At 37.8% G+C, this 72,089-nt stretch overlaps 4 protein-coding genes and 1 long non-coding RNA gene across 5 annotated transcripts in view; 1 reads left to right on the forward strand and 4 right to left on the reverse strand.

Annotated features, from left to right (window-relative positions):
* Positions 1-842: 842 nt before the first annotated feature.
* Positions 843-7,573, reverse strand: LOC128216670 (lymphocyte antigen 75-like). The gene is made up of 7 exons (XM_052923294.1): positions 7,569-7,573; positions 5,667-5,822; positions 5,216-5,295; positions 3,614-3,688; positions 3,307-3,454; positions 2,947-3,153; positions 843-1,275 (listed from the first exon to the last, which is right to left on the reverse strand). Exons 3-7 carry the CDS (start codon positions 5,270-5,272, stop codon positions 1,058-1,060), a joined length of 705 nt encoding a protein of 234 aa, XP_052779254.1. The 5' UTR covers positions 5,273-5,295; positions 5,667-5,822; positions 7,569-7,573; the 3' UTR covers positions 843-1,057.
* Positions 7,574-8,373: 800 nt separating this feature from the next.
* On the reverse strand, positions 8,374-30,382 carry LOC128218527 (uncharacterized). Its single transcript, XM_052926212.1, has 24 exons — positions 30,124-30,382; positions 26,436-26,509; positions 22,488-22,823; positions 21,538-21,628; positions 18,368-21,294; positions 17,987-18,181; positions 17,681-17,812; positions 17,201-17,380; positions 15,514-15,687; positions 15,108-15,309; positions 14,666-14,859; positions 14,371-14,493; positions 13,727-13,905; positions 13,312-13,458; positions 12,817-12,911; positions 12,308-12,588; positions 11,974-12,179; positions 11,587-11,739; positions 11,335-11,462; positions 10,797-11,059; positions 10,494-10,563; positions 10,174-10,370; positions 9,663-9,885; positions 8,374-9,499 (listed from the first exon to the last, which is right to left on the reverse strand). Exons 2-24 carry the CDS (start codon positions 26,479-26,481, stop codon positions 9,319-9,321), a joined length of 6,723 nt encoding a protein of 2,240 aa, XP_052782172.1. The 5' UTR covers positions 26,482-26,509; positions 30,124-30,382; the 3' UTR covers positions 8,374-9,318.
* A 2,673-nt stretch (positions 30,383-33,055) lies between these two features.
* Positions 33,056-49,138, reverse strand: LOC128217924 (ubiquitin carboxyl-terminal hydrolase BAP1-like). The gene is made up of 14 exons (XM_052925384.1): positions 48,984-49,138; positions 47,802-47,831; positions 47,351-47,405; positions 46,771-46,900; positions 44,986-45,105; positions 44,765-44,826; positions 44,260-44,399; positions 43,884-43,962; positions 43,617-43,740; positions 39,668-40,148; positions 38,075-38,206; positions 37,678-37,769; positions 36,029-36,121; positions 33,056-35,450 (listed from the first exon to the last, which is right to left on the reverse strand). Exons 1-14 carry the CDS (start codon positions 49,018-49,020, stop codon positions 35,253-35,255), a joined length of 1,773 nt encoding a protein of 590 aa, XP_052781344.1. The 5' UTR covers positions 49,021-49,138; the 3' UTR covers positions 33,056-35,252.
* A 3,237-nt stretch (positions 49,139-52,375) lies between these two features.
* On the forward strand, positions 52,376-55,614 carry LOC128217802 (uncharacterized). The gene is made up of 4 exons (XR_008258272.1): positions 52,376-52,512; positions 53,927-53,982; positions 54,613-54,703; positions 55,180-55,614. It is a non-coding gene; the product is annotated as an uncharacterized LOC128217802 (long non-coding RNA).
* An 8,827-nt stretch (positions 55,615-64,441) lies between these two features.
* Positions 64,442-72,089, reverse strand: part of LOC128215785 (uncharacterized) — an 8,175-nt gene continuing 527 nt past the window's right edge. The window contains exons 2-8 of the mRNA XM_052922354.1: positions 70,724-70,754; positions 67,519-67,568; positions 67,144-67,211; positions 66,776-66,881; positions 65,905-66,091; positions 65,544-65,613; positions 64,442-65,260 (exon numbers count right to left, since the gene is read on the reverse strand). Coding sequence (XP_052778314.1) covers positions 64,736-65,260; positions 65,544-65,613; positions 65,905-66,091; positions 66,776-66,881; positions 67,144-67,211; positions 67,519-67,568; positions 70,724-70,754 — 1,037 coding nt within the window. The 3' untranslated portion in view covers positions 64,442-64,735. The remainder of the gene's footprint in view (positions 65,261-65,543; positions 65,614-65,904; positions 66,092-66,775; positions 66,882-67,143; positions 67,212-67,518; positions 67,569-70,723; positions 70,755-72,089) is intronic.

A 72,089-nucleotide genomic window follows, 5' to 3' on the forward strand; every position in this document is an offset into this window, starting at 1 on the left:
TTACTTATTATGTTGTTTTAAATTTGGCCAAAGTATTCCTCTCACCAATTCAATAAAGAGCTCATAATAGAATAAGAGCTATCTTCAAATACGGATAAGTACGGTGTGTTTAAAGCTATCAACAAATTATGTCTTGCCCTCATTAATTGAATTGAAGAGCTCTCTCATTCAGTTGGTGAAATTGTTGCTAGAAATAATTGTATAATGATAGCAACAGATAATTAGAGACCTCTGCAAAAAATAGAGGTCTTCAATTGATCTAAAGAGATCCCTTATTGTTCGGAGAGCTCTCTAATTGTTTGGAGAGGTTTCGAATTGTTGAAAGAGGTCTTTATATTTGAATCTATTTAGATTTGGCGTTCCATCCAGTAGCGCTTAAGTTTAAGGTCTTAAATAAAATGAGAAATTATCAATCGTATATATGGACTCCGATCGCTCTGCAGTATTAAAACTGATTTCTTCCGCTGAAAGGACGGCGTAAACACAAAAACGCTCAGGTGTATATGACCTTTAAAATCTTATAAGATTTGCATTCTTACACATGAATAAAAATATATTTAGGATTTGTAATATTGTAACACCCAATGTGCAAAAAAAATATTAGCTCCATGTTCGCTTTGATGTATTTGTCCAGCACCACCAGTCCCCGCCTTCATTCTGGCACGTGTCGAGGGCCGCATCCAACTCCCGTTGTCGCGTATAGTTTTACGCATCCATGTACATGCAAATTCCAGAACATGAAATGTGTATTCCAAAACACGTCAGATTTATTCCAGAACGTAAAAGATTTAATACAGAACACGGGAGTTCTTTTCCAGAACATGGCAGATTTATTCCAGAACATAACAGGCAAGACTTGCAGAGAAGTTATGGCAGTTGGTTAGAATAATTTACTGAACACTACTCATACTATCATATTGTTTAAATTTAAATGTGATCCTGTTGTATGCAATCAAATGTTAAACGTGCAGTAAAAATATGGTTATCTAAATAATTTTATATAATTAACTTTCGAGTTGACTAGCAGAAACACTTCAAACATAATAAAGCACTCTTTCTACATATTTCGTTCACAAACAAACGAAAAAGACTCCGAACAAAGCCAGTCATGCCAAAGGTGGTCTTCCTTTTTAACAAAAACGCAGTTTTGATTGATTTGGTCGGGTTGACCGACTCCCCACTGGTAGTCCGTGTTGGACACGTACACCGCGTTCACCCACTGAAATGTGTCTGCGCCCAGGTGGTCGCGCAAGCCAATCCAGTAGTTGACAGGGTCTGTATAGAAACAAAGCAACTTCTAACTGTTTGATACTTTCAAGGGTTCATGTATTTCTTACTGCGATCTTAATAATTAAGGACTGAACATATGTTATTTCTAGCAGTTATGTTGTATGAACACAGTAGGGCACGGAAGCAAAGTCCATGAAATTTAAAAAAAAATCATTACGATTAAAAATTAGCAGTATCTCCTGAAATAGACTATTTATATTTAAAGAAATATAACCGACAACATACCGTTTATTACGTTTGTTTTAAAGAATAGTTGATAATTGTAACGTTGTATACCATTGGTTAAATGACGTCGCGCTAATCCAATCTTTATAAGTCTTTTTTGGTAAGCGTCAAGCTTTGTTCGCGAAACTCATTTCGAAGAAAGGAAACAAAAAAAAAATTCACCCTGGAAACATCATAGAAACAATACAAATATCCCATAACGGCATTGTCAAAAATCATACAATTTGAAAATTGTGTAGCTTTAAAAACAATAGGATGCTTAAATAGCGTGCCAAGTGACGACTATTGACCGGTTTGGACAACTTGTTCAAAAGGTAATGAAAAAGTTTTAACATGACCCATGATTATTAATAAAATGAATCTTCGTATCTTATCTTATATTAGCTTATATTAGCTTATTTATCTTATCTTACCAACGACACTGTTTCGAATGGCAAAACGAAATTCTTATTCATCAGAGGTTTGACCAATCTGGTGTAGGATAATACAAAACGATTGCCCATGGTCACGTGACTCGTACGTTATATTCATTTCAGTGCTATCGAGCGTCTGTTTGACAGTGGTATGGGTCGTTGTCATTCAAAAGGCGTCAGAAATATTTGATAATTTAGTGTATTTTACCTCACAAGGTGCACGGGGACGCTTAGCAATATTACAAAATGGCATGACCTAACTGGCTGATTGCCAGAACTTTGTTAAAGTAAACAACGTTTGTTACACTATCGTTGTTAACGCTCTAATAGGGGCGTACCAGAATGATTGCTAATCTCGGTACGCCAGTATGCTGTAGTGATTGCTAATCGCGGTACGTCAGTATGCTGTAGTGATTGCTAATCTCGGTACGCCAGTATGCTGTAGTGATTGCTAATCTCGGTACGCCAGTATGCTGTAGTGATTGCTAATCTCGGTACGCCAGTATGCTGTAGTGATTGCTAATCTCGGTACGCCAGTATGCTGTAGTGATTGCTAATCTCGGTACGCCAGTATGCTGTAGTGATCCGCTGATATGTGAAAGGGGTTCATTTGTTGATCTCAAACTAGCTTAGTGAAAGCATTCTGAACGCCAGCACTCTTTAAAATTCCAATAAGCTGTAACCAGTGAAACATTGCATCCTATATACATACCTCTTATCCTTCGATTGTATTACTGACTCTGAAAATTATTCCCCAACCATTGCGACTGACCAAAATTAGTTTATACGTCCGGGCATACTATCTCATACCTGGGTATGTCCCTGTCTAATATTTACTGCTCTGAGAGTTCAATGCCGATGCAGTTATGATCCAAGATTTGAGACAACTTCACATTTCAAAATTAACAACTGTTAAAACTTCTGAAAAATGCCCTTATGTGCTTGTTTTGTTTTCAAGATCTATCGATATTATATATACACAGTAATCAAGAAATAACGAAATAATTAAGGAAATTACGTCCAATGGTCGACGTAACGTAGTTTGTAACATCGCGTCGCTTGTCCGCGGTGTCTAGCACCACGAGGTCTGCATTCTCCGCTTGGCAAATTCTCCTAGCGGCGTCCCATTTGTGCGATGACCGGTGTAGTTTGACGCACATCTGCTCATGAAAAGACAGAAGCTGAAATCCACCGGATGTGTCGCATACCGTCTGTGGCGTGGTTTCTGTTTGGGCAAAATACGCGCGTCATTTTATAAAATCTACTACCTTTATATAGTAACAAACAAGTATTGAAAATTTAATTTTACTCCAACGTTCATAGCAATTGGTGCTTTTTAAATGAACAGTAATGAACTGGTTTGGAATGAATCACGTACTAATAGTCGTTGAAGATGACACCACCGTTGATGTCGATGGAGAGAAAATAGACGTAGGTGTGTTACACAGATCAGTCTTGCAACAAGTCATGACAACGTTGCGTTTTCGTCTTCCAAATACAGTCAACGGTTCGTCGCCGTCACAGATCTGTAGCATCATGTTCTTTACGTATATATTTGTTTCACTCTTCGAGGAAATATAGACCTTACTAATTAGTACCGCGTGTTCATATATAATTCTAAAAACAATATTCAATACATTACTGTTGTCCATTTTCTTTTTGTGGGAGTTGTCTATAGCACTTACCTGATCTGTGGCGCAGGTCATGGTAAACTGTGTGTGCCCGTCCCCCGTTGACCGAACCTCCTTCAACAAGCAACTCTGAGGAGAAAAGTTACAAGCACACGGTGAGGAATCACGTGACTTCAAAGCGGTTTTCACATTGGTCACCACGGGTCACAACCGGTGTAAACAAACAAGTTAGTGGCGTAAATTTCTAAATAACATTTTTGACAGAAAAGATATGAAACATTTCTTAGCATATAAAACTATGGTATTTTCTGCTTCTACAAGTGTGAAATAGTTTAGATTTGGTTGCATTTAAATGACCCTTGGCCAAACTTTCAACTTGACGGAATTTCGTAGAACGATGCAATTTTGAAATTTTGGCCAAAGATTGGTAATCGTTGGTAATTACGCTGTTTGATATGTAATACACAAAAACATGAACTGTAGCCTATACTTATTACTTATAAAGGGTTGGTAATTACGCTGTTTGATATGTAATACACATACATATACATGAACTGTATGCTATACTTATTACTTATACATGTTGGTAAGTACGCTGTTTGATATGTAATACACATATACATGAACTGTAACCTATACTTATTACTTATACATGTTGGTAAGTACGCTGTTTGATATGTAATACACATATACATGAACTGTAACCTATACTTATTACTTATACATGTTGGAAAGTACGCTGTTTGATATGTAATACACATATACATGAACTGTAACCCAAACTTATTACTTATACATGTTGGTAAGTACGCTGTTTGATATGTAATACACATATACATGAACTTAACCTAAACTTATTACTTATACATGTTGGTAAGTACGCTGTTTGATATGTAATACACATATACATGAACTGTAACCTATACTTATTACTTATACATGTTGGTAAGTACGCTGTTTGATATGTAATACACATATACATGAACTGTAACCTATACTTATTACTTATACATGTTGGTAAGTACGCTGTTTGATATGTAATACACATATACATGAACTTAACCTAAACTTATTACTTATACATGTTGGTAAGTACGCTGTTTGATATGTAATACACATATACATGAACTGTAACTTACACTTTTTACTTATACATGTTGGTAATTACGCTGTTTGATGTGTAATGCACATATACATGAACTGTAACCTACACTTTTTACTTATACATTTTGGTACTTGGGCTGTTTGATATGTTGTACACATATACATGAACTGTAAGCTATACTTTTTACTTATACGTTTTGATCCTTGGGCTGTTTGATATGTAATACACATATACATGAACTGTAACCTATACTTTTTACTTATACATTTTGATCCTTGGGCTGTTTGATATGTTATACACATATACATGAACTGTAGGCTATACTTATTACTTATACATGTTGGTAATTACGCTGTTTGATATGTAATACACATATACATGAACTGTAACCTATACTTATTACTTATACATGTTGGTAATTACGCTGTTTGATATGTAATGCACATATACATGAACTGTAACTTTTGTTTATTGCTTAGTAATTAATTAAGATGTTTTCTATTTTTTTCGTTTTGCAGAATCATGCTTGTTTAAAATCGTATTCTCCTTACCTCTCCGACGCCACACAGTCTGGTAGTGTTACAGGCGTCTCTATCAGCCGACGTCATCTGACACTGGTAGCATTCCAACGCTGCATAAAACAACAAACACCTCTTGAAGGTATTAAAACTGCTGACTTATAGCAGCAAATGGAACCACGTACTCGGAAAACACAGAGACGTGAGGAGTATAATCAAAGTACGAAATTCAATAAAAGGCGACTTAGAACCGTTGAGTGATAAAAACCCAACAAACTAAAGTTTCCTTTAGGTCATTATGTTCTGGCAGCCATCATTTTCTTTGCAGTTAAATTCATAATGCTGTGTAAATCGAAGTGCGTCCACAACATAAATAATATAATTAACATTCATTTATAATACTCATCAAATAATTACTTAACATGAAAAGCGTATAGATACACCATTTAGGCCAATTTAATTAAAAAGAAAATGCAAATCTTACGACAGAGGTTGCAGTATTTTGGACAAGCGCTCGAGCTTAAAGTGGGATCCTTGCAGACGTCAGGGTTGGCTTGGTCCAACAGTGCGCATGCCTGGCTATTAATATCCGCGCACGCCGCAGACGTTAACACCGGCAGCGAGAGAAATAGCACTGACCCTGCAGTTTCATTTGAGAACAGTCCATAATCTACAAGCGTTTCAATCATCCAAATCCCATACTTATCCAAACAAAATCTATACAGAAACAAAAAGTAGATCTTCGTCAACTAAACTTTACATACAATGTATATCGATAGAAAGAGTCAAGGTGCTGTTATTATTAAAATTGCGAAATGACGCATGCGATAGTGACAAACGTTATATCACAGCTCAGAAGGTTCCAGCTTCAATTTACGACCTACTCATACTGAAAGACAATAAACATTGGTTCCAGTATCTTCTCCTGGCGCTCGACTCTAGAGTGAGGTATTGGGCAAATGGGAGCACGTACAGAAAAGTTATTTTCAAAAATCAAACGGTCTTTGTGTACAGAATACAGTTCGTCACCGCATACGGGCCGTCAGTGAACTATATGCGGCGCACGGTACAGCCACTGGCCGTCGGCGAGCTATATGCGGGCCACGGTAACGCATACAGGCCGTCGGCGAACTATATGCTGGGCACGGTAACGCATACAGGCCGTCGGCGAGCTATATGCGGGGCACGGTAACGCAAATATGCCGTTGGCGAACTATATGCGAGGCACTGTAACGCATACAGGCCTTGGCGAGCTATATGCGAGGCAAGTTGGCGCATACAAGCCGTCGGCGGGCTATATGCGGGGCACGGTAACGCATACAGGCCGTCGGCGAACTATATGTGGGGCACGGCAACGCATACAGATCGTCGGCGAACTATATGCGGTGCACGGTAACGCATACATGCAACGTTTGTGGCGACCTATATGCGGTGAAACGTGCCGCATATATAGTTCATTTGGCGATTTTTACTCAAATGAATGTTTTGTTTAGACAAAAAAGTTAGCATGAACAGACAATATAAAAGTAGAACTCGTATTCTATACACTCATTATTTTTTTCAAGCAATCATTCCGTTTAGCAGAATATAGGTCATCGTGGCAACAACTTAATGCATGTATCCGGAGAAGAACTGTTTGCGGTCAAGTAGAACTCGTATATCACAGGACTGTATGCCCTGTGAGAATGCATTTTTACCGCATATCGCATATACATTGTATAGGTCATCCTGGCACGAACTATATGCGTCGCGAACTGTATGCGGTGACGAATAGTTTGCGGTGACGAACTGTATGCGGTGGCGAACGACGAACTGTATGCGGTGAGGAAATGTATGCGGTGACGAACTGTATGCGGTGGCGAACGACGAACTGTATGCGGTGACGAACTGTATGCGGTGACGAAATGTATGCGGTGACGAACTGTATGCGGTGGCGAACTGTATGCGGTAACGAACGACGAACTGTATGCAGCGACGAACGACGAACTGTATGCGGTGACATATGCGTCGACGAACTGTATGCGGTGACTGGGAAATACAGTCAGTTCTTCCGTTTAAAAAAATAAAAGTCGTCACGGCAGAATCTGGCGGGCAGACCTTCATTTGCTCTAAGAAACAAAAAACGATTTATTTAATTCAACCTTTGTTTGTTTTGTCAAGCGGTTGTCTTTTCAAAAATATATAACAAGCAATAATACATTTAGAGGAAGCAGTTAGCAAGTCTAGTATAAGTTGGCGTCTCCGGAGTGACAAACAATTTGATCACCAAAATGAAATCATACCATTTCAGTCTTTTTAACTTCTGGTAATGACGATTTTGTATATGATCATTGGTTTAGATGTGAAAAGAAATGTTTTAAAATATGAAATATTGCAAATGACTTACAAAAGACTTCCACCATTATAACCTTTAGTTTATGAGCTCATTGACCGACATTGATAAGACAAGCCTTTCTTAAGTCTGTATACGCGCATGACACTACCTCCCACTTTCTGATGACCTTTTTTGCGTTTAAATTCAAACTCCTTAACAATTGCATTGCATTATTCCACTATACTTCTGTGTTGTTCAACTAAGGTAATTATTCCATGCTAAACGGGAGAGCAGGCTGTACCAGAGGTTCGATAAGGCACTTCCAAACACCGCAGTATAAATGTTGTTGTTTGTATTATTTTCATCGCATGATATTCCGGCAAATATATACAAAATGTATTGTTGTAACGGAAAATGGTTTTATAAACTTTCAGCGCTTCAGCAATTTCAATCAATTGGATATAGCCAGAGCCTTACAAAACAGATGCTGAAATTAAGTCGAGCTTGTATTTGAAAATATTGTAAAATCTATATAAACGTTGGACCTATGCTTTATTTTATAAAATGATGAGTTTTTATAGCTGTTAAAAACAATATTTAAGTTATTTTCGTATGTTTCACCTAAATAACAAATTCCACCAATTGTTTCATTTTTTGAAAGGGTAGCTACCCATGACTCTGTTGCTTTTTTCCCCAAAGTAAACTGGAGAAGGGAAATAATCGAGTCTTGACTCCACGGCATATAATAATTATGCTATCATTGTCTCCGAGTTTGACCAAGAAAACAATGTCTGCAAAATGATATATGATAACACAATTCATCTATCCACGTAACGCATATAAACGACAAGGAATAAAATACATTCATTTAATATATACTCCTTTATTAAGAAATGGTTTCGAAAACACATTATTACAAAACTAATAAACATTAATAAAATGTTCAATAGACACACTAACTTCTTGTCATTTCTAGTTATAAATAGATAAAAATACCTGAACAGTTACACCTTCTGTTATAATTATACAGTTAACGGTCTGAACATTTTGATAAGTTGGTATCTTTGCCAATGAAATTAAACTGATTTAAAAAAAAATACAAGGAAAAAAATAGCAACTGGATAATGCGGTGTCTCTATTTCACAAATAACTGGAATATACATTGAGACATAACCGTGTCACTTGACAAAAACATAACATGAACAGCATAATTAATTATGATACTTATATTTTAAATATATTATATGCCTATATACATAGCACAACTACACATTAATATCACAATGAGGAAAATGAGACATTTAAACCATACATGACGAACACGGGTGGCCACGGGACACAACGAGCGCTAAATAAATATGCTGGAGAAAACATGATTCGTGTACTAGTAATGTAACGATGACAAATAAAAACGATGATCAGTTATAACTTTCCATAGAACATCACTATAATAAGATAAAACAGTAACAGTGAAAAAAACCTCACATGTCAAACGAAACTACAGTCGAAACTCGCTATGTCGAACTCTGTTATCTCGATGTTGTGGTTATGTCAAACTTTTTTTGAATGTGTTTGGTAAAGTAAGATATTTTTTATTTCGGTAAAATCGAATCTTCGTTATGCGCCATAGCGAGTTTTGACTGTACTTTTAATGTCAACGCATTTTCATGCCAATTATATCCAGTATCACAACTTGGTTCAAATGAACAAAGACGATCGACTATATCTGATACCATTCATGCAGCTCTAACTAAAAAGTGGCAGCAAATTTATCATAGCAACATCTGTCAGTACACTGTAACCCTCTTTGTCATAGCCCGACTCAGAACTTTCTGTTAAAGAGCCGGCGGTCGTTCCTCGAGAACGGGAAGTCGTATCCGTGGTCATAGCCGAAGTTGGTAAATCCCCCGGAACCATTGGAGACAATTGACTGGACGGTTTTCGTGCTGTCCGAACGGTCCCGATCCTTGCCGGACTTCCCGCTCTGACGGCCACTGCTGTTACTGAAAAAGTAACATACTACTTGATTCACTGATTTATAAAAATGAGTTGGTTTCACAATGACGGGATTGTTTAAAAGCAATATGTTTAACCAGATGCTGATGATTGTGAGAAAGGTCTGCTTAAATAAAGTATTGTAACACTAAACCATCCCATCCTGCTCACCTATAGGTACTGTTGGAGTTGGAAGCCGAGAGCGAGCGAGAGACGCGCCCCTTCTCCACGCCCTTGCAGCAGATGAAATACCACTGTTCGCGCACCTTCCGCTTCCGGAGCACGAACAGTACGAATATGAAGAAGCCTTGGAGCGAGTTTAGGATGGTGAACACGTACTGGAAGATTAGCCGCGCGTCCGCCACTGCCAGGTACCCGAATAGCCATGTCAGACCTGTGGCGGGAGAAAATAACTGTGGCATAACAATCTTTGGTATGAGCGAAGACTTAAACCAGGTAACCTCAACCGGATGTTGATACTCACATTTACATTTAAATACGCGACATACGAACTCGTGACTGCCCAAATTGGACTTCTGGAGGGGTTTGGTTGCTAAACGTCAACTATATAGTCATACATTGTGGCCATGATTGTGATTTACATTTTTTTTCAATTGAAAATGTAAGGAACCAACATTAAGCTCATTAAAAATTACCCCTACCCCACCTCAACAAGACATACCAAGAAGCACAAAGCTTGTGATGGCGGCCTGGAGGTTTGTCATGGCCATCTTGTGGCGCTTCTGGTTTGAGCGGAGGCCCTTGCCGCGCCGGAAGATGCTCACAACCGTCACGACGAAGATGACCACGTTTATAACTATGATGCCGCTAACGGGCAGGGCGAACGCGTAGTAGAACGCAGGAAGGTCCATCCAACAGCTGAGATATGAAAAAGCGAGCATGTATACAATAAGTTCGTCTACAATAATTACGAAACTTTTACAGTCTAGAATATATGGTCTAAAACTAAAGTCTCATCACATTGTATTTCAGGAGACTTACTATTTCGATCCTCCACGGTACAATTCCGGATCTACAGCAAGAACTGCTATTACTGGGATTAGGGGTAGTCCTACAAGTATACAATATACACAGTCTTTAATAGCACAAAACGTAAACACGTCTGCTAATAGATACAAATAAGAAGTCTTATGGTACATTCCGTACCTATTTTGAAAATAAATGTATAGCTAAAAGGCTATTTTTTATTTCACAAAGCCAGAGACAGGCCCGATGTTCAGGCTTTGGCAATGCCTTACATTTAAAATACCAAAACAAAAGCTGATCAACAGGTAAAACACGTACCCCAGGCGGGAAGAACGGTCTTGAGTGTGAAGCGAGTGATATAGGTGCCAAGGATCTTGACAAACGTGAGGTACTGCAGGATGGCCTCCATCAGCATCCACATGAAGGACACGAGTACCAGGTAGTGGAGCAGAACCGCCACCGTGATACACAGACCGTGTGAGTGCGTCTGCCGGATACCAATCAGGAACACGAGCATCGCCAATAGCAACGACAGGGACAAGTTGAACAACGTCTGCTGAGCACGCCCCTTGCGTAACTTCCTGTGAAGACAAAAACGTGAACTTGCATATTTAAAAATGACTGAACAAATTGTACAATTGAAGCTGTCACAAAGGTATCATACTTAAATATGATCAGTGTTGCTGTATAAACATCTTAATTACAAATATTTCATAATTCATGTGTGACCTATGCTCCAGTGAGAATGAAAGCATCAATTCTCAAAATGAGTGGTTGAACATTACGGTAGGTATTTCATTGCTTTTACCCTTTCTTTAATAGTTAGAGTTTTTTTCACTTCATGAATAGTATATACCTGAAGAAAACGTAAGAGATGATGGTTAGTGCTAGACCCAGGATGGATAGAGACAGTCCCACCACTGTGATGATGGAGAGAGACAGCTCATGGCCCTCGTCCATGGCGTGCTCCTGACCGTAAAAGTCCTGCAATACATACAGAAGAACTGAGTTTACAACACATAGAAAGGCAAGACGTTGGCTGTTATGGAAAAGTTGTATGTTATATTGACAAAGCTCTTTTTATTTGTATGCTAGATCATCTACTCACAATGAGCACGGCGAAGTTGGTGAGGTGGTCACACAGACACACGTGGCGGCCGTTCACTTTGCCGTCGTATGAGCATCCCCGATCTGACCAGCCGCCCTGGCCCTGTCGCTCCCGGAAGTCCCACCACACGCAATTTGCCTCGCCTACTACATCCTGTGGTGTTAATTGAAATGATACAGTAAAACTGGTGACTTAAATAGAGCTTGATTAAAAGCTATTCAGTTATTTTATATGTCAATTATGCATCTTTTATTTTCATCACTATGTTTGTATCTGATATAACAGTATACATACTAAAACATGCGCATATTTTTTGACATAGCTTTCCAAATACAAAGTTATGCATAACAATTCCGAAACTACAAAAGCCTGAAAACATGAGTGCACCTTGGTAGGTTTGAAGATGGTCTTCACTTTCTCCTTGAGTCCCTCCAATTTTCGGCCGGCGATGCTTGCGGAAATAACGTAGCTGTTTAAGTCTGCCATCTGTCCATCAACGGCGCCTGAGTCCCGGCTCTCCTTCGTAATCGCCGCTTCGAATAGCTTACTTTTCCGGAATACCATCATTGTCAGACGGTTACTGAGGCCTTTGCCTGTACAGAGAGAAATTTACTTGTAAACAAAATTATAAACGTGTGTAGTAGTGCCAAAATTTCAGTGACAGTTAACGACTTGTTGGACTCATTTTTTAATGGCCAAAGGCTGGTATTTTATCACAAACCTTTTTCATGCACCTCAAATACTTCGTCGGGCAGCTCTATGGCAGCGTCCACGTTCGCCTCCAGGAGTTGCGACTTGTTGTACACAGTGGCGATGTTCTCCATCTTGAATGGCATCCCTGCCGCCAATTCAAGTGCGGTGCTCGCGGCGAGGCCGATGACGGGGCGACTGGAGGGGCTGAGGTTCCAAATCTCGACGGCGACGTTGTCGGACACCAGGCGCAGCTGTTCCTGTTCCCCAATGTCGGCCGTCTCCGCGTACAGCTCAAGGCTTTTGATGATTCTGGTGAAATGTATGGGAATGGCAAATGTTTGACTATTTTCAATACCAAGACGACACGGTTATCTAACGTGGGTTGAAACTCACTTTCGAAGTACACAAGTAACACGGCTTGCTTTTCAAACTGCTTGAGGCTTACATAATAAAAGCGAAAAATATCCTCATTTGTCAGATGTCTATATATATATATATGAAATTATGTTATGACCAAGACTGTCCCTCCGTACTTACCTGTTGGCAGCCTTGGTCTCGACGTTGGCCATGTGCGCCCCGCGGTCTGCTGTCCCCATCAAGCGGTCCACCGTCTCCAATATACGCTCGCCAACCTTGGGAGAAAATGAAACGCTTCAAGTTGATATCGTAAAAAGAACACCACAAGCAAATGTCCGTTTTATCCGTTGAAAAAGGGGCATAAATCGACAATCCTTTAGTCGAATTGAAAGTTCTTGCTAACAATACACATAATTTAATAGGAAACATGTGATTAGCAGAACAAAGTATCAAAGAAAATATTACAAACTATTGAATGGTATTTTTAATATATTTGCGAAAAGTTTTACGTTTTTTCTCGATTGTAGCGGCGACACCAGCGCGTTTGGCAATACCTGTGTCGTAAATGCACTGTGGCGACCACACCCCAACCGGTACCAAAAATGGTAAAATAGTACAGGGGAAAGCAGACAGCTACTCTCACATTGAAATTAGTTCCATAGTCCGGATACTGACCTTGGCATCGAGTTTATCAACCTGGGTGGTTCTGTCCAGGATGTCTGCAATCTTATTGATATCAGTGGGCGTGAAATTGATCGCCATTCGCGTGATCTGGGCTACCTCTGACATCACTTCCTCCGCGTTTTGCCGGTCTACTGGTCTCTGAACAAACAAGTGTGTCAAATGAATATTTAAGTGTTCTGATGATCGTTCGGAATTTTCATAGGATTTTGGACGCAAACTGTTTCCGTCAAGCTCACACTGTGTTTACAAAATGGATCTAACGATGCGTAAATTATTAAAGACATAACTAAAGCCAATAGATATAACAATGGAGACGCCAATTTAGATTAGAAACAAACAGAATAATTATGGTATGTTTTCAAATAAATCCTCCATTTTCAAATCTCCTGTTCTAAATTTCACCCACCTCAGCGATCTCTGTCAATTTGTCGGTGTATGGCGAGACACCCCAGATCTCCCTGTTCAGGTCGTCAATAGCATCCGCTTCCTGAACGCACTCGCTCGCTGTGACGTCACTCCAGTACGCACCTGTCTGGAGGTCGCCCCGGCAACGCGCCGTCCCCGAAGGAAGGGACCTGCTGTCACCTGGAAAAAAATGTTATTTTCTGAGCCTGAGTCTCGTCTTGGACTTGAGACTGTTCGTCATCATTGGCCCTAGATGAAAGTGCGCTCCCTTTCGCAGAACCGAAAACTATCTGGTTTTAATGTAAACAAATAGGTTTGGGGGTTTCCCTCCTTTAAAATGTTGCCTATATTTAGTCTTAAATGGTGCAATCCGGTATATATTATTAATATTTTTCTCCGATATGGACATAACAAGTACACTCGACCTTTTATTCAAGGTTGAAGCTGTGCGCCGAGTGCGCCGCTCTAAATTTGCTAGCAATACAGCTTGTTTGAAAAAGTGGGGCCTGGCATTTATCAAAGAATTCGCATATATACAGTGTGTTGAAAATGATCAAATTGCCAGTACATTACAGTCTCAAATCATATAAACGTTATCAATTCTTATTGTAACTACATTATAGACTATATATGGAGCATACATACTGCATGTTTCGATGCTGTGCACGAGTTCTCCCAACTGTGCATGAGGGAACGAGAATTCGCGGACCGGAATCGACTGACCCAACACATCCTTGCTGGTCTGTAGACTGGCCGCCGGGCAGGAAACTGTAAACGCAACGTAACTTAAGTTGCCCTTATACATGTATACATCAAATAATAGTCATCCTTATAAATGCTTTATTATCTGTAAGTGTATTAACGTTGGAATATCTGATAACTCTGAACTATACTTTTAAACTACTGGCAAATCTACAACTAGATAATGTCTCCTATGTACCTGTACTCTGTAGAGACATTGTTCTGAAGGATTGTTGAGGTGTGCGCCCAGGAAGCGATGCCATGTAGTTCTGGTTGCCCAGCCGGGATCGGAGGGCGGTCTTTAAGCGGCTATATACGCTCGCCTCATCCGCAGCGACGTAGGGCCGCGATAACGTGAAGTACGTGTGATATTCTACCACGTTTCGAGCTGACCTGTACGAAAAGTAAACATCCATATTTCCGGTATGGTCAACAGTTATATTTTAAGGTACAATGACAGCACAACTAAGAAATCAAGTTGCTTTCAAACTACATGATATAACATCAAATATTTAAAACCTGTAGGCTGACGTTATTCCTTTTGTGGAAATCGTTCATATACTAGCGGAATAAAGAAAACAATGTACATGCAAAACTATACCGATTTGTAAAAAACAACGCGATTGCAATACATTTCCTACCTAACGCTGTCCATGAACGTAAACACGCCGGTGACGTCAGGCACGTACGCCTGTATGGATGGCAGGACGTCGTGGAACACCTGTTTGACGTCCATGTACGCTGCCGTTAGAACCGGAAATAGCTCCCCTGCCATGTTGAACAAAACCTCCTCACTCAGGGTGAACGCCGGGAGCTTCATGGAGCCATGAAATGATATCACGTCTGAAACACGATGTACAGTTTATTACGAAAGGATTATTTCCCCTTAATGCATTGCTTTTAGCATATTTATTATTCAAGCTCCATCGTCTTTGAAATGCCGCAACAGATACATGGCTTAATACAGAGCTATGATTCCTGTAATCAAAACACGTCTAGCAAATAATAAAAAGTACTTTCGGAGAACAATGAAAAGCATTAACTAACCAGAAAATCGGAGAGAGAAGGACCTTGACTGCCGGCGTGTCAGCGTCTGCCTGTCCCAGACCTCGCACCAGTAGCGTCCCTGGAGCGCAGGAAGTGCCATCTCCCGCCCCAGGTGGCGCCCAACCGCTTCCGCCAGTCGCCCGTCCACCAGAAGTGACAGATCGCTCGTAACGTCTGAAAATATGTATCTTCTATTTCAAGGTCGATTCAAGTAACATGTTTTACTAACGTTAAAGATAATAAGTTATTTGCAAAAATAACCAATAGATTGAGTACTTAGCATGCAAAACTTTTATTTTAATTTACTATAGATAAGTTCATACTAGTACGCATACAACACATTTCGGAATTTATTGATCTTGTAATAATTGGATGCAGATGATATTGAACTCATGCACGTGCAAGTAATTTGAACTGAACATAAGACAAGATTTAAATCAGGCCTTTAACATGAAGATGAAACATACTGTTCAAACCCCCATGTTCATTTCTTTACCTCTTAGACTGGTTTTGTTCTTAACCATGTAGTTAAATCAACTTATCATGCATGCATCCACAATGGCTTGATGACAAAAGCTCATTAAAGTCACAATAAATAATTTCAACTAGCCAAAAGGGTATTTTTGAGTTTTGTCAAATCTCATTTTATGTTTATGACAATGTATTATATTGATGATATACATGTTCAAGTATGTATAAAATATAATTTTGGCTAGTTGAATTTTTTTATTGTGATCTTAATGAGCTTTTGTCATCAAGCCACTGTGCATACATCATGCTAGTGCACGTCGCGTATGTACCGTGCATCACGAAGCATACACAGGAAGTTCTAATTAATAATCTAATGAACACAATAAGGTTTATGTCTCGCTCTCATGTCAACATGTCTCACCATCTTCCATGCAGACATTCAAATGGTTTTTGTAGGTTTAAACTTTGTATGGCATTTTAAAATTAGTGTTTGCAAACGATTGATGACTTTTGCAAAAATATAAAAAGCTGATTCATATTTTAACGGATTATGTAAATGTATATATAACTAACAAATGGAACCTTTTGAAATCGTTACTAAGCAATCACTAACGAAAATGACAAAACGCTAACCAAAATTACCATATTTAAATCATGAGTAAACTAACACTATTATTCCACTTCCGTGTAATTCGTGCGTCATAACACGCTTATGGCAAATTTGTTAAATCAACAACATTTTGAAAATCTTAATATAAAATATGACTGAAAATATGTTACAATTTTTCTTTCAAAGTGAATGTTATGGAAAAGAATTTACATTAATGTAAACCAAACAGTGTTTCACTAACTCTCAACTACTCTAACCAAGATTCCATTTGTTTCTTTGAAACATATTGTTCAATTCAAATCATATAGTCATATAATACAAGGCTATCATTGAAAACAATGTATGGCCCATCAAGTATCATTTCATCTAAGGCGATGATTGCTGAGAAATAGCTCGGACACGATAAGTGGTACAGAAGAACAGACGAACGGATGGAGAAACGGACAAAGCGGTGACTAAATGCTGCCCACATCTTCTGTGGAGCATAAAAAGGGCTCTTCAAAAGGCTCGGATTACAAGTATTATCCTAAAGTACGCTTGCCTTCAAAGCCCTTCTCGAAATAAGTATTTGTTGATTTGACAAAACAAAATCACAAATATACGTACATTTATCTTTTGCATCGACCAGGACGCCATCTTTAAACCACAGCACGGGAAACTCTGACGCCGCACTCGTCAGTTCGCATGGAAGGAGGTTGTTAGCTTGTGCAGAGAAAAACACACGTGCTTCACTGATTACGTCATCAACGGCGCCATCAAACGGTAAGCTGTCAGCAGTCAGCACGGCTACAGGTAAAATATATAAGAATCAACAACAACAACAACAACAACAACAACAACAACAACAACAACAGCAACGACAACAACAATGCATTGACATAAACACTCTTTTCGTAAAATCTAATGAGCGAATCTACAAGTTATTTTAATGATTTAAGTCATTTTTGTAGGAATACTGCACATTCACCTATGATTTGAGGTATACATACAATCTAGAAACAGGTTATTACTTCGTTGATAAATAATCTTAAGCAAAGTTATGAATGACTAAGAAATTGAAATTATATATTCAGCGTTTATACTTACAGAGCGACTTTGCGTCGTTGGTGCAGAAGACATTGTTAGCAGCGTTACAGCTTGGCGCGGAGAATGTTCCGTCCCTTGTGAAATACTGACATGATTTCGAGGTTGTCGGCCGCTCCATCCAGAAACGTCCACCTAAAACATTATTTAGTATGTCATTATCATTATGACCATAAAAAACAAGAACACAAGGTAATGGATTATTTTATTTAAACACGAACGCACATGAAAGGAAAGAGTCGAGTTGAAATTTGAGCAGTGTTTAGTACGCGAGTGGGGAGGAATGGAGGTTAAATCCTTCTAAAGTACCTTTTATGTTGAGTCCGGCCTTCTGCATTGCAAGGAAGACAAAGTCTCTCTCCATCTGGCTGATGGCAAGAATAACGCGACCACCAAGCACCTTACAGGCGGCCACTGCCCGCTCGTAGCTCATCTTGTTCTCCAGAGGTTTGTAGCACGTGTCCAGTAATACGTGACCGTACCAACCGTCATCGCAAGTAGACGCTTAAAAAGGGAATGTGCTTATGTTAGAATACAAAAATAAAATACCAATATGATTAATCATTTTAAACTTTTGGAAAGCATTTTTGCTAAAATTCTTACAAATAATGAATATCAGTACTCAAACAATAACGTATGTTTAAAAAACTAAGTCGACATTTTGAAAATGCCAAGACGGTTAATCATTACCTTTATCCATGACCTCGACCTGGTAGGTGAAGCAGACGGACGGGAGGCGGGCCTCACATGAAGAGAGCTCCATCGCCTGTTCCTGGATGGTTGGCAGCAGCGCCGACTTATGGGTTGTCCCCTGCACGTTCTCCAAAAGTTCAGGACGGTCGTCCATGTGGTCAGAATCTTGTTCATTTTCTTGCTCTGTTTCTCTTTCGCCATCCCCAGCTTCCATATTCTCGTGTTCTTGCTCTCCTTCTTGTTCTTGTTCATGTTCTCCGCCATTTTCGTTTTCTTGGTCTCCTTCATGTTCGTTGTCATGTTCTACTCCATTTTGGTTTTCTTGGTCTCCTTCATATTCGTTTTCATGTTCTCCTCCATTTTCGTTTTCTTGTTCTCCTTCATGTTCGTTTTCTTGTACTCCATTATGTTCGTTTTCTTGATCTCCTTCATGTTCGTTATCTTGCTCATCTCCATGAGCGTTTTCGTGCTCTCCTGTTTGCTCATTTTCTTTTTCTCCAACATGTTCGTTTCCGTGCTCTTCAAAACGCCCCGTTTCATTTTCCCTTAAACGTTCATTTTCATTTTCTTCTAATGTTTCATTATCATGCTCATTCAAACCTTCGACTTCATTATTAACTTTTTCTGTTTCATATTCCTTCTTATTTTCTTGTTCGTTTTCTCGCTCTAAACTTTCATTTTCATCGCCCCCAAAGTCTTGGTTGGTACCTTCATTGTCATGGTCATGTTCACCTAGAATATCGTCTACATCTTTGTTTTCTTTGTTCTTAACGTTATCTTCAATGATGTCGTTCAGAACATCTGCATCTTCATTTCTGTTGGGATTTTCTGTTTCAGTATCAAATTGTTCAAACAAGTTTTCTGTAGAATTCGTGTGTTGATCACCATTTTCATCACCCTCTTCATCAATTGCGTCATCATATTTATCGCTCTCCTTGGCATTTGACTGTTCAAGTTTAGACATATCCGTATCTTCAGTTGCTACCTGTTCGTTTTCGTCTTCGTTCTTCTCCTCGTTGTGACCAAAACTTGACTCGCGGTTCGGCGGCTCAAGATCACTTTCGTTCTTCAACAGATCTTCTCCTTCAATCTTTGAACCTTCTTTTTCATGATTCCTATCATCATTGTCTGAAAGATATCCAAAAGGATTTGGTAGGTCATGATCCTCTTTTTCAGTTTTTACTTCGGAATGGTCGTTCATATCCACACGTTCAGTCGTTGCGCCTGAAAACTGAATGTTTGGTAAAATTGTTGTTGGTTTATAGGATTCATCGTGTTTTTCGTCATCTGTGTCTTCGTTTTCTTGACTCGTTTTATTCGAAGACGGCCATGGAATGTTTAATGCATTGAATATTTCAGCATTTGTTTTATCGCCTAAATTTTCAGCTAAGTCTCTACCATTTGTTTCAGGGCTATGGTCATCAGTTTTTATTTCCTCTTGTAATGAAGTAGTATCATGAGTGTTTTTGTCTTCATTGTGCTCACTGTCATCGTCCAGATTGGGATCATTTACCGGTGAAAGCTCAAAGCTAGTTGGTTCGCTACCCATATCTGACATAGACTCTCGAAGTTTGTCTGCCTTATCACTTTCAAATTCGGGAGTGTCAACCGTTCCAACTCCAATGTTTGAATGTTCTGTGAGCTTATCGTTTATTTCATCAACACGTTCACTGATTTGTTCATTTTTACTAACACTGTCTTCGGGCATTTTCATGTTCAAACGCTCAACAGGTGTCAGGACAGGCGGTAGGGGATGCCCCTGTTTATCATCACTATCACCGGATGTTAGAACGCTCCCCATTGTTACCTTATCTATATTTGAATCATCGTCCTGTTTTTCGGTTGTTGGTACAGTCGATCCACTGAATGGGGACAGCACCGCTGGTTTTATTGTTTCAATGTTGTCACTACTTAAAATATTTCCCAGTGACATAATGTTCGAAGATTCATCTGACATTGGACTGTCACTATCGACTTTGTTCACCTTTATTAATGAAGATGTATCTATCGGCATGGCATTTGAAGCTTGGTCTTTATTTGAATCAGAATCAAAGTCCGACTTTACATTACTCTCTGTCCGTTGGATCATATTCCTCGAATGTTCAAGATCGGACTCTGCCGGGTTTGTCTCCGCCGGATTATTACCAGACCCGAGATTTGCTGCTAATTTCTTGACATATGGCAACAAATTTGAAGGCGTTACAGAGGGAACAAAGTTTGGTGCATTAAATCCATTTGGCGGTGTGTTATCTCCCGAGTTTGACTCAATGTCCATAGTTGGAGCATCTCCTGTACTTCCTGGCGAGTGCGAGTCACTCTCGGAATCCGAGTGCGGAAGGAGAGCAGCCAATCCTCCCTCCTGGGTGTTGGAATCCGAGATTCCCGTTCCTGGAATCTGGGACGGGCTTTGAATTCCCAGAGATGCAAGTGCCTCTAGCTTGTCCGATATTGGTTGTCTGGTAAGGGTACTCCCAAAGGCACCAGTCGTCGGAAAGCCGTTGAGATTTCTTCCACGCCCCCGCCCCAAGCCCCTTGGAACTCCGAGGACACCATTATTGTTGTTGGTGTTCATTGGCGGAAAAGGATTTGTACCGGCCAAGCCGAAATTGTTTGAGGCTACTCCGCCAAACTGTGTTCCGGTTCCGGATGTCCTCATGTTCAGATTAGTATTGGGTGATCTTCCGAAATTCGCTGAAGGCCCTAATCCGACTCCGCCATTTTGAAGATCACCACTAAAAGTGGACGGTTCGAAGCTGGAGGTGGCCGTATCTTGATTGTCGTCATCACTGGACCGTTTCCGCCGTTTCCGGTCGTCGTCCTCTTCTTCGCTGTCGATGTTCATCTGGCCGCAATAGCCCTGCTGCGGTGAGGAAGTGACCGCACCGTGCCACTGCCACGTGCGCGCAGACTCGCTTTGGTTTTGCCTGAGTTAATGTAAAGAACAGAATTTATATGAAAAATGAAATGATAAGAACTATATCGTTTAGATAGATCTATTAAACTCTTTGTGATTTAATTGGTATCCTTCTCAGTTTATTTAATTAATGTGACTGCTTTTACGAGAGTAACTCTGAGCATATTTTCATTTTAGATATCAGATTTAATATTTTTATAAAAGGCGACAATAAATTTATAGTAGAATCAACCAGTGGAAGTTGTCTTAATACCCGTGTTGGTGCCCCACAAGGCGTGGAACCAGGTCATCCCATGCCAGACGTCCGTGATCCGTGTGAAGCCCAGACCAGAACTGACGCACGCCTGCAAGTGACAGGGACGAAATGCTTACAATAAGAATAATATAAAGAAAGATCTTCATATGAAATGAAAACTGGATTTATGATATACACATCAACCAAGAATACCTTATAGATACATTATTAACAGGCACTAGCACTGAAATGTGTGGTTTTTGCTACTATGATTGCGCGTATTATACCGTTTTATAAATTAGATTGTTAAGCAATGTATCTGGACATTAACAGCTGCAGGGCTTTTTCGACTGTTTAAGAGCCAATATTCATTTTTGTTGGAAAGATTGTGCATACAAGTATTATAGTACATGTATTTGATAAATCTAAATCAAGGCGTTTTCGAAAGAGGGCATATTGAACTTAAAGGTGAGCAATTTAAAGAAAAGAAGATAATACGCATATAAATATGTAAACATTGATTATAAACGAGCTACCTTATTTGTACATAAACTGAATGTTCAGGCTTATTTAAATGAACAATCCATACCATCGCTAGTATAGAACTGCGACAGATAGATGGTCGTCTATAAAGTGTATAACCAACAACTGAAATGTGTTTTACACACCACCAAGACCCTTTTAACATTAGCTTATTTTAAATAGTTACGTATGTTTAATTCCAAATTCAATGTAAAATTTTGTATTCAAGTTTCGTTAAATACATTGCACTTAGAATAACAGAACACAACCATTACAACATAACCCTAGATTTTCAGATTTTGTTTAAAATTCAAATCTTAACCCTTTCAAATATGTGTCTGTCTTGGAGCTATGTTATATTTTGTTACCTATTGTAACAAGTACGATCTAACAGGTGCCCTATGTTGAGGCGGTTGAAGACAGTCTATGTGTTTAAGGGACGTTACCATTGGCCAGTACGGTCGAGAGCAGGTCCTTGTTGTTGACGGTGGCGGCTGTGTCGAGCTTTAGAAGGAAGCCGTAGTCCTTCCGGCACTCCGCTTGAGCCTCCCGCCAGCTCCGGGCTTGAGGGTTCACTTTGAAACACACCGGGATATCATCTCCGGACAGGCTCTTGATCGCCCCCGGAACCCATCCTTCTCGGCAAAGTCCGCTGATGAGATTCCCGTCATTTTTACGCACATTAACGAAGTCGTTGTTCGGCGACTCGAATTGTCCGCTACTTTGGCGAAAACCAGGAATATCTATTGGATTGACAACGGCTTGGCGCTGACAACGAACGCCTGAAGAAGATTAAAAAAATGAGTAAGTTGATTTAAACAAGAGATGTTGTCAAACATTATGCCCCCCTGAGCGCCATGTTGTCAGGATTATATGGACAATTGAATGAAATATGCATGGACCCAAATGACAGCTGGTTTGTCACTGACATTGGATGCCGTTGAGGCAGTTTTAAGATACCATGACTTTTGACCTCAAAATCCATAGGAGTCATCAGCTGGTCACAAAAAATCTAAATGTCAAGTTTGAGGGCCGTGGATGCAGGCATTGACAAGTTATCACACAGACAAGATTTTTTTCGTTCAAGGTCCCTGTGACCTTGACCTTTGACCACATGACCCCTAAAATCATTAGGGGCCATCTACAGATCAGACGCAACATCAAATCAAGTTTGAGAGCCATGAGTGCAGGCATTGTCGAGTTATCACTCGAAACATTTTCGCATTCAAGGTCACTGTAAACTTGACCTTTGACTCGATGACTCCTAAAATCAATAAGGGTCATCTTCACGTCAGGCCCAACTTCCATGTCAAGTTTGATGATCATAGGTTCAGGCATTGAGATATCACAGGGAGAAGATTTGTTAACTTTTGTGCGTTAAATGTTACTGTGACCTTGACCTTTGCCCGATGACCCCCAAAATCAAGAGGGGTCATCTACTGGTCAGGCCAACCCTTCATGTCAAGTTTGATGACCATAGGTCCAGGAATTGTCGAGTTTGCTTTCAAGGTCACTGTGACCTTGGCCTTTGACCCCGAAAATAATAGGGGTCTTCTACTGGTCAGACTCAACTTCCAAGTCAAGTTTGAGGGCCATGGATGTAGGCATTGTTGAATTATCATTCTGACAACCATTTATCATTCAAGGTCACTGTGACCTTGACCTTTGGTCCAATGACCCTAAAGCCAATAGGGGCCATCTACTGGTCAGGTCCAACGTCCATGTCAAGTATGAGGGCCATGGATGCAGGCATTGTAGAGTTATCACTCGGACAACCTTTTACCATTCAAGGTCACTGTGACCTTGATCTTTGGCCCGATGACCCCCCAAAACAATAGGGGTCTTCTACTGGTCAGGCCCAACGTCCATGTCAAGTATGAGGGCCATGGATGCAGGCATTGCCAAGTTATCAAACCGACAACCTTTTACCATTCAAGATCACTGTGACCTTGACCTTTGGCCCGATGACACCCAAAAACAATAGGGATCATTTACTGGTCAGGCCCAACCTCCATGTCAAGTATGAGGGCCATAGGAGCAGGCATTGTCGAATTATCACATGGACAACCTTTTAACATTCAAGATCACCGTGACCTTGATCTTTGGCCCGATGACCCCCCCAAAAAATAGGGGTCATCTACTGGTCAGGCCCAACCTCCATGTCAATTATGAGGGCCATGGGTGCAGGCATTGTCAAGTTATCTCTCGGACAACTTTTTATCATTCAAGGTCACTGTGACCTTGACCTTTGGCCCGATGACCCCCAAAAACAATAGGGGTCATCTACTGGTCAGGCCCAACTTCCATATCAAGTTTGATGACCATAGGTCTAGGCATTGTTGAGTTATCACTTGGACAAGCTTTAAAATTATTTACCATTAAAAGTCACTGTGACCTTGGCCTTTGACCTGATGAGCCCTTAAATCAATAGGGGTCATCTACTGGTCAGGCCCAACCTTCTTGTCAAGTTTGATGACCATACATCCAGGAATTGTTGAGTTATCACTCGGACAAGCTTTGGTCTACCGACGGACCGACCGACCGACCGACCGACATACCGACATGCCTGTGCAAAGCAATATACATAAAAAGCGTTTTTGTACGTTTCGTGGCGCGCGTATAATATCAGTGCAATGTATCCGATCGCAACGTATTGTACAGGAGTTCTGCATTAACAGTGTGGATTTTTTAGACTGAAATTCGGCCCCGTTCACAATCCCAAAAAGTAAACTTATTTTAAAAAAAAATGGATTCATAATTCACAATCCTGACAGATAATAATAATAATAATAATAATAATAATAATAATAATAATAATAATAATAATAATAGCCTTCTTTCCTTAAATTTTTCCAAACCCAGTATCTTACACAGTGGGGCTTTGCTTGGTTTCTTTGTTCGAAATATACTAAAATATATTCTTAATTGTGGGCATTTTGTCACGTTTTTAAAATTTGGAAAGTTTGGAAAAAATAGCCTACTGGTTCCCGTTCTCATACTCGACTTTGGTACAATAAAATGTTCAACCACAGAGCTTGACAATGTTTGATTAAGTGTATAGCAAAATACATCTGGCTTAGCTCTTGGGGTGTTTGAGCCAATAGTTAGTCATTTCAAGATATTGATGAGAATTGAGTGACGAAATAAGGAAGAAAGGAATGATTTATATTTAGCCATTACAACTCGACGTATACATCACCCATAAGTACGTAGTCTTTACATGTACACATCTTCAAACATGTATAGATAATTGACAGAACTAGTAGGTTATTAATTAATGTCCAATTATAGAAACGCTTGACACCCAGATAACGATGAACATATATTGATTTAACTTGTGGCTCGACAAACGGTCCCTTATATATTTTATATCGTGGGCGATATACACATGTTTACGGGGGCGGTTTTAAAGTCAATGCACTTGTAACTCAGGGAAAGAGAGGGCAAAAATCAAACAACAATTCATTCTTTCATTTGTGTAGAAAATCTCAAATACAAGTCTCCACCAATATTTTGGAAAACAATAAACCAGAACGAAAATATAACAAACGGCAGTATACAACTGATTGATAAGATTTGTGTAATATTTTATAACATTGCTTCACCGGGGTAATCATCAATCAAGCCTCACACGTCACTCGATGTCAGTTGTAGCTGTCATATTCAACGAATGTTTTGTAAATAATGTAATGTTAAAAACACCTTTAAATTAGATAGATTATCAAATAAAAATATACATGCAACCAACCAATAATATTTAAGATAAATCTGGTCAGTGACGCATTCATGTTCTTTAAACGCTAAAAGTTCTATTAAAGAAATCCATAATTGACCCGGAGCCGCTTCATCATGGAGCAAGGAGCGGTTATTGTACATAGGAGAGATATAACACTTTTGAAAATCTCGCCTAGGTACAAACACTGCTCCTATGTGTCTTAATGAAACAAGAAGCATTTTTTTATGTTTTTCTAGTCTACATTATATGCTATATACACAGTACATGTATATAACAAATACATGGGTTGGGAAAACAGAAATAGTTCGCTTCTGTCCCCTCTGCGTATATAGTATAAATCGACTAGGAAACATAGGCAATAGTTTGATTATTTCCCCTGTAGATAAAACAGATCCAATGCATTGAACTCTGCTATGAAACAAATACATGCTAGAATAACTGCGTTCATAGGTTGCCAACTTTGTTTGTTTGGCTGTTTCAGATACCAAACACAGTATGAAACAAAATTTAAACATGACAATAGTACAGTACAGACTGCACCCATACTTGAAACTACTGAAACCCTCCGGGCATGGTGACTTAAAATCGGTGTGATCCGATATCTGATTTATCCAGCTTTACAAATAAGTGCAAAGCCCCATGGTTTCTCCATACTTACATGCTACAACTAGACAGAGGCATATCAGCCGGCGGAACGTGGACATTGTCCTCGCACGCCCAGCAATTCACATCCTGAAAATAGTATAAGGCGGTGGTAAGGCAAGACAGAGGATAGCTTGTCTTAAAACTTACGTTATTTTGATATTAAATATAAATGATGTGTATGTATTTTCATAAAAAAAATATCTTAAAGCCTAACCCTAACACTAATCTTAAAGTTATTCCAAAACCGAATTCCCTTAATTCTCGATTTCGTTTTACTTGTTCAAAACGTGTCCGTTATTCGAACAATTTTGAGTGATTTAAACCATGATTTAAACTCTTTAATCGACATTGGAACAGTTTTATAGGGTCAAATTTTTCAATTGCTTATTTCGTCTGAGCTGTGAACAAAATGCGTTAACCAATGATAACGCATCGTCACAAGTTCATGTATGAGCTCTGTTCTAATCAAATATTTAAAGTATGTGACAAAGAAAGCTCTATTTCCCGAAAAGCGTTAGTTACTATATTGATGACGAATGACTTTAGGCTAGAAATGACAAACTTCTGTTTGTGTGCTCTATATATGCAAGTAGGTTAAGCAAGCCAATTTTAACAAAGTTAAAAAAATGTGTTGCCAAATTAACATATATGGACGGGTCTGTTCAAGATGAAGAACACAGTGCCATTTTCAAAACAACCATGTTTATACGTGGTGTGTCTATCTGTGAGTTCAACAACCGTTTAAGTTTTATAACCCGAATACAAAGCGCATCACACTTTAGACATTATAAATATAATTTATATCGTAGGACATAATAACGACACACTGCCAACATAAAAATAAAAGAAGACAAAATATCTATTTTCTCGCCAAAACTGTCATCTTTTCCCGTTTTTTATGAGGGCTTGCCAACCTGTAATAATTACTAAACCCCACCAACATTCATTACGATAAAAACAGGCTGCTACGTAAACTATATACAAAAATGGATAACAAATATTCATTTCACTAACATTCAACAGAATTGAACAAAAATTAATTGCGTCAAGTTGGTGTGGTAAATATATGTACATGTATCAAATATATAAATACATAATTAGATATTATTTCACTCTAAAACTAAAAACTTATTACCTTCATTTGGTTATTTCTTGTGACAACAAAATTTATCATCCCAAACATGACAAAAAAGGTTTAAAATGTAATATATGAAATGAAAAGTGAATTTATGATACAGATTTCAACCAAGAATACCTTATAAATAAATCATTTACAGTTACGTGCACTGAAATGCGCTGTTTATGCTAATATAATTTTATTGTTTGTAATATTCAAAATTAATCTAGATTTTGTTACGCAGTCTCAAGACATCTACAGGTACAGGGCTTTTTCGACTGTTTTAGAGCCAATATGAAACAAAATAAAAAAAGGAAAATAGAGGGAAAAGGGTTAGGTAAATATGGTAAAAGGTCGCGTGTTTATTGGACTAATATAATGTATTGAATAACTGATTCATCACTATAATTCTCACCCGTATTTGAATATGTTCTGAACCATGAACAAAAGTTTCATATTTCATTTAAAAATGATAAATAATGCGCGGGATTTTTTGGATTCATTTCAATTTTGGACGAAATCATGCGCTCAGACATTTTTTTTATATGAGAGGTTTATTAATTATATTATCACACCTTATTATTCAAATGACATTATATGAAATCATATAAGTGTCAGCATTTTCGCCATCAAACCCATGAAGATATAGGGCTTTTGCGTGTTGCAGTTGTAATGTGCATAATATAGTCCCTTGTTGACTCAGCCGCCTGTCAGGTGGATGTATACTAGATCAGGAAAATGCTCGTAAATTTGACAGACTGACCATTATTGTCAATGGTGTGACCCTGACTTCGAAGAAAAGTGACCAATTGAACACATCAAATAATATATTCGGCAAAAAAGTCATGCAATTAAATATCGTTTTTTTGAAATGTACATTTATCATACACAAGTTTTATACATTTGGAAAATGTGAACTACTTCCTATCCTTATAATTATATATTAATAATTTACTGCGTCAAAAACAAATGCCATCTGGGAAGGGATCTGGCGTCAAAAGTAAAATAAATGCGTTATTTCAATACAATACAGCAAAGCCAAGACTATTTGGAGGTATCACTTTATTTTACATATATTTGATCATGTTAAAGTTAAATCGAATCGCTAAATCTGAAATACGACGTCAGTGATTAACATGACGTACGTACAATTTATGCAAGTGTGTTTAGTGGTAATGCGTTACAATGCCGAGACATTCTGTAAGTCAGAGTTGCTAGGAACATGCAATCCTGCGTCCTTGCATTATGTACAATGATCAGCCATTGTCATATGCGACCCTAGCTGTAGATGTTCGTGGCTATATTCAGGATTCAAACGTTTGACTGGAAGTCAAGTGATCTACCGCACAGCAATTTATATTCGCACGCAAAATCACACCTATAGTCGTTTTATAACCGTTTTTGTTAATAAACTTATTTTTGTTCGGATACCTGTCTAGACGTACGAAATACTTACTTAAGTTGACGTCGTCCGTTGACGTTATGAATGCAAGGCAAGGTGCTCGGTCTATCTTACCATTGTGTTAGTGTTGTACGGTGACTCGGTCATTCTTACCATTGTGTTAGTGTTGTACGGTGACTCGGTCATTCTTACCATTGTGTTAGTGTTGTACGGTGACTCGGTCATTCTTACCATTGTGTTAGTATTGTACGGTGACTTTATTGTCGCTATTAATTCGATTAACGCTTACTTTAAATTTGACGTTGTTTGAACATTAATGAATGTAGGGCTATTTTGTGAAATTTCATGACTTGCCCTAAACGTTTAAGAGGAATATAACACCGTCTCATTGACAATAAATAATTTCAAAAATAGGTTATCAGTGTACTGGCTAAGAATCTCTTTTCATATGATATACATGTTATAAAAACAATCAGACTTAAAAATTCACACATATTTTTCAGTTATATACCATGTCGCAAGACCTTTTGCTGAGTATATTATTATTATTATTATTATTATTATTTATATGAATATTCTATCAAGCAAATGCATTAATGATATAGACTCCACAACACAATAAACATCTTTGATCCCTTAAATTGTCGATATAACAGAACGGCAAACACAACAGCATAAAATAGCTTATAACAAATAATGACAAGCATACTTCATTGAACTAGTTGAAGTAACGGACTTAAATCAAGAACAACTAGATGTTGGAAATTTATTTATTAATTTAAATTGTTTGTTAAGCCGATGTCGGAATAAAAACAACAACAACTATTTTCTTCTGAAACTGATTAAGAATGTTGTATATGACGATACAAGGGTAAAACTGTAAGTCGCATATCGTTTGTAGGATAAATGCCAAGAGTTCAAAAGAAAGTATTGTGATTTTATAATTCATATTCTGCCATAACATTGTCATTGGATTCAACAACATTCGTATACGAACGAATTGCAGCAGCGTGATGTCTTACGGCATGGAGTCATTTTTATCACATTTTGTAAAAAAATAAAATAAAATAATATGAGTTCTCATGTAAAATGCATTATTAGGATTCACAAAATTAATCAAGAAATATTGTGTAAATCAATCTTAACGTCTAAATCATTAACATCTAAAAATAAAACCCATACCTAATAAGTTCAACAATCCCTCCAATATTCCGTTGTCTTGGTAACGGTGAGGATTTCTGAAAATCGCGGTGATATATGACGTTTCTTGGAGGCACAAAAATATATTTCCAAATGTTTCACGAAATGAAAAACAACAACAAATTTTAATTTAACACAAACACAAATGTATATTTTCTATTTGACACGGCAATAAAATATTAACTCCAATATCAAATCCAACAAACACAACCAGTCGCCTCAAGTACATTCATTTGACAAAACTTTCAAACTATTACCTCAAAGACATAAATAACTTATCCTATAGTCAACGGCGACAACCGTAACGGTAAAAACGTAACGTCAGAGTTGCCGAATGGCGTTCGGCAGTTTCCGTAACGACAATCATGTGATCGGTAAATTCCGTACGTTTACGTAACGTCTACTCGGCGATATTTTCATGTGTTACTTCCTTGTTTGGCCTAAGGGCGCTTCTTTCATCTGTCATTGTACAGGTTGTTCGGCGGTGAACGACAAGTATTAACTAAGAACAGATATGCTAAAACATTAGCAATATTATTGCAAATCTTGTAAGGTAGTTTGTCCACCTCGTAAAACATTTATTAACGGTAATCAATCCATCTGGGCAAAGGCGAGCGTGAATAAATGTGATATATGTGCATAAACGCGACATAATTATTAATTAAACGGTCACAGAATATAACATCGCGCAATAAATGATCATTCTTAACAAACTTTACTGGTGTTTCTTTAATTATACGGTCACTAAGCTTAATTTAACATACTGAAGGCACTGAGACGCGTTAAAAGTGTAGCGTTGGCAACTATGAATTTCAGTGAAATAGTAGGTAGTCAACAGTGAAATAGTAAGAAGTCAAAACAGAGTTGTATCGTATTAAACCTCCAAACGAAATTTGTTTAAAAGCATTAAATGGGCTGAATGCATTTCTTGCAGTACGGTTAGGTTTCTTAAATAAAATCTGATCCTAAAACAAAGGCACTTCAAACGGACGCCACATAGAGTTATGGGACTTGGTACACATGTACGCATTGTCATAGTGACCACATGTTTGCGTACCAAGTTTTCAGTTAAACATTTAATGGATACGGCTTTGGAGTTATTGCCCACAACTCGGTCTATGCGACTAATACAACTTTTATATTGTAGCTATAACAATAAACACATTTTTTCTTAAGAAAAACGGGTTAAAACTAGTATTACGGTGTACTTGTAGTTCATGGTTGAGCAGAAAAAGAAAACTAATTTTATTTAAGAACGCAGTGAGTTTGTAACCACTGTAGAGTATATACTAGATCATATTGGAGCGTTGTCTGACGCGCTAGTGTGACAGTTAACAAGTCCTGTAATGATGCAACAATAGCACGCTGTGTACCCCTAATGACTGTGGGACACGGGCAAACTGGTGTAGCCTGTCCGTCATCACCATTACAGACGAGCCATACAAGCCTAATAGCCAAAATCCATCGCTAAATGATTCATAATGCTTCTAACACTACAAAGTAATTATGAATATGAATTGGGTACAATTAAGTTTTGCTATTGTGAGCTCAAAATGATTGTATAGTAAAACTTAACCCGTTCTTTCATATGGCTATCGTTTTATTTAGACAAATTTCCCACCATGCACACTTTATCCCCCCCCCCCCCCAGAAGAGTATTGATTAGTATTTTCATTTCAGACTGTTGTATCAGCAAAAACATCTTACGTCTCAAAAGGACAAAATCAAGTGTAAAATTCATAAATTAAAGGGCCACAACTGTGACGGTTCTGATCAAATCTAGCCAGAACAAACGCATGTACGCATGCACTATGAATGTACATTGTACATACATCACGTGTTTCACAAACTTCTTTCTAGTATAAAGGAACCTTCGGCAGGAGATAATGCTTTAATGGAACCTTCGGCAGGAGATAATGCTATTATGGGACTTTCGGCAGGTGCTAATGCTATTATGGAACCTTCCGCAGGTGGTAATGCTATTATGGAACCTTCCGCAGGTGATAATGCTATTATGGAACCTTCCGCAGGTGATAATGCTATTATGGAACCTTCCGCAGGTGATAATGCTATTATGGAACCTTCCGCAGGGGATAATGCTATAATGGAACCTTCGGCAGGGGACAATGCTATTCTGGAACCTTCGGAAGGGGATAATGCTTTACATTTCCATACATACTGGCTATGTTAAAAGATATCGGCAGTGTCTCTACTTTTGCAGATGGTTTAATGAGAAAAACTCCCCCTAACCTACCACCAAAAAAATATTATCAATTTTTTAAAAGACATATAGGTTTGATTTATAAATGAACTCCTTTTAGAAATAAGCATAATGCCTGGTTGATTTAAAACACAGTGTCAATTGTTCAGAACTTTATTAAGTTAACAATGTGAATAAGGACATCCTTGTAAACTATTTAACATGATATATTTGATGATGTGCTCAAGTATTTAAAAATAAAAAGGTTCAGCGCAAACTGTTGACTGGAATATTGTTAGAAATACAGCAGACTAGAAGAGTATCCATTGTACTTCTAGAGCAGTAATGTTTTGAATATTGACAACAACTATGTTAACAATGTGCATAACTTGTAAGTTCTGAACAATCGGCCAATCACATTCAATCCTTCATAAACAGGATATGCAGTTATTTTATTCTTACCAGAAAAAAAATCTTTGTAAAATGCGCAATAGTTTTGGAAGCCCAAATATAACATGGTTGAAACATGATAGCATGACACGAACATGGTGTCCTGGGCTTTATATATACAGTTCCTGTGTCATAGCTCTGTATGTGCTCTGTTTTACAACGGAATTACATAGAAACATGTGCTTTGTAAGTATTCTTTGGTGTAAAGAAACATAATGAGAGAAAAACTGTGATTCTAGCATACCTTACAAATGACACCAAATATTTCAGCAGTCAATTTATTACAATAACAGCAACGACATAAAAAATAATGATTTGTAACAAAAGGCAGTGTTGTGTATGACAAGAAATATCCAATGTATCCATTGCAGATTAATCCAAAATATTTACAAAAGAGCTCTACAGTATGTTATTCAGTATACGAATATAGCTCTACAATCACTCAGTCAATGTATGAAATGAGCTCTACAATCGTTCAGTGTACGACTAGAGCTGTACAATCACTCAGAATATGAAATGAGCTCTACAATCATTCAGTGTATGAAATGAGCTCTACAATCATTCAGTGTATGAAATGAGCTCTACAGTCAATTAGTCAATGTATGAAATGAGCTCTACAATCATTCAGTGTATGAAATGAGCTCTACAATCACTCAGTCAGTGTATGAAATAAGTTCTACAATCATTCAGTGTATGAAATGAGCTCTACAATCATTCAGTGTACGAAATGAGCTCTACAATCACTCAGTCAATCTAGAAATGAGCTCTACAATCATCCAGTGTATGAAATGAGCTCTACAATCATTCAGTGTATGACTAGAGCTCTACAATCATGCACTGTATGACTAGAGCTCTACAATCATTCACTGTATGACTAGAGCTCTACAATCATTCAGTGTATAAAAATAACTCTACAATCATTCAGTGTGTCACTTATGTTAGAGCTCTTCAATCATTCAGTGTATGACTAGAGCTCTACAATCATTCAATGTATGACTAGAGCTCTACAATCATTCAATGTATGAACAGAGCTCTACAATCATTCAGTGTGTCACTTATGTTAGAGCTCATCAATCATTCAGTGTATGACTAGAGCTCATAAATCATTCAGTGTATGACTAGAGCTCTACAATCTTTCAATGTATGAAAAGAGCTCTACAATCATTCAGTGTGTGACTTATGTTAGAGCTCTACATCAAAACAATGTACAAATATAGCTCTACAACCATTCATTACACAACAAGAACTCTACAATATTTCAGTGCATGACAAGAGCTCTACAGTCATTCAGTGTATGACTTGAGCTCTACTTTTTTTTAGTATAAGACTTAAGTCATTCAGTGTTCTTGCTTTCAGACTACAATGCATAACTTATATCAAAAGGTACTGACAATGTGAACATAGATGTATGTTTCACAAAAGAACAAAGCTCAACGTCTATCTTTCACTCTTGTTCCACAGCATGTTAACAGAAACACAACATATCATCGTACATGAAATGTTCATTCAGAATTGTCAGCAAATGGAAAAATGTCGTAAAACTTCAATTAAAATCTTTGACATATCAAGTCAAATAAGACACATTTTGCAAATGTTTACCTGATATTTTTTACATCATAGGTAAAGAGAAAACAGATTAAGTCGTAAACTTTTCACTAACTATAAGCAATATTTAATAGAGTAATATTCGGACAGTTGTCATTATCACCATTTTAGACAACACGCAATAAAATTCATTAATTCAAAATAAGTCATGAGAAAATTAAAGACATTTATTTAGTCCTGGCAAGTCCATGTATGGCTCTTCACTAGTTTTTGCAAATATGAAATGGTAGCAAATTAAGTTTATGCTTTATACCATGGACAAAAGGCCAACTGTAAATGCCCCCACCTACCATTTTTTACCCCTGAAATAGTCAAACATTGTTTATTGCAGTATACTTATACTATTCTGTTGTTTGATTACTTAGTCATTAAATCTGAACCCCTGCTTATTAACCAACATATAGTGAGAATGCTTTTTGGAATCAGTATTTCTGAAAAGTAATTCTCTTTTTAATACTTAATTAAAAAAATAAAAGTTTACACGAGTTTAAACCAAGATTATTTAATTTTATGAATAAAAGGTTTAGTTAATACCAATTTCTTGAGGTCGAGCCCACTTCCTGGGTCAAACTCACCAGCACTAAGTGTCCAGGAGAGAGGCCACAGGAACATTCCCGAAGCATTACCTCGGAGCTATCCAGACTTAATTCATATAAATGTTTTAATGCAATTTGTGACAATGATGTGAATTTTAAATGAAATCCTTGAACTTGGGATATATTTTTTGTACCCTCACTAATGTTCTCATTATTCCCTACCATATTACCCACTAATATAGTCTGGGTCAGGTCACTGTATAAAAATACTGTTCTAAGGATGGCATAAGCTATCAAATACTGGTCTTCGGTATTGGACTTCATTTCCGGCGTTTAGTTTTCTTCTTTTTCTTTGCGGCCTGTGTGAGTTTTGCAGCCTGTGCAATGTGTGCAGGGATACGTTTCTTGATGAGGCTGTGCTGCTGGACCAGCTCTGCCAGGTGCCCCTGTTGGGCCAACATCGACAGAAAAGTGCACAGGAACTGGTCGTAGTTGTGGGTACGACGGCAGTTGTCAATCTGAGCCAAGATAGGACAAAAATGTAAGAGAGTTACAGAGAGAAAAATATACATTATAATGTTTTCAGTTGCACCGCCTTGAATGAATTGTGAAAAAGGAAGTGAAAATCGAACATGGTTTGAAAATAATAAAATAAGCTGACTGAAAGTTAACATCTATTTTATTACATTGGCCAAAATCCTGATCTAAAAATTATTTGGTCAGTAATCAGCCTTGCTGCAAAATATGTGCCATTGCCAATGCTCATATGTGAACATCATTGTGAGTATCAGGATTATTTTTTTGGCAACTGATAACAATATCTGGACAACTATGCTTTAATATCGACATACACCTCTCTTAAATATTGCACTCTGATTGGAATAGCATTATTTCATTTAACCAGTGGTATACAACATAACAATTATTGCCTATTCTCTGTTATAAAAAAATATGTAGTCAACATTTCTTTTAACAGTAAACACTCAGATGCCGATTGTTTTAATAATTGAAAATCATGATAATTAACAATTTAAAATATAAGAATATCCAAAGAGTTGCAAGCTATGGTCAGATAAAAATAACAACCAAACTTTACCTTGTATTTCTTGATCTTTTCCTGTTCATCTTGCAGCTTTGTTTCACAGATTTTAATTTCATTTTCCACATTTTTCAACAACGCAATGAGATCCTGCAACACACAAAAGAAATGTTATAACATATTTCATACCTTCATTCTGGAAGAGAAATCTTCAGAAACATTTAATGTATACATAGGATAAATCTTAACTGAGAAACCTAGTTATATTTTTTTATTTCATGCTTATTATTCATCAAAAATAATAATAAATATTAATTATTTTGGAAAACCACATCAAAATTTAGCCAAATGATGTCAAGACAGAAATAACAATAAATGTCACTGAATTCTTCCCAGCAATATATGCATTTTTGTTTGTTATATTGACCTTGAAATGGGCTAAAGGAGAGGAACAGTGAAATTATAATTTGATACGCCCACTTTTCCAAATGGTGAGTTTTTCAGGATATAATCCACCAAAAAGCAAGAAATAACTAGACATGGTCAAAGTATAAAAATGGCAGTCTCAGTTTGATCGAGACCGTTCACTGTCAGCAGTGGTGTTGGGAGGTACAACATGGTCAAGCAGCTTAAACAGTGTTCAAGAACCTGTCAGGCCATATACCTAATTGATTCTATGTAAAGTATCAGGTTTCAATTAAAAAAACAGCTACCCAACAGAAAAAAAACAAAGTGCCTTGTTAAAATGACAACATATCTTAGTTTCTTTGACAAAAAGCATGAAAACATATTGATAAGGTCATATAAATTTGAAGGTCCATTTAAGGTATCACCTCATCTTCCTCACACCATATCTACTTTAATTATCACCAAGGTCCACATTTGACAGGTATATTAACATTACAGTACAAACATTACTTTTCTTGCCTCATTTAACATGCCATTATCAGGGCATTAAATCGGATTATATTTGGATAAACTGTGAAATTTGTAACCATAGTTTTTTACTGTCTAAAGGTTGACCCTACCCACCCAAAAACGATAACCATAAAATGTTGTTGGCATGGCCTTTGTTAATAAATAACCCAAAACGTACAGCATAATAAATGAAATACATAAAAATATGATTTTCTTTTTCATGTACAAATACATGCGTTTCAAGTTTTCAGGAATCTATAAGGCTTTTTTTCTAATTATATTTGATTGCATGATGATACACTAAAACAATAAGTTATAAACAGAAATGGAAAGGTTGTAATGTATCATCGATTAACTTATAAAAACAAGGCCATGCAAAGGGATTGTCCCACGAGTTTTTTCCAACATCAGTTACGGCCCTTTCCCCAAAAAGGCCTTTAGTTCATTTGGCTGCTAATGATTGTGGGCTGTTTCTTTCATTTTATTTTATGTATTTACACATACATACTAGTTCTTAGTATAAAATAATATCAATAACAATAGGTCTGTAAGTCCATGATTATGAACAGTCTCAGGACTGAGTCTGGAATCAGACTCAGAAAAGCACTTAAATCTAATAACAAAGAATAATCTTTGTTCTATTTGTTTTAAAAAAATTAAATTCAGCAAATATCACCATTAATACATCTAAAAGTAAAGAATTGCAGTTTTGCAACCTGCGGCTGAACTCAGACTTGAGACTGTTTGTAACATTGACCCAAGGTCACAGACAAGGTCTCAGGTCTCACCTTTGGTCTGAAGCCATGCTGACTGTGTAGTTTGGTCTTGTGTCTGGAGGAACTTGTGGAGTCGTCTTCTGATTTCACTCTTGGGCTACCATCTGTAGAAGTCAAACATATTTTATCACAATGTTGTCCATTAACCAATTAACCATTCTGACATTAGAAAAATGACAAATTAAATATAGCTAACTTCATGGCTATTGTAGCCAAACCATATCCCCATTCTGTGTCACTATTTTGGAACATTAGGACATTTTCTGATTGAAGTCCATGATTCATACCGTACATAACTTAGGTAAACTGTTTCAAAAAACACATTTTTCATAAATTGCTTGAGTGACACAAAAAATAACTAAGCCAACAGCAGATCAATAACACAAGCAGGCACATGAGCCCCTCCCACCTGGTTTCTCTGCCCCGGATACGTTTGGGCTGTTCTGTGTGGAGGTCCCTGCTGTACTGCTGCTAGGGGAGCTGAAACAACTGCCTACCTCCGACGCTGTGTCCGTACTCTCACTGCTAGGCCCTGGGGAACCTGTGGATAGTAGGAAATACTGCCAATGAAGTACAATGTACATACATTCTATTATTCTATGACTATCTGATTTTAAAAACATAAGTATACTACACATTAAGCGCAAATATTGGCTTTGCATTATTACTGTCTAAATAGATAACATGTAAAACCTTTTTCAGCTGGAAAATATTTTCCTTTCAGTAACATCATGTGAGACCTGCCCAAGTACTTAGAATGTTTTTTGTAAACTTATTTCAATCATACCATTAAGCAATGTATGGTTGCATAGAGATGGCATGTGTGAATTGATTGTTTACCTTGTGGCCAGAACTTTAATACTTGTAAGTCATGGCCACAGAGATAAAATAAACATTCATGTGTGTCATCTCTATGACTACAAAGCTATGTAACTACATGTAGTTCAATATAGTTTCTGATGAAACATTTGAAACTCAATCTAATGAATAAATACAGTGGAACCTCACTAAACCGGATCTCCACAAAACCGGAATCCTCGGGATACCGGACTTTTTCCAGAGTCCCGATTTTCCCCTTCTATTTTCAATGTAAAATAATCCCCACAAAACCGGAACCTCGGAATTCCGGATACCGGACAAAAAATCGAGAAAATTTGTTAGTTGTCAATTTTACCTCGCAAAACCGGACGTATATTTGTTCTCAACTCAAACAACGTTTATTCTCTCATACCATAAACTATGGCAAATGAGGTATATAACATGAACATAAATGACATGGCGGCAGATACATGTTTAAATTTAGAATATGATACCCAACATGGGTATCGGAGAGTGTTCAAACATGTCAAAATGATTTTGTGTATTAGGAATTCGCGAATCGCGTGTCATTTTGTTTTGACAGCCGGTGCGTCGTTAAATATTGCACCTTTGATGTTGTGATAACTCGATAATAATGATTGCGCTGTGGATTGACTGCCGCGTGATAATCAAACGTTAATCAAACTTGTGAAAAGAAAATTGATTGAAACATTAATTTGTTTGTTGCAGAAAATAAAGAACTAGAAACGGTTATTAAGTGATCATTTTGGAGGGTTGTTTTATCTAAAGACATCTATGAGTGAATCAAATTAGAGCGGTGCGTTAATTAAACTATCAAACATACTAACAAGCATTAAATTACGCCAGTTGTTTTATTTTTTTAGACTCGGAAAAAGATGATAATAAATACTTGAACCATCTTTGATGTAAAATAAATGTTATCTTTATGTGTTTTTATTTTATTCCAATTTCCAACTTCCCTTTAAAGGTTAACTCAGTTAACATTTTGAGTAAACTTACTCCGTACATCAAATCCTCACTAAACCGGAAATTTTGCCCGGTCCGGACCTTGTCCGGTTTAGTGAGTTTTCACTGTATGTTTAAATTTTACCATATTATTACATTTACAAACATGTTTGGAAAACTGCAAACACCTGGGTAGGTGCAGGCGGGATAATGTTACCTGTAAACCTTGTCTCTATGGTAAGTGGTTTGGTCACATCAGATGTGGATGCTGTGGTGGGAACTATTGTGGACAAGCCTGTCTCCATGGCAACTGAGATCTGAACATCCATCCTCTCCTCTATCCTTGTCTGAACACTTTCAGTGAAAAACCCAGACTGGTTACCAGGAACATGTTCGCTAAGTGTAACAGTCTGAGATTCCGATTTCACAACGGCCCTGCCAGCAGGGAGTGTGTTTGAACACATTTGTGTTTGAGAACTAGCACCACCAGTGATCCCTAGGCCATCCTCGGCTGTCAGGTCAATAATGTTTGGCTTGACTTCACCCCCGAGCGCCATGTCAGTATGACAAGAGCCATCTGGTTTCCCCTCAACACAGATTTCCATGGCAACCGCAGCTTGAGGATTCCTCTTTTTCACTGCGGCAAGACACTTTTCCTTCTCAGCAACTGTTATTCCTGGTGAGGTCACTTTGACCATCTGTAGTTTAAATACATCTAACATGTGTAGTGGGAAAAAGATCCATATCACCAGATTATACCAATTCAAATACTAACAACTTTAAAGAATTGTGAAGTAAAAATAATAATTTAAAGATTTAAAAATCCTTGTTATGAAACATATTAAGGAATATATGAGAAATAAACTCATAAACAAATTATCATTTAGTGAGATGAATAATAAGAGATTTATTTCCAAATTAGCCGTATTTAGTTCTGAGACACCTCTTCTGACAATTTATGTACATTACCGTATTTTCTCGACTATAAGACGGGGAAATTGGGTCCCGATTTTTACCCCCAAAGTAGGGGACCCGTCTTATAAGCGAGTCGATAAAATATTAAAAAAAGATTCAAGTCAAAGTCAGTAAAATTTTACATAGGGTATTCGTCTATCCAGTATATCGTCTGCTGATACAAGTATGGGGCAAATAAGTAAACAACAACACGAAATATCTTCACCGCGCGTGCTCTGACGTCACACAGTGTACCGTTATATCTGCATTTTTTCTCATGGCGCGTGTCAGTATAATTAGTTTGACAGATATATCAAATCAATAAATTGGAATCTAAATATGATGTAGGTACCTAACTGTCAATTTGATTAAGCAAACAAATGACAATGCGAATATGAATCCTTTATGTTCGTCGCCAATCAAGGGACAATATTGCCTGAAGCATTATTGCTAAACAAACACCTATTTATGCCGCGGCTTTTCGCAGTTATGTTATTAAAGCCATTTATTTTGCCGAAGAACTTTATTGGTGTCTTCAATAAAAAAAACTAAAACAAACATATGTTGTTATTGATTAATTATTACAATTCCGATAAGTAACGACCTGTCCTGCAAACTTATGTACTCATTTTTAACCTACCTCCAAATAGAGAGCTCACAGTTGACTGCCATTTTCTTTGAGGAAAACAAAAACAGTTACCGCGAAAGTCGATAATTGTCCGTTGAGCTTGAACATTTTTACACATTAGGAAGAATTTTAGCATTTTAGATTTGCTTAAAAATTGACCCCGTCTTATAAGCGAGTCGAAACAAAAAGCACCAGAATTCATGGGCAAAGTTAGGGGGCCGTCTTATAAGCGAATCGCCTTATAGTCGAGAAAATACGGTATCTATGAAGTAAAAATACACTAAGGCTCATATGATGCCAGTTCTACCACATCAGCTTGAAATGAAGATCTATCAAACAAGAATGCAAAGCAAAGCCCTACCAAATACAATTAACTGAAATGAAAATGGGTTCATTATATAATTAACAGCAACATAATTATAAACTTCTACTTCATATTTTGATCACACCTAGTAAGTCGCTACATGTAAGCAATAAATACCTGAAAATAAAGAGAGAGGGTGTGGGATGATGACAAAAGTGCAACAAACTTTGGAGAAACAGCACTGATTGAACATGACAGTGAGACAACATAATTCTTTATACATGTTGTACAATGTTTCGAGACCTGTTTTTCTGTCATTTGTGTTTTGATGTCGCCAAGGCATTTTGCAGTTCACATCTTGTTCAGAAGATGGAGAATTTTAATAGTGTCAGATAATTTGAAGGAACATACAATAAGTTTTTATAACAGCTGTTTTGAGGTTATTTTTATTTTCCTTTTCTGATATTACTATGATACAGTAAATTTTATCAGATTTAAAGATATCCGAAAAGCCTTAGTTTTGTTTCATTCAATACCAGACAAGAGCGCACAGAGCGAACACAAACGCCTGTATGTTACTTTTTCAATCAAAGAGAGTGATTGGTCTTGTAACAAGAGCTGTCACAGAGACAGCGCGCTCGACAATTCCGCTGCTTTTCAGTGTTAGGATTGAAAAGTTTTGGCGAAACATGCATGGATCACTGTAAAATTTGCTTAGAATGATGCCTGCGAAGATTTGTGTAAAATTCAAAAACATTCAGCCTTTAATGAAATACAGACTTGATGGAAATACAATACATGATGTATTGAAGTGGTTACATGCACAATTTTAACCAGAATTTTTAAGTCCAATAATAAAGGGCCATTATTTGCAAAATACAGTTATCTTACTTGGTTATTCAAGTAAGTTGGGTGGTTGAGTACCATTGTTTAAAGTCTCAATGCAATACATCAAGTAGTTAGTGAGATATTAACCTATGTGTGCTTGCACACAAAACCTTAACCAAAATTAAGGGGCAAAAATTATATAATATGCAAGATAGAGTTATCTTACTTGATTAATTAAGAAGTTTGAATGGTTGTAAGCCTGTGTATAAAGTTTCACTGCAATACATGATGTATTCGCTGAGGTATTGACTTAAAAGTGGTTACATGCAAAACCTTAACCAGAATTTCTAAGTCAAATAATAAAGGCCCATAATTTGCATTATATTCAAAAAAGTGTTATCTAACTTCATTAATTTAGTAGGTTATATAGTTGGGAATAAATATCCAAAGTTTCAATGCAATAAATGATGTATTTACTGAGATAATTACTGAGATAATGACTTAAAGGTGTTTACATGCAAAACCTTAACCAAGGTGTGACGCCCACGCTGCCACCAGGGTGAGTAGTATAGCTCTCCTTATTCTTCCAATAGTCGAGCTAAAAAAGGTGCGTCTAGTATCTGGCAACATGTGTACCAAGTTTCATTTAAATACATTGAAAATTATTTGAAATATGGTCATGGTTTCAGTGTTTACAAAATGAGGATGCCGCCTTCACCTACAATAAAGCCCAGGCTATAACAATACCCCAACTTATTTCCTTTGAAAAACCGATGAACTAAAAATAGCTCCATGTTTATAAGAATTATGTTGTGCATGATTTTCAGAACAAAACTCTACAAAATACAAAACAACATCGGCTACCTTTAGTGGCGGGTGCCTGAGAATCTAAACAACAAAGTGTTTCAAATTTCCACCACAGAACAGCAACATTCAAACATTCAAAGTATTAGAAAACTTCCTGATACAGAAACATTGATTTTTCTTTATACTTCATGTATGTATACACCAAGTCAGTGGTCAAAATTAGCACTTGCCCTAATGCCCTGCACTGGTTAAATGCTTGCCTGCCTTGCTCAAATGCTGTGTTTTATAAAGGGAGTGTATGAGTACGGGCATGTTCATCTAAAAGTCTAATTTCGATGACTGCCATGTTCACATTTTCATCAATTCATTTCATTTCTATTTACCTTAAACTCAAATCTCTATAATCTGTATTCAAACTGAATAAAAGCATATATTTTACACATTACTATGTATAATGACTCATTAGCGAGTAACTCTGTAGTATTAATAACCATGCTTGAGAACATGATGTACATGTCAATCATAAACATTACCTACTTTAGTCATGTTATTTTTTCTTTTTTTGGTTATTAATATCATTTTTCATCACCGAGTACCAACCTCAAGAAAAATGTGCCGACTGGGAAATCAGTTTAGTGAATTTACCTGTTGTAAGGCCTCAAGTACTATCTGTCTGTTTGTCTTCAGGGTGCTCAGTTTGTGTTCATAGAGGCTGACCTTGTCTGGGACAACTGCCATCAAGTTGAACCGAATATCGTGGTACGGCTCACTGCAATGGCATGATGGCTAGAGTGAAGGTAACTTTCTTCTATGAAACACAGTTTCAGAGATAGGCAAGACATTGTTTAAATGAATGATCAGTAAATAAGCCAATGTAACTAAGTATCTGCAAAAACAGGGGACACAACCTACCCTCCAGTGGCCATGCCAAGGCGCTCTGAGATCACTCGTCTGAACTTTTCTGTCCAGTCTTCATTCTTGTCCCATGGACCTGGAAATTTGGCACATTTACTATATAGAACTAGGTATATATATATTGTACCCTATCAAGCAAAAAGCACAAGAGCAAAAAAAGTTATTATGAGAGATGCCTATGACAGATTTGCTTTAAATATATACATTCCCCTAGTCTATTGTACAGAAAAAACTTCATGTTCACATTGCATGAAGCGAAAGGGACCATGACGTCATTGCTTATAAAGAGTAACTCATTTAACCAATAGTATATGAAGTAACAATTATTGGCTATGTTTTTATTCAAGCATGCATTGCCAATAACCATACGTACCATGGTCTATGGGGTAGGGCTTCAGACCATCTAGTTCAAAGAGCCGCCCATGTATTGGCACGTAGCTAACGAAGTGGAAGGCCTCCATCGTACGCACAGTCATACCCTGCTGCTTCTCCGGCAACTGGCAAGACTCTCGTCTGAAAATCAACAACTACATCTTGGATTTACCCCTACCTACTCCGGTTTTAAACAAAAAATAAAACTGCACTTTCTCTTTTATTTGCTTTGCTTGCTAGAAAATAATCGGCCTGTCAGTTAAATAAAGTATTTGAATGCTGTGGCCTAAGTTTAAACAATTTGCTTGATAACATTCAACATTTTTGCAATGTATTATTTGACTAGTGTAGAACATGCAAATTTATAATAATATAACATAATTTTAAAGACTTTGGCTTCTGGCTTGCCTATTAAAAAGAGACAACAAACAATTATAACGAAAAGTTAATGGCTAGAAGTATATCACAAAGTCTGTATAACAAATGTTATTCACAAATGACCAAACCTTGCATGGTTATTGTGGGCTCTGGCCAATTCTGGTATATTTCCTATGGCATAACCTTTGTTCTGAAAAAAGATGCACAGTGTATTGGGAAAAATGTGAAATAAAGTTCACAGCATCATATACTGGAGAATCCAAGCATCTTTAATTTATTATAAAAAAAATATCAATACAAGCACTATTCTATAATGTGTTACATTTTACAGTTAACTATTGTAGTTTACCTCTGGGTTCATATTTGTGCTGTCTGCCTTCAGGTTGGCGAGCGTTTCCCCAAGACTCACTTTCTCACAGTTCAGTAGCACACTAAGCAGGGCGTGTGTCGCACATGAGTTCGGGATCATCTATAACAGCAACAAGATTATCTATATTGTGATCATGCAATCTTGCGAAACATTTATACCCCCCCCCCCCCATACAAATCATATTGTGGATAATCAGTCTTTGCCTTTATTTCTTTTCAGCACTTGTCCTTTCGGGCAAGCAGTTGAAGAAAACCACTTGCCCAAAAACAGTTTTACTTGCCCAAAATAACTATATTTCAATATAATAATAACGTTCAATCAGGATTTGTGAATAGTTGCTGAAGAAATTATAAAAACAGAGGGATCGAAATATCAGGAAAATGCATTTGCCCGTTCAGGCAACCACCTGGGAATTTAGACTTGCCCGAAACAGTATTTACTTGTCCCGGGCTTCGGCAACCCAGTTACAACGAAGACTGGATAATGTGGAGTACAAGTCTTTAAACCTGATCAAACAAGAGCTGTCAGTAGACAGCGCGCTCGACTATTCTCAGTGATTGACAATATAAAAAAATATCCATCCTGGAGGATATTGTTAAAGTGTAGTTAATAACAGGACTTTGTAAATAGAAAAGAGTGTAAATAAAAAAGGCTTGTTGAATGGTCAATAGTAAGAACATTAATAATAAGATAATAGAAATTAAGGCATATTGTATCATTAGAAAAACATGTACAAGCATACATAAAACAGTAGCATAACAGGGCTTCGTTGGAAAAAACACCTGTGATAAAAAAATGTAAATAAAAACAAGAATTAGTATTTATAGATAAATGGGGTTATGTTAAGACTTTTTCGGGTGTAAACTATCCAACACCTGGAAAATGCATAAGAAGTTTGAAACTGTGAGTCTTTAACAATCAATCTGAACATGCTAACAATGAGTTAAAAAGTTGTAGTAAGTCTGTATCATGATGGTGAACAAGTGTGCAAAGTTTCAAAGCCATATGTCAATGGACTATGAAATTATCTGAGGTGGTACGCAAACTTTAATGTAAATTCTAAGTCGAAAGAGGGGCATAATTCTGTCAAAATGCTTGATACAGTGACCTCCTCCTGTGAACAGGTTGGGGACATGATGGTGAACAAGCGTGCGAAGTTTCAAAGCCTTATGTCAATGGACTTTGAAAATATTTGAGCTGGTACGCAAACTTTTACGTAAATTCTAAGTCGAAAAAGGGGCATAATTATGTCAAAATGCTTGATATAGTGACCTCCTCCTGTGTACAGGTTGGGGGCATGATGGTGAAAAAGCGAGCAAAGTTTCAAAGCCAGATGTCAATGGACTTTGAAAATATTTTAGGTGGTACGCAAACTTTAACGTACATTCTAAGTAGAAATGCTTGATAGAGTTACCTCCTTCTGTGTACAGGTTGGGGGCATGATGTGAACAAGTGTGCAAAGTTTCAAAGCCATATGTCAATGGACTTTCAAATATGAAAATATTTGAGGTGGTACGCAAACTTTAACATAAGTGGTTACGCCGACGCCGACGATCGGGTGACTAGGATAGAATTGTAATGTACATGTTCCAATGTTATACATTTAATTTTATCCATTATTCCATCTATAATCACTATGGATAGCAACTGTTACCAAAAAAATACCATTAATACCTGGTTAATCCAAATAAAACATTAAATGAAGATAAAATGTTGGGTTTTTTCAAAGCTCACTTTGATAAAAACAATTTGTTTTCTACCAACCTGCTGGGCAAAGAAGATATTGTTGACGATATCGCTGTCTGTGACAAAACTCTCCTCATCCGTGGTTGTCTTCCTGCGCGAGCGCCTTTCCTCGATCCATCGAAACAGAAATATAAAACCATAGGTTGTCCTACAAAACAATACAACTTTGTTAGTCCTATATTTATATAACTCATCTAATTTAATAAACTATTACACTATAAAATTACAATACATGTTTTGTTGTTGTTTTCAAGTCAAAAAAGAGACTAAACTAGACAACTGTTAAAGTCAGAGTTATGGGCCTTGTTATACATTTCGTATTGTCTCCGGCCACCTGTGTACCAGTTGAGTATCTTGAAAGTTGATATTGCACTTAAACAACCTTTTTTCTTTGAAAATCAGATGAGCTTAAACATGCTTCTTACTGCCCATACAGTTAAATGCAAATTGTACTGCAACTTGATCTCTTACTGTAACAAAACCTTTCCTTTACAGGTACTCAATATTAATCTGGGCTATACAATAAAAAAAAGAGAATAGTTATTAAAATAGCATAAGAGTTTTGGGCACACTATGATTATGTGTTTAAGTTCATTACCCCTCAAATGATTTCTGTAAGTCGTAAATCTCTTCAACTTGGACTCCCTTCACACCTGGAGATAAAAGAATAAACAGTCATTCAATGTGAATTCACACTATGTTATAAAGGTTGAAAGAATGTGAACATATATAGAGTAAACAAATAGTAGTCTTTAAAATGTAGATTCTTAGAATGTGCAAAGACACATATTACAACATCATCACCAAACATTTGAAGATTATGTTGCAATCAAATACAAATCTCAAATAATTTTCAATATGTCTTCTTCAGGAATGAAAGATGAAGAATTTATTTTTTTGAAGTTGCATGCATTTCTGTTCTCAACGTTTTCACTAATGCAGGTGATCACTACGACTGTGGCATATAGCATTGGCAGAGTTTTGGGCTTGTTGATCAAATGTCAAATGTTGATGACTGTTCAAGTGAAAAAGAACTTTTTTATACATACCAAAATCTTGCAACAGCAATGTAAACAACCCTGCAAAGGAAAACAGATTACATTACAATACACCTGAATACATGGGTTTTCCTCAAGAAAAGGCGGATATCTTTGAAGGCATCTTAGCCTGCTTTGAAAGAATCAACAGGGAATAGTCTGACTATAACTCATTAAGATACAACTATCAATGTATACCGTAATGCAAATGTTAGGTGATACTAACTAAACAAGCTATAGTTTCACAAAAAAGTATTAATCTTATCTCTACTATGAAAGTATTGATGCATACTGAATTGTAACATTTGTTTAAAACACAATAGAAATTATTAACATCTCATTTTTCTACAAAAAAATACATGTAGTTAACACATAATAAGTGCTTGAAGACTGTCATAGCCACAGAATTTTTGGTTCAAGTAAATTATTTTCCCCTGACTTTTCTTAAATTATGTTTTCCAGTGACCAATTTAAGAAAAATCTCTGATCTTGAAAAACGAACAAATTTCTATTTCCTTCCCAATGAGCACAGGACCCAACCTTTATGACCCCCCCCCCCACACTCCCAAAAAAAATTGTTATTAAAAAAAATTGATTTTTTTATTTTTTTATTATTATACATATTACAGGTTGACATGTTTAGGCCCTCATACTATGGTGTTTTTGTAAAGCTAGTTACTAACATATTTATCAACAAATCGTCTCCAAATAAATTGCATTTGCCTCAGAATATAATAAAGTTTGAGAAAATGTCCAACTTAAATACATTTCTATCAACAAAATGGACATTTCCAGCCAAAACTTTGAGAAAGCCAGGGTGGCCAATTCAAAATCACCATCGTAATCTGTGTTTTCAACAAAACTTTATTTGTATCATCAAATAAAACAAACAGCAAGGCATGGAACTTGACCCAAAAGTAATATATAACATGTTTGATAAAGTTCTTAAGCAGCTACCTTTCAAGTCCTTTGATAGTTAGTATTAGAATATGATAATGGGAATATTTTTTTCATAGAATGTTTGGTTGATACTTAAGTTTTTGTGAGAACTGACCATGTTTAAATGATCTTATTTTTAGGGGTGCGTGACAAAAGTGTGGGGCGTCCTGTAAACGTAACTGCTGCCTGTTGATTAATTGGTACGAAGACAAATGGGTACGAATGAAAAATTGTGTTTTTCAACAGTATTTGTACCTGGATCGCTTTCTAGTTCGAGCCAGCCTTTGTTCATTTTCAGTGATGACTCTGTTTCTTGCAGACCGCCTGAAAATTAGAGTTATATCACGTTCATTTTACTATTGTTTATATTTTGCTAAAATGTTATAAATTGTCCTCCATTGTGAAGAGCATCAAACGAACCACCGTAACGTACCAAAGAAATCACAGTTTGTTGGTGAATGTCGTTATTTTGTTTGCAAATTAGAAGCGAGCACGGTTCTGTCGAACTTGCTCAAAGTGTGATCTCTCACCAATAACCGAATATGTTTTGATTTTTTTTTTAAATCATGAATTACTGTTTCCTTCTCTTTTGCATATTGCAATTTATTTTGTGTTTATAAAAAATATCAACTAGTTAATTTTATACCAATCTAGGAGCAGTGGTTCCGGTATCAGTTTATACCAATTTTAAACGAATCCATGACCAGGGTATGCTCGATTAAAACCCAGTGCTATAATTGGTGGTTATTTCAACCAACCAGGATGAAACTTGGTGAGACCTTGAGACCTTAACAACCGCAAACGACCATTTCAAACAAAGCCACTCGATCGTGTTTTCTGATGTCTGGTATATGTGAACACGACTCAATACTCATGGAGCTTGATATTCGAATAATATAAGTCATCAACATTTTGCGGAAAATACAATTCTAAAGGAAGTCTCGGTGAGATAGCAAACCATTTAAAAACGATACTGTAAAAGCTGTCTTTTGGAGTCATTTGCTGACAATGAATTTTAAGTATCAATAGAAAAAAGAGCATACCACTCAAACTATCCATGAATAAAGACTATTGCCTTTTGATCTCTCATGATATAAAAAAGAAAAGAGACAGGCAATACAAATAGAGGAAAACTAATCTTAAAAAGACGAAGCATATCTCGAAAGTCAAAGGACTTTTTGTACGCTTGCATGATACGGGAAACCCAAGACAGGCCAGTGATCCTATATGTAATATTTAAAGGTGGGTGACAATATAAGAGTTAGATTTATTACTTCGATAGAATGTGGCTTATATGCATTTTTAACTCTGTCTCAGTTTGGTTGTTGCTTAGCTTTGATATATCATTAGCATTATAATTGTTCATTACCTTGCAAGTTTTCGCATCAGGGTATAAACAGAAAAACACGTTGGGGTGGAAATGTTGCAGACATTCGTACGAGAATCATTCGCTGTTATATATGCTTGTTATATATGCTTGTTTGTTTATCATTTGAGTTTATCAAGGTCTGCCCGCGCCCATTGCCTGCATTATGGCTTGACCCAGCCGTGACGCCATCACGACTTAAATTGTGTTTAGATGCCATAAGTGACATGAGATCGAAGTGACAGAAATTCGTATACATTAAGAATGTATGGCAGATAGGTTTAAAGAAGCTTCTTGTAAGTTTTCCATTACCCAATTACAGTGCACGTATACCACGTGATAAATTCCGTCATAAATGCTACGTCGGAAGGCAATATTTTAATTGAAAAACACTTTAAACAAAGAAAACTTCAATATTTCTTCACCATTTTAAATGAAACAAAGCGCAGTCTACGTAGCTAACGTAGCCCTGCCTTCGGTCTTTTACCAAAGTTTGATTGATAGTTCAGTTTCGACAAACCTTTTCACAATACGGCCGTCTGACGGAGCACTGTCAAAACATGATTTTGGAAAAGTGTTTGATGAAACTAATGACTTTATCAATTTTCAGTAATAATACAAATGCGGTGCTCTTTAAGCGGCATAGACTGCCCTTTGTTTCATTTAAAATGGTGTTGTAAAAGAAAAGTTTTGATACAAGTCTTCATTTTAAGCAAAATGTTGCCTTCCGACGTAGCATATATGACGTAATTTATCACGTGGTATACATGTACACACACTGAACTACACGGTTGATAAAACATAATCACAAATGCGAACGTGTCCTACTAACATCTATGTATAATAATTATTTTACTCATCGATACCGAAATTTTCGAAAAAGACATACAATGTACAATTGCAGTATAAAAAACGAGTAGTAGTAGTGGCGAGCGAGCCTACGCCGGTACAATAAAGAAAAAAAGAAACCTAGAAGCCCGATACCTTATCCATTCGCCCACATGGACTCATACCACGAACCTATACAATCAATACGTCCATGCTCATACCACGGACCTATACGTCCATGCTCATACCACGAACCTATTCAATCAATACGTCCATGCTCATACCACGAACCTATACAATCAATACGTCCATGCTCATACCACGGACCTATACAATCAATACGTCCATGCTCATACCACGGACCTATACGTCCATGCTCATACCACGAACCTATACAATCAATACGTCCATGCTCATACCACGAACCTATACAATCAATACGTCCATGCTCATACCACGGACCTATACGTCCATGCTCATACCACGAACCTATACAATCAATACGTCCATGCTCATACCACGAACCTATACAATCAATACGTCCATGCTCATACCACGGACCTATACGTCCATGCTCATACTAAGCTGACTTTAGTTGTATTGAAAATAGTTTTAGCATCACATTAATATAACGTCAATCAACAGATCACGCCAAGTGCTGTACAGCCCTTTCAACGGTGGAATCGCCTTAGTAACGCATTTCAAAATTGTGGACTTCAATGATAATATTTGAGCGTACATGTATCTCAACATTTGTTGGATATGGTTCTCAGCCATCCGTATCTTAGTTTTAACACTATTGGTGACCTGCAACATTTTATTTCGTAACTTTAAAAAAAAAACGTATTAAGAGCATTTTACAAACCATGAACGAGTCCTTTTAAGAATGGCTGACAGCTTTCATCTTAATTCTATGTAAATTCTAAAATACACATTATAATTACAGTTTATAAAATAATAAGATATAAAGGTAACTTTGAACACGTTTTTCATTTAAATAAAATAAGCAAATTTAATGTATTTTATTGAAGTATAATCCACATTTCTGCTATGTACAGAGCCTTTTTTAACTACCACACGATTTTTCTTCCACACAATTTAGACATTTTCTTACATACAAATGTTAAAAAATCTTATGAAATAAGAACATATAACAGCATTGTTCAGAATTTGTGTCCTGATCAGATTTGTACCGTCAACCAGTATACATTCTCGGTCACCAGAGTCGGATGATACTACTGGTACAGTACATATATTTGATTTATCATTATCAAACCTTTGATGAATGAGAATGCCAGTATACAGTACTGTATGTAAAGAGATCAAACAACAGTCAAATCCTTTTTTACTGCGGTATTTCAAACATTTACTTGGTTTTGAGTTTTGTATAAATAAATTGATCTCGAAGGCGACATTTAACATGGCCTTTTATATTGATAAGTATATGTTGGTACATTTGTTGTTTCGAGGTGTTCGGCTGTCGGAGCAGCTTTTTCCGCTTTTTTCAAGCTTCTACTGGACCTTGACAATATATTGTGTGCGCATATCTCTTTGCTTGAATTAAAGATCTAAACATGTCAGGAAGAGACGGTACTGTGCTTCAATTTATTGTAGTTGATTATAAACTTATGTGGAAGTATATATGTTTTCATTTTCGAAAAAGAGAAATCTCCTCTTAGTTGTGTTCGATACATGCGTAAATGATTGTGAAATAGCTAAAAGTGACTGGAATTCAAACGATGATAAGTTTTAAATTTTTAGTGACACGACTGTTTGATTTTGTTAATTCGAACAGTTTTGACAGTTTTTTTATTAATGTTTTTGTTAAAAGTTTTTGTTGTATTAACTTTAAACATTGCATGAACCATGTTTCATAATGTTTGGTGTAAATCTGTCATACTACATATTGGGTGCAGGACGAAGTATTATTTATGGCCAAAAAATCTTCATTTTAAACACAGTAAATCACCTTGGTGGTATGGAGTATGAATTTCCCGATCGCTTTTATAATAATTTTTTATCCAAAAAGTAATATCTCAATAACGATACTGGTGTGCTGTGAAGAGGAATCAACTCAATCAAATCAGCTTTTGAAATTGTAACAGTTGTGTCCCTTACTTCGAAAAAATCATATTCCCTACCACTGGCAATGATTACTATAAAAAAATAAGGAGCAATACTTGTAATTAACCTAAACATGTCAAAAACCAGATTACTTATGCGTCTACATGTATAACAGTTGAATATATTTATTTAAAGCATTGAAAATGTGCATTTGGTCTGTGACGTCATTCCCCCGCATGCTTCATGTTTACATTAAAGCTGCATGGGATTTTCAAGGATAATACAGATCTAAAATTGATGACACTTCATAGTTGTTGCAATGGCAAGCATTTGTATCTGTCTAGATCATCAAACTATCGAGAGGTAAACAAATGCATGTTTAAACAGGTGATGGGTATTCAAATACTGCTCAGGTTATACAGCTCAACCAGTATATGTTTTGGGCTATTACTAAAACACAGGTCGCCGTACCTGTACAGGACTTTAATTCTTGTTCAAAAAAGTATTTGTAGTAGAATTTGATAACAATCTTTTTGAGAAGGCTACACTATACCATTACCTGTCAATAATGTAGAATCTTCTAAATGATATCTGAAATGTTACACATGCTTTTGTTATTGCGAGTCCTATTCTAGGGTTTGCAAGTAGCCACAGTGAAAACTGGTTATTCCTCCAGGAAGCTTAGGGAGCTTGGACTATGAGGATTTCTATTTGTTCTGTAATTTAACAGGGTCAATGTTAAGAAGTGGCTATATTTGCCTACTGTACTTTATCTGACTATGAAAAAACAAATTATATGCTCTGATAACTATTTCGTCCAAATCTGCACAAAACATCTGAATGGTAGCTACATCATTATCAGCTTCCTTGAAGTCTAATTCAGCAACTTTGCGCACATACTGTTATTAAAGAAACTTAATCAATTTTAATACATTTTCAGGTGGAAAGAAGAAGCCTTTGAAAGCTCCAAAGAAGCAAAAGGATGATATGGATGAGGTATTTTTTATATAATAGGAATTTGAAGACAATTTGAATTGTTTTGTTTCTTGATTTCATGTATTTAAATATTGCACTGCTATCAGCCTTCTGTTTCAATTATATCAAGTTTTATATGGGTACTGTACTTACTCAATCATGGCGGACATCATGAAAACCTTCTGTCCAATTGTCGACTGGTAACTTTCCTATCTGTCGGAGACAAATGGTAACTGTTTCTGTCCATTTGGTGACATAAAATGTCAAACTTTAAATAAATTTGTTTCAGATTGTTTGTAGCGATAACTAGAAATGTGCATGCACAATTGTATTAGCGTTGTTGTTAAGAACAATTTTACAGGAACTCATGAGCTTTAGCATTTATCTTTTGCAAAGCAGCATGGATCTGAAATCGATAAGTTATAGAGGTTTATTTGTCACACAGTCATAATGCTTTCTAGACTGACAAAAGATGCTGTCAGTCCAATTGACTGACTCTTTTCCTGAACGTTCACAATTTCTCTCATGGTATGAAAAAAATGATGACATTAATTTATTCTATCTTTGAAAGAACTTTTACTGGGAAAAAATTAGATTGTTATAAGTAATATGAGATAAATCATTAAAGAGTATGTACAATTACTTTCACAGGAGGACGTTGCCTTCAAGCAGAAGCAGAGGGAAGCACAAAAAGCTCTCCAGGCAGCGAAAGAAGCTGCTGGTGGCAAGAAAGGACCGTTACGTAAGGAGATACATATTTCTTCTATATGCATTATTAATCTGCAAGCAATTTATATCGCAAAATATATTTATTAACAGCGATTTTTTTTGGAATTATTATTACAGCCTGTGCCTTGCAAATTGGGAAAAAAAGTTGACTGGGAAAAATACAAATTTAGGCCAAAATAGCTAATATTAAGCATACATTATGCTGTGAAAGAGTAAATATTGTCAAGATATTGTTTATTTATATTTATTTTTTAATATTGGGCTTTATATAAGAATGGCATTTTCATCATTGGAGAATGGTGTTAAAGTAATTAAGGTTTTAAACTACATATTGAAAAGCAATTCCATTTTTTTTTTTCAAACGGCTATAAAAATGGTAGAGTCCGAACCTTTTTCGTAGTTTGGGTCAGGTAACCCGAACTAAATGTATTTTTTAGGCCCATATGTGATATGAAACATGTTTAGCCTATTTTCTTTGGCTTATTTCAGTCGGCGGTGGTATCAAGAAGTCGGGAAAGAAGTGACACAGTGGAGAAAACTCCATATTATTTTTATAATTTAACTCATGGACTATGTGTTCCTTAAGAAGAAATGGTTCTTTTGTTTGAATTATTTTATGATGCAAACCTGATTTTTTGCAACCTTATCATTTGTCATAAAAAGAATTTTTGCTTCAGCATTTCCATGGATATACATGTATTAAAATGGTACATTAATGATCTTCTGTCGTATTTCTTGAGTTTAAATAGTGTTGTCAAGATCTGTGCAATTGGTTTGGTCTTGAGGGGACATATGCCTGTTGGTTTGAAATAATCAAATGGGTATTGAATTATCTCCTTTGCTTTTACATTTTTAATAAATTGTTTGTGCATCTTAATAAAAATCATGCAAAATTTAAAATAAAAGTTGAATTTTGTTAACATATTTGATGTTTTTTATGAACCACACTGTCTGTCCTTCCACATCTTAATGCCCCCTGAAAGCAGAGCATTTAGTTGCCGCTTTGTCAGTCTGTCCTTCTGTCCGTCAAACTTTTGTCCTAAGAATAACTTCAAAACTTCTGAACGGATTGAAATAAAATTTGGTATAAATATATATATAGGGATGACAATAACAAGAAGTGCTATGCACAAGAATAATCCCTTTCTGCATATTTAATAGGTTATTTCTCTTTAATCATTTTTTAGCTCCACTGGCCGAAGGCCATGGAGCTTATGTCGTCACAGATTGTCCGTCGTGAGTGCGTGCGTGCGTAAACTTTTACTTTAAACGACATCTCCTCTGAAACTGATAAGCGGATTTTGACAAAACTTCACAGGAATGTTCCTTTGGTGGTCCTTTACCAAAATTGCTCAAATGGTTCCGGTCCATTGCACAATATGGCCGCCAGAGCTAAAAATAGCAAAATCTTTAAATGACATCTCCTCTGAAACGGTTCGGCAGATTTTGATGAAACTTGACAGTAATGTTCCTTGGGTGGTCCTTTATTAAAATTGCTCAAATGGTTATGGTCCATTGCACAATATGGCCGCCACAGCTAAAAATAGCAAAATCTTTAAACGACATCTCCTCTGAAACGGATAGGCAGATTTTGATGAAACTTGACAGAATTGTTCCTTGGGTGGTCCTTAACCAAAATTGCTCAAATGGTTCCGGTCCGCTGCACAACATGGCTGCCAGGGCAAAAAAATAGAAAAACCTTTAAAGAACATCTCAGAAACCGATGATCAGATTTTGATGAAACTTAACAGAAATGTTCCTTAGATGGTCCTTTATCAAATTTGCTTCAATGGTTTCGGTCCACTGCACAAGATGGCCCCCAGAGGTAAAAATAGAAAAACCTTTAAACGACTTCTCCTCAGAAACCGATGATCGTATTGCAATGAAACTTGACAGAAATGTTACTTGGGTAGTCCTTAACCAAAATAGCCCAAACAGTTCTGGTCTGCTGCACAACATGGGCACCAGAGCTAAGAATAGAAAAAAACGTTAAACTACATCTTCTCAGAAACCGATTATCAGATTTTGATGAAACTTTACATAAATGTTCATCGGGATGCCCTTTAACCAAAATTGCCCAAATGGTTCCGGTCCGCTGCACAACATGGCTGCGAGAGTTAAAAATAGAAAAACCTTTAAGGACTTCTCGTCCGCAGTCTTCACGAAAAACATTTTAACCTACTAGCCAGTTGGACTAGCATAATGGCATATTTTACTAGTCCGAATGACAATCTAGTAGTCCGACTATTTTGCCACATTATAAAACTGTATGCTTGAGGTAAATACCTATTTCAATTGAGCAGCTTGCAGTTTGAGTAAACATTTCTTTATTATGATGCTCATACAGTGATAGGGAGTGACATCCTTCTGTTGGGAATAGTGCTCCTTGTTTTTCAGAACCTATGGGTACTATGTAAAAACAAAAGGCATCTTGCTTGAATAGACTGTAATAATATCAACATGGTTAGAAAAGAAATGCCATGCTTTAATAGCTTTGATTACATTTTACTACTGAATTACCTCCCTTTAATAGAAAAAAAAATGTCTTAATTTTTCACGTATAGCATCTTTAAATAATTTTTAAACATTAATAAACCAAAGCCATCTTTCCTGCTAGGTATCACATGACATGTGCTGTGTGGGTACACCTGACAACCAGTCTGAAACTGATTTACCACAATTATGATTATATAGCAGTTCTGATAAATCAAGTGATAACAAAAAAGAACAATTCCAAGGTTTATTTCTTTGCTTGTTTTGCGATCTTCTGATCCTTTGTACAAAGCAAACGACGTCTCCATTTCCATTTGGAAAACAATGGTTTGTAATTTTTAGCTCGCCTGTCATATGACAAGACAAGATTACATGTTAGTCAATCGTCAGTCCACAAATTGCCTGCGTCACAATTTTGACATAATCTTTATGAGACTTAATAACAAGGGTCATCTCAACAAAATCTTTGACAAAATGGCCCAAATGGTTCCGTTCCGCTGCACAACATGGCAGCCAGAGCTAAAAATAGGAAAAACCTTTACACCACTTCTCCTCAGAAACCGATGATCAGATTTTGATGAAACTTGACAGAAATGTTCCTTGGGTGGTCATTAACCAAAATTTGTTAAATGGTTCCAGTCCACTGCACACCATGGCTGCCAGAGCTAAAAAATAAAAAAAACTTTATACGACTTGTCGTCGAAACCGATGACCTTTTTTCGATAAAACTTGACAGAAATGTTTGTTTGGTGCTCCTTTACTCAAATTGCCCAAATCATTTCGGTCCACTGCACAACATGGCAGCCAGAGCTATTAAAGTAAAAAAAAAATTAAATAACTTCTCCTCAAAAATTGATGATTGTATTTCTATGAAACTTGACGAAAATGTTCGTTAGGTGGTCTTTGCTTGAACCTTTTGGCCAGTGGAGCACAGGCACTGATGTGCCTCTTGTTTCATAATTAGTGCTTGCACACTCTTGTCCAGAGAATAACAGAACTACTGATGAGATTGAAATAAAACTAGGTACCGGTATATATCGATAGATTGCAATGAGAGGAAGTGCAAAATCCTATCTAGCATATTTATGGAGATCTTCCCTAAACCTTTTTTAGCTCACCAGAGCAGTAAGTGCTCATGGTGAGCTATTGTGGTCGGTCTTTGTCCGTCAGTCTGTCCGTCCGTCAACAAAGGCTTAAAAACATCTCTGAAACTACCTGGCCAAATTTAATTTCCTTTAAAAAGCATCTTCTCTGAAACTACCTGGCCAAATTTAATTTCCTTTAAAAAGCATCTTCTCTAAAACTTCCAGTCCAAATTTAATGAAACTGTACAGGAAGCTTCATTGGATGACCCTCTACGAAAATACGACAAGGGGTCACGATTGATCAACAGCAACAACAACAAAATGGCTGACTTCCTGTTTTGCTTTTAAAAACATCTCTGAAACTACCTCTCGAAATTGAATGAAACTTAGGAGGAAGCTTCCTTGGGTGGCCCTCTACAAAAATACAACAAGGGGTCACGATTGATCAACAACAACATCAACAAATCGGCCAACTTCCTGTTTAAACTACCAGTCCAAATTCACTTAAACTTTACAGGAAGCTTCCTTGGGTGACCCTCTACAAAAATACAACAAGGTGTCACGATTGATCAACAACAACAAAATGACCTACTTCCTGTTTTGCTTTAAAAACATCACTGAAACTACCAGTCCAAATTCAATGAAATTTTACAGGAAGCTTCATTGCATGTCCCTTTACAAAAATAAAACAAGGCATCGTCATCAGTAAAGATATGTTTAAACTGCAACATTTTTATTGATGCTTTATCACAGAGTTGTGGCCCTTCGCTTAGGTAATCGTTTTAGGGCCACCATGGCCCTCTTGTTCATGATTTGTGCTAGTCTGGGCCATATCTTGGAAAATACGTAAGAGATTAAAATGAAACTTTAAATAAAGCTAGAAGGCAGAGAAATTTTAATACACAAGGACAATAATCCTACCTTGTATCTCCCCTCGACCTAATATATCTCAAAGGTCCCTTTTCCTAGTGTCGCACTTAACACATTCCTCGGTCATAGCGGTAATCGAGCTCCCTATACCCCGTGTAGCACATGTAAATTCTCCTCGTTCATGGCGGTGACAGAGCTCCCTATACCCAGTGTCGCACAATAACACATTCCTCGGTCATGACGGTGACAGAGCTCCCTATACCCAGTGTCGCACGTATACACATTCCTCGGTCATGACGTTGACCGAGCTCCATAAACCCAGTGTCGCACATATACGCATTCCTCGTTCATGACAGTAATCGAGCTCCCTATACGAGCTCCCATTACCCAGTGTCGCACAGATGCACGTTTCTCGGTCATGGCGGTAACCGAGCTCCCTATACCCAGTGTAGCACATTAACATTACTCGTTCATGGCGGTAATGGAGCTCCCTATACCTAGTGGCGCACAATAACACATTCCTCGGTCATGACAGTAATCGAGCTCCCTATACGAGCTCCCATTACCCAGTGTCGCACAGATGCACGTTTCTCAGTCATGACGGTAGCCGACCTCCCTATACCCAGTGTAGCACATATACACATTCTTCGGTCATGACGATGACAGAGCTCCCTATACCCTGTGTCGCACATATACACACTCCACGGCCATGACGGTAACGGAGCTCGATATACCCAGTGTCGCACAATAACACATTACTCGGTCATGACGGTAACCGAAAGCCCTATACTCAGTGTCGCACATAAACAAACTCCTCGGTCATGACGGTAACCAAACTCCCTATACCCAGTGTCGCACGTATACACATTCCTCGGTCACGACGTTGACCGAGCTCCATAAACCCAGTGTCGCACATATACACATTCCTCATTCATGACAGTAATCGAGCTCCCTATAAGAGCTCCCTATACCCAGTGTCGCACAGATGTACGTTTCTCCCCTTCGACGGTAACCGAGGTCCCTTTACCCAGTGTCGCACATATATACATTCCTCGGTCATGACGTTAACCGAGCTCCCTTTACCCAGTGTCGCACATTTACACATTCCTTGGTCATGATAGTGACAAAGCTCGCTATAGCCTGTGTGGCTCATATACATATTCCTCGGTCTTTACGGTAACCGAGCTCCCTGTACCAAGCGTTGCACATAACGACGGTAACCGAGTAATCTATACACAGTGTCGCACCTATACGCAGTCCTCGGTTATAGCGGTGACAGAGCGGTAGCTGACCTCCCTATACCCAATGTCGCACATATATACATTCTTCGGTTATGACGGTAACCGAGCTCCATATACCCAGTGTCTCAAGTATAAACATTCCTCGGTCACGACGGTAACGGAGCTCCCTATACCCAGCGTCGCACATATACACATTTCTCGGTCATGACAGTAATCGAGCTGCCTATACGAGTTCCCTATTCCCAGTATCGCACAGATGCACATTTCTCGGTCACGATGATAACCGATGTCCCTTTACCCAATATCTCAGATATACCAATTCCTCGGCCATGATTGTGACAGAGGTCTCTATACCCAGTGTGACACATATACACATTCCTTGGTCATGACGGTAACGGAGCTCCCTATACCCAGCGTCCCACATATACAAATTCCTCGGTCATGACGGTAACGGAGCTCCCTATACCCAGCGTCCCACATATACACATTACTTGGTCATGACGGTAACGGAGCTCCCTATACCCAGCGTCCCACATATACAAATTCCTCGGTCATGACGGTAACGGAGCTCCCTATACCCAGCGTCCCACATATACACATTCCTTGGTCATGACGGTAACGGAGCTCCCTATACCCAGCGTCCCACATATACACAATCCTCGGTCATGACAGTAATCGAGCTGCCTATACGAGTTCCCTATTCCCAGTATCGCACAGATACACCTTTCTCGGTCACGATGAAAACCGATGTCCCTTTACCCACTATCGCAGATATACCAATTCCTCGGTCATGATGGTGACAGAGGTCTCTATACCCAGTGTGACACATATAAACATTCCTCGGTCATTATGGTGACGGAGCTCTCTTTACCCAGTGTCTCACATATATCCATTCCTCGGTCATGACGGTAATCGAGCTCCATATACCCGGTGTCGCACATGTACACATTCCTCGGTCATTATGGTGACGGAGCTCTCTTTACCCAGTGTCTCACATATATCCATTCCTCGGTCATGACGGTAATCGAGCTCCATATACCCGGTGTCGCACATTTACACATTCCTCGGTCATGATGGTGACAGAGCTCTCTATACCCTATGTCACACATATACACATTCCTCGGCCATGACGGTGACCGAACTCCCTATATCCGGTGTGGCACATATACACATTCCTCGGTCATGACGGTAACCGATATCCCTATACCCAGTGTCACACATATACACATTCCTCGGTCATGATGCTGACGGAGCTCTCTATACCCAGTGTCAAACATAAACAAATTCTTCGGTCATGACGGTAACTTAGCTCCTTATACCCAGTGTCACACATATACACACTCCTCGGCCATGGTGGTAACCGAGCGCCCTATACCCAGTGTTGCACATATGCGCATTTCTCGGTCATGGTGGTAACCGAGGGCCTTATACCCAATGTCGCACATATACACATTCCTCCGTCATGACAGTAACCGATCTCCCTATACCCAGTGTAGAAAATATACACATTCCTCGGTCATGGCGGTTACCGAGCTCCCTATACCAAGAATCGTACTTTTACCCATTCCTCGGTTATGACAGTAACCGAGCTCCCTATACCCAGTGTCACACATATATACATTCTCAAGGCAGTAACCGAGCTCTCTATACACAGTGTCGCACATATGCAAACCCCATGGCCATGACGGTGGTCGAGCTCCCTATACCCATTGTGGCAAATATACACATTCCTCGGTCACGACAGTAACCGTTATCCCAACACCCAGTTTCGCACATATACACATTCCTCGGTCATAATGGTAACCGAGCGCCCTATACTCAGTGTAGCACATATACGCATTCCTCTGATATGGCGTTAACCGAGCGCCATATACCAAGTGTTACTCATATACAAATTATTCGGTCATGGCGGTAACTAAACTCCTTATACGCAGTTTCGCTCATATACACATTTCCCGGTCATGAAGAGTACAGAGCTCCCTATACACAGTGTCACACATATACCCATTCCTTGGTCATGACGGTAACCGAGCTCCCTATACCCTGTGTCGCACATGTACACATTCCTCGGTCATGATGGTGCCAGAGCTCTCAATACCCATTGTCACACATATACACATTCCTCGGTCATGACAGTAACCGAACGCCCTATACCCAGTGTCGCACATATGCGCATTCCTCGGTCATGGTGGTAACCAAGCGCCGTATACCCAGTGTTTCACATATACACATTCTTCGGTCATGACGGTGACCGAGCTCCCTATACCCAGTGTCACACATATACACATTCCTCGGTCATGACGGTTACCGAGCTCCCTATACCCAGTGTCGCACATATACACATTCCTCGGTCATGACGGTAACCGAGCTCCCTATACCCAGTGTCGCACATATACACATTCCTCGGTCATGACGGTGACCGAGCTCCCTATAACCAGTGTCACACATATACACATTCCTCGGTCATGACGGTAACCGAGCTCCCTATACCTAGTGTCGCACATATACACATTCCTCGGTCATGGCGGTATTCGAGCTCCCTTTACCCAGTGTCACACATATACACATTCTTCGGTCATGACGGTGACCGAGCTCCCTATACCCAGTGTCACACATATACACATTCCTCGGTCATGACGGGCACCGAGCTGTTTATACACTGTGTCGCACATATACACATTCCTCGGTCATGACTGTTACGAAGCTCCCTATACCCAGTGTCGCACCTATACACACATCCCTCGGTCATGACGGTGAACTATTTCCCTATACCCAGTGTCGCACAGTTACATATTCCTCGGTCATGGCGGGCACCGAGCTCTGTATACCCAGTGTCGCACATACACACATTCCTCGGTCATGACGGTAACCGAGCTCCCTATACCCAGTGTCGCACTTATACACATTCTTCGGTCATGACGGTGAACGATTTACCTATACCCAGTGTCACACATATTCACATTCCTCGGTCATGACGGGCACCGAGCTCTTTATACCCAGTGTCGCACATACACACATTCCTCGGTCATGACGGTAACCAAGCTCCCTATACCCAGTGTCGCACATACACACATTCCTCGGTCATGACGGGCACCGAGCTCTTTATACCCAGTGTCGCACATACACACATTCCTCGGTCATGACGGGCACCGAGCTCTTTATACCCAGTGTCGCACATACACACATTCCTTGGTCATGACGTAACCAAGCTCCCTATACCCATTGTCGCATTTATACACATTCCTCGGTCATGACGGTAACCGAGCTCCCTATACCCAGTGTCACATATATTCACATTACTCGGTCATGACGGGCACCGAGCTGTTTATACCCAGTGTCGCACATATACACATTCCTCGGTCATGACGGTGACCAAGCTCCCTATACCCATTGTTGCACTTATACACATTCCTCGGTCATGACGGTAACCGAGCTCCCTATACCCAGTGCCACACATATTCACATTACTCGGTCATGACGGGCACCGAGCTGTTTATACCCAGTGTCGCACATGTACACATTCCTCGGTCATGACTGTAAATGAGCTACCTATACCCAGTTTCGTACATATGCAAATTCCCCCTTATGGTTACCGAGCTCCCTCTTCCCAATGTCCTTCATTACGTTTTTATTTTTTATTTATGGTTTACTCATTTAAAGCTGCACTCTCACAGATACACTATTTTTACAACCTTTATATTTTTTGTCTTGGAAAAAGCAAATTTTTGCGTAATGATAAAAGATTGCTGACAAAAAGTCAGATCGCAGATTTTCATATTTATGTTAAAAAAAATGTTTTATGGCTTAAACCATACTAACGGTTTAAGAAAAATGTATAAACATCAATTTTTGAACTTAAATATTAATATCTGCGATCGAAATTTTGTCAGCAAAAATTGGCTCGTTTCAAGACAAAAAAAAGGTTGTCAAATCGTTCAATCTGTGAGAGTACAGCTTTAAACCGCTAAAGTTTCATTCATGCCAAAACACAAATTGGATATATATTTAATGTTAGATATTAAATTAAAATGCATGTAAGTACAATCAAACAAGAACACGTGACACATTCTGAAAATTATTGCACATAATTTGTCATCAACAGACTTTGCATTGTATAGTTATAGTTATATATATTATGCAAATAATCTCACCACAGTCTACCTAATAGTATCAGTGACTCCCTAAGGATTTCATGTCAATCGTATCCAATTGTATATTATATGTGTTTGAATTGTTTAAAACGAAATAACTTTTGTTCTGTTCTGTTCTATTCTGTAAATCGTATCCAGTTTTATGTGGATAAATACATAATTTAATGTTTTGTACGGTTGAATCACATCAGTATTGCCGCTTTAATCATCTTTTTTCCAGCACAAAATAGTCATGTGGGTCACCGATATCATTATCACGAAGACCAATTTCCGTACTGCCCATTGCACCGTTCTTTTCAAGCACAAAATATTGGTGAGATCCGCTGGGATCAGTGTGCTCCTGGCTCCGTAAATCACCGTCATCCCTAACAGCGGGTATCTGATTGTATCCCGCATTCTGGCTTCTGTCCGCGTTCAGTGGCTGGTAGGCGCTATCTGCGACTGTCGAAATGCTCGTGCCCGGTATGACGTCATTGGCGAACTTATTGTATCCGTATGTCGGTGAAGTCACTGGAGCAAGTGACGAGTTGTTGTTGGCGTGATTGTAGCCGGGTGCATTATATGTGTTTGTGCTACCGACCGATAGATCCATCGACTCGCTGTAAATATGCTGGGAGTCAGGTCGGACACAGTTGGCATTTTGCGCTGTTGTGGGTGTTGACCGGATGTCAGCAGGCAGAGTAGCGAGCGGCGCAGACGGCATGGGTCGGGATTTTTGCGCTGTGGCATTCTATAAAAATAAATACGAAACATTAAATGAAAAATTATAATTTCAAGATAACCATCAAAGTAATATCTAGGAAAATTGTTTGACACTGACTCCCTACCCATTTGGTGGATTGTTTCGACCATTTCCTGGCCTTTGACTTTTCTTTACTTGAGGTTGAGGTTTAACCCGCGTGTGTACACTCTTGCGCATGTACGTGCAATAAAAGCAATTTCGAAAATAAATACAGTTTTTAGTATCTATCTTCCGGGCAAATATACCGCATGTAATCGCAATGTATGCTCACCACGATTTCTCCATCTTCCATATTCGCGCGGCCTGTTTCCTTCGTGCCTGACCTAACGGCGTATGCCTTACTGGAAAACAAAAAGTATGTAAAAACTGTTAGCAGTTAAGTTCCAGCATTGTAATTATTCCATATACATCCGAGGTTGTTTTCGATGAAAAATGGTCGAGGTGTTCCGAATGTTTTCACACTATGTTATTCTCATGCCATTGGACGAATTGAATGAAAAACAAATGGAACAGACGCCATTCAATATAAAACTATACATTGAGGCTATGGCTATTAAATGAAAAAAAAAAATAATACGGGAATGGGAAAATGCACATCGGCTACGTGAAACAATAATGTCTGATTAACTCACGCATATACGGAGGGACAGCAGACGCAAAGAGCCGCGGTTGCCATGGCCCCCACCATCAACCCGATCAAAAGGAGCCCCACGGCCGCCCCGACACTCACACCCGATCCTTCGTGGAGGGCCGCACAGTCCTGAGGCGGACAGTCCTGGTGTGGATAACCCTTAGCATTCTTCTGCTCTGACTGAGAACCTGCGTAATGATGTTAGTGCCTATTTATTCAACATATTGAAATAACATCGAAGTTTATAATTCGAGATGCAACATCAAAACAATGCGAAATATGTAGGTTATTATTTATTTGGAGGTTTTTATGGAAATTAAGCGTTCAAGCGTAGCACAGCTAGGGGTGCAATTGAATGATAAAATAATAGTTGAAATCAATTGTATATACTGACAGGAACGCCTGTTTTGAATGATATTTTTTGCCCCCTACCTCTGAAATATGAACACATAAATGTATGTTCTTTTCCAGCATGTTATTTTCAGTTTTGTCTAGTTAATTACCTATAATTACCTATACAAATACTTCAAAGACAAAATCTGAGCATATATCAGCATTTATTGAAGGGTTCCAGTCGACAGTATCTTAGTTTTAACACTCTTAGTGATTTGTCGCACTAAACTTCGAAATAAAAAAATCCGTAAACAGTGCATTTAGCAAACCATGAACCATTGAAACTGTGTAAAATAGTTCCTTGTGAAGCTATGTCGAGTCTGGTTGTTGAAGCTTGTTATTAACTCAAGTAGGAAAAGGCTTCCTTAAATCAGGAACTACTCGATTAAAATACAATAGCGGTACAATAAATCTCATCTGTATAAATAACAGAACAGCCACAGATCCCTGTCACCTTTTGTAATGTATTAGCCAATTACCATCATCAGCTCGAGTTGTCGTAGTTGTGGTGTCCGCTGGCTGGGATTTTGCAGATCTTTCTTTATCGTATGTTGTGCAGTCTCTCGCAAAACATTGGTTTCCGTGCTACAATCACATTACACGAGTATAGACGGTCGAAAGTGTTAAAGTTGTCTAAAGGCATATATATATAAGTTGCTCTTGAATGATATAAAAATGCTAAAGAAAGAACACCGACAGAGAGAATCCGTTTTGTTGCTTTAAATTCGTACACTTCTTTTACGTTACACGAATTTATCATAGTAAATGGGACAATACATGCTACCATTCTTGTGAATCACAATTAATAGCACTGAACTACTTAAGTACTAACAGAAATCGTACACACCTTCATACAGTATTTCTGACAGATGTCGTTGTTGGTGTTTCTGTCCGGTGTAAGGCACGGTAATTGGGCTGAAAGTACTATCATGGTTTAAATTCATAGTATCGTGATATTAAGTAATGTACAGAAATATGAAATATTGTGGAAATTAGTGTTCAATAATAACGATCTATTCGTACCTCGTTGAATTATAAAATGAGTCTTCTTTCGACCGCTAAGACGCTTCCGCCGAGCGAAGCGAGCGATCCCTTCTTAGCAACTACGATTTCATAAAATAGCATTAGAACTGTACAATGTTTGGTTGTTATGGCTTGCATCTGAAATTTAATTTATAACAGACGTTGATGTCGTTTGATACTTTCTTCAAGGCGAACTTACATCTTCCGTATGTGTTTTGTGTTTCGAAGCATATCGTGGTACAGGCTTTCCTGCAAAATGAAGCACAGTTTGCATTGGTATTTGACTGAACTGAGCATTCAACAGTGTACAAACAGTAATGTACATGTACTGTAATAGGGAGCCGTGTTTACTATTCATGCCCCATCACACGTTCCCACTACGTCCTCAAAAATCTGGCAGGACGCAGTCAAAACTTGGTCAACGTAGAAGGGACGCAGTAGACACCGATAAGGACGTGATATGGTCTTTATGGACGTGAAGGGCGTGAGCGGACTTTAAACATGTTCAAAATAAACGTATAAGGAACTTAATAAGAACGTAGTAAAGACGACATGGAGATAGTGACGGCGTGTCTAAAACATTGAAGGCACTTGATTGACGTAGTGCAAGTGTGGTACTGGACGGGAAATATTGAACAGCGTTCTCATAGCGTTACCTCTAGGTTGTCATTGCGTTCTGACAACGTAAATGGAGTTCTCACCACAACCTCTCAACGCTCTTGGTACGTTAATACGTTTCTTCGGTGCTTAACACGTTTTAGACACGTTTGTGACAAGTTCTTACCACGTCCTGTCATGTTTTGAACAGGGATCATGTATAAATACGGGATTCAACTCCTCTATAGCTTCAATTTTTACCAACACTAGATATGAATGAAAAATAGACCAGTTATTAAAAGAACACGGTAATTCCATCTTGATCATATTAACAAATAAATTCAAGTCATAAGAACGTAATGAGGACGTGATAAGTAAGCACTTCGTAAGCGCGTGGTGAATCTTCCTGGTCGTGGTAAGAACGTGGAAAGAACGCATTGGATGTGGTGCGCGCGTATTAAGAACGCATTAGACGTGGTGCAAGTCTTCGTCTAGTGTGATGGGGGTATAACGCCGGGCTCAGAAATGCGAATTCTTAAAAATGACAGAATAATAAACAGGAATAAAATACCAGTATATATAGCTCTTGTAATAGCAAATAATAGCAATTTACAATGCAGTTAAACTTTGCTGTTTAGAGTGTCGAGTCTCAAACATAGATTCACTTCTTAAGTGGTATGAACCTCGAAGAATAGCAAGATAAACGTTAAAGCTAAGTGTACGTCCTTTTTTTGGCACAAAAAACGGGATGAATTAAATAGTACCATGGCAATACCAACATGTTTTTAGCATGAAGAAGTAGATGTAACCTTTGAACTTTGACAAGGTGGCGAGGTGATAGAATAAGCCCAATAATTTGGCAAAGTAACGAGAAGATAAGACTTGTGCCATAACTTCAGTAACATAACCAGATAACAGCATCCGTACCATAACATTGACAACGTAACCGGATGACAGCATCCGTACCATAACATTGACAACGTAACCGGATGACAGCATCCGTACCATAACATTGGCAACGTAACCGGATGACAGCATCCGTACCATAACATTGACATCGTACCCGGATGACAGCATCCGTACCATAACATTGACAACGTAATCGGATGACAGCATCCGTACCATAACATTGACAACGTAATCGGATGACAGCATCCGTACCATAACATTGACAACGTAACCGGATGACAGCATCCGTACCATAACATTGACAACGTAACCGGATGACAGCATCCGTACCATAACATTGACAACGTAACCGGATGACAGCATCCGTACCATAACATTGACAACGTAACCGGATGACAGCATCCGTACCATAACATTGACAACGTAACCGGATGACAGCATCCGTACCATAACATTGACAACGTAACCGGATGACAGCATCCGTACCATAACATTGACAACGTAACCAGATGACAGCATCCGTACCAGATGGCAGTATCTGTACCATAACAATATACTTAAGGAATTAATCCGAAGGACTCCATGCGTACCAGCCCAATTGCGTTCATATCCCCGATAATGACATCAACCCCTCAATTCATTTCTTATATATAATAGTTTATTATTTTATTTAAATATGTTTTAAAAATAATTCATTTTATTTAGGAAAACCTTTCAGTAATTCTCCTTTACCCATTCTGTGAATAGAGCGACCCGACTGTAACCGTAAACATTTTTTTTCAAATGCCGTCACAATAACGCGGGAAAAGATCAATGACTTGAAATCACCTTTTGACTTACAATTGAAACTTTTTTGGCAACAAAACGTTTAGAATACAATAATTAAACACTTTCTAAAAAGTTGATTTATATTTTACGGGACCTGCTGACACAATACAAACAATAACAAGATCAATAGTTTTCATGTATATTGTTATGCGATGAATTGCGATCCGAACATATCCGAAGATGTTGCGTTCGTCAATTGATAAACGCAATTGCCGAAAGTCAGTATCTGTACCATAACATTGACAACGCAACCAGATGACAGCGTCTGTACCATAACATTGACAACGCAACCAGATGACAGCGTCTGTACCATAACATTGACAGCGCATCCAGATGACAGCGTCTGTGCCATAACATTGACAACGCAACCAGATGACAGCATCCGTAACATAACATTAACAACGTATCCAGTTGACAGCATCTGTACCATAACTTTGAAAACGTAACCAGATAACAGCATCTGTACCATAACATTGACAACGCAACTAGATGACAGCGTCTGACATCAAGGCTACGCCAACAATGTCGCATATTCCCTTAGTAATGGCCCTTCTGCAAGTATGCAGAAGCAGACGATAATAATACAGAAGCCTTACATGATAATCAGATGGAAATAGCATGGAACATGGTGATACGTAGCAAAAATGCAAGTACATTTAAAGCATTTATTTAGTTCATTATTATTAATTGAATGCAATGTTTGATTTAGACACAAATAACTTGAAGTCTAAAATTTAAAATAATTTATTTCTAGATAACATCTGTATTGTGTAACAGTAGAAAGGCAGTCTCTATTTTAAAAGTCAAATTTATGGAAACAAAACGTGTATAAATTTCCTACAATGATGATTTAAGAAAATTATAATGAAGTTAAAGTCGAGGCCTCTACTGGCTTCATGTCGGAAGCTTATCAAGCTAAGTTTCTTGTGATATACCATACACCCGACTTTAAATAAAGATTTTTGTATCTTTTACTGGTCAAACAAGTGATTTTGCTTAACGGGCTTCAACACAGTATTCAAAATGAACTGTACGTCATTTATGTGTTAACATACGAGACAGAGACTTACCTATCGTCCGCATCGTCGCTTTCAGGTTGGGCTGAAATATATATATATATATATATATATATATATATATATAAATGTATGCATGTTTCAATGAGATATCACTTATCATGTTTCCGAACAGGAAAGAGAAATATGTATTGAATACATTGGCATGCTAATAACTTTGAATGAACAATATATAGTAAGAGCAGTATTCTTATGAAAAGAGACTTGCTCATGTTCTGTAAAATGCACTTCTTTTTGTGACGAAATAAAGATTCATTAAGATTCTGACCGCTAGAACACTTTAGGAAATTTTATACTCGTTCAAATATCGTCCTGTAAGACCACAGTTTTCAAAAGCGTTACTAACGGAATTCAGCGATTCGTTGTAGCGTGATTTGCTCATCATCACGTGATAAATGTTATTCTTAAAATGCCAAAATATCTACCTTCTGTTGTAAAAGTCCATGCGCCGTAATTGTTTAAAGGTTTAATTGTTTTCTGAAATTTCGGTTTCATAGAGTAAAATGGTGCTTTCAGATGCATTACCAAGAAAACTAATATCTGATCCAAAAACATGAGCGAGTCCCTTTAAAACTATACAGCAAGTCTAATAACTTCGGGGGTTATTCGTTAAACTGATATTGTCACAGTTTGAAACAGCGCAATATCATGTTGTTGTTTTTTCACTAATAGATCTCTTAACTATCGGACAGCATATAAATGTATTTAGACTGGTGTAAACTGCCACGTTATACATGGAATTGATCAAAATGGCAAATGCAATGCAAATCGTCCCAGGTTATAGGATTTACACACAGAGAAGATGATAACAGTGATAAGAAATGGGAATAATTGTCACAAAAGGTAAACGGCATTGACCGGAACAAGTAATGACTTGTATAGTTCAGTATTTTAAAGTGATGTACAATCCGTAAATACAATACTATGACAATAATATGAAACCTAAATATTTGAAGTTCACGTAGCGTTTCCATACACTTCCTGTCCCTTGGTTGAAACAAGCGCGCGAGGATTTCTGATCTTATCAAGCAACATTCGGAACTCCTCGGCCATTTTTATCGAAAACAACCTCGGATGTATTTGGACGGTTTACATACTCAAAAAGAGGTACGTTTAAGTCCGCTGCAAGTAGATCGCGTAGTAATTTTATTTAGCAGTTAAACTTTATGACTTTACTCTTGGAAATCTCAATTATGTTCGCAATAATATACTTCACTGACAATCAATTTAAACTTAGATCAATAAATACAATTCTAAAACACTTCATTTCATAAATGATATAATTCAAAAATTTACGAACTACTTCAACTGATGTACCGGCATACATCCGAGGTTGTTTTCGATAACAATGGCCGAGGAG

This window comes from Mya arenaria, chromosome 14 (assembly GCF_026914265.1).
Source record: "Mya arenaria isolate MELC-2E11 chromosome 14, ASM2691426v1".
Classification (NCBI taxonomy): Eukaryota; Metazoa; Mollusca; class Bivalvia; order Myida; family Myidae; genus Mya; species Mya arenaria.

Bases quoted from the DNA above. Each gene is read 5' to 3' on its own strand.
- LOC128216670 (XM_052923294.1), bottom strand. From the start codon at position 5,272: ATGACGTCGGCTGATAGAGACGCCTGTAACACTACCAGACTGTGTGGC. The intron at 3,154-3,306 runs GTACGTGATTCA...TTGCCCAAACAG, and splicing joins GTCATCTTCAACGACTATTA to AAACCACGCCACAGACGGTA. The intron at 1,276-2,946 runs GTAATTTCCTTA...GTTTCTATACAG, and splicing joins CGTTACGTCGACCATTGGAC to ACCCTGTCAACTACTGGATT.
- LOC128218527 (XM_052926212.1), bottom strand. From the start codon at position 26,481: ATGTCCACGTTCCGCCGGCTGATATGCCTCTGTCTAGTTGTAGCAT. The intron at 14,860-15,107 runs GTAGGAAATGTA...CTTTTCGTACAG, and splicing joins ACGTTCATGGACAGCGTTAG to GTCAGCTCGAAACGTGGTAG. The intron at 12,589-12,816 runs GTAAGTACGGAG...ACATTTCACCAG, and splicing joins GAGACCAAGGCTGCCAACAG to AATCATCAAAAGCCTTGAGC.
- LOC128217924 (XM_052925384.1), bottom strand. From the start codon at position 49,020: ATGAACAAAGGCTGGCTCGAACTAGAAAGCGATCCAG. The intron at 43,963-44,259 runs GTACGTATGGTT...CCAAATTTCCAG, and splicing joins GCCCTACCCCATAGACCATG to GTCCATGGGACAAGAATGAA. The intron at 43,741-43,883 runs GTAGGTTGTGTC...ATGCCATTGCAG, and splicing joins CTTGGCATGGCCACTGGAGG to TGAGCCGTACCACGATATTC.